Below are 63,065 nucleotides of genomic sequence, written 5' to 3' on the forward strand. Positions count from 1 at the left end.
ATAGCACAGGGAACTATATTCAATAACCTGTGATAAACCATAATGGAAAGGAATATAAAAAAGCATATATATACATGTATAACTGAATCACTTTGCTGTACAGCATAAATTAACACATTATAAATCAACTATACTTCAATTTAAAGAATGGGAAAAAATCAGAGGTAGTGATGGTGTATTCTAGTTGGGGGAGGGGGCTGAAAAAAGCGAACTTTCCAAGTTTCCCCTACACACTCTACCTACGGACGACCGTGCTAACCATTAAAGAATGTTCCAGCCCTATTAAGTCTGGTGATTTTCCTGAGCCTAACACCTTCTGTCTCCCATACTGGGAACGCGAAAAGGTGAGGCTCGATTGTGAGGGTGGAATTTGGATTCTGACAGTCTGGCTTTGAGGCTAGCTCACCAGCGCTGTGACCTCGGGCAAATTACGTAACACTCCCCATCAGGAAAACAGGGATGAGTCAGGAGAACGTTATCTTCTGGCTTGTTTTGATGGTCAAATGAGACAGAGTGGGCAAAACACTCTGCACGTAAATGTTAGCTACCTTTTTAGCTTTTTTAAAGAAACTGAAAAGAAGTGGGACTGCTGAACTGAAAAAGCTCTCCTTCCCCTTATAAAATCCAGATTAAACCTTTGAAGAATTTAAATAAGAGCAAATGAGGCGGGGGTGGGAGGGCCCTTCCTATCGCAATAGGACTCTGCTGCCTCCCTCTTCGCCGCTGAAAACCATTTTCATAAACGCCCTCCAGGCCGCCGATTACGCTCTCTCGGCCCACGTGGGTGGGATGGGGCGGAGAGTGGGGGGCGAGAAGCTGGCGGCCGCATTTAGCGCCGCCGGGGGACCCGGAGCAGGGCGGCACCCTTGGCCGGGGGCGGGGGCGTGGCACGCAGGCACTGGGGCGAGAAGCGCAGATGCTGGACTTGGGGAGGCGGCTCCCCTCACCGTTCCGGGTCCCGGGTGACCAGGCGGGCCAAGCGGCGCACGGGCTCCGCCTCCAGCCCTCCCGGCTCCGCCCAGGCTCCTCCTCTTCCTCCAGCGCTTCCCCAGGGCGCGGGCAGCGGCTGCCAGAGTCCGATTGTGGCCGCACGAATTATGAGAGCCGCCGGTCTGAGTGCGCGCACGGCGCTGGCTCTGCTGCTGCTGGCCGGGGCCGGGCTGTCGGCCGCCGCCTCGTCCCCCGCCCCGCCTCTCTTCAACGTGAGCCTGGACGCGGCCCCCGAGCTGCGCTGGCTGCCAATGCTGCAGCACTTCGACCGCGACTTCTTGCGCGCCGCTATGGAGCATATCATCGGGTGAGCGCAGGACAGGGGGAGCGGGCGGGGGTCGGAGGGCGGCAAAGCCCGGACGCCTGCTGCGCAGTGTGCGTCAAACTGAGATTCGTGACCCCTCCCCTCCCTCTCGGACAGCCTTGCCCTCCACCGCATGCCGCTCACCCCGGGCGTCTGGCGTGTGCAGGGGTGGCGGGGACCAGAGCTGGCATTTGCTAGTGCCCCAGGCAGCGCCGGGGTTGGGGATGATCCCGCGCAGCTGGTTTGACTTTCAAGTTCGGTGTCTCCAGTGGCACGCCAGTCCACCAGCCATTCCGGATCAGGGTGGCGCGCGGGTTGTCGCCCGAGCCGTCGCCCCGGCTGGCTGCTCAGCTACCGAGTAGGGGACGCAGCCCCGCACCCCTAGCAGGCCTCGTGGGCCCCCAGGCCCACCCTTTTGGGGGCCACTCTCGGTCGCCTTACTTCCCTCTCTCGGAGTGTTCTTCTCTCTTCTGGACGCTGCGTTTTGGGTGATGCCGGCTGGACCTGGACTGAGCTCTCTGGGTAAGCGAGGCACCTAGAACTCACCCCTAAGGATGAGAGCTTCAGGTACCCCCTCCCCCAGTACACACACACTCGCACCCCTCCGAACCTCTGAGCAGATCATACACTCTCGTGGTTCTTCATTTCTAGGGATAATGTCCCCAAGTGGGTCCTCGCATTGATCCGAAAGGCGGTCTGGGAGCTGGAGCTCTTCCTGCCCCAGCCCTTCACCGACGAGATCCGCGGCCAGTGCGATGCCCTGAACTTCAACCTGGCCGACTGCATCCTCCTTAACCTGGCCTACGAGTCCACCGCGTGAGTGACCCGCGCTAGCGCGGATTAACTTGAGACTTGACCCAGATTCCTGCCGCATCTGAGTGGAAGGAGACATGTTTTCAGTGTAATGAAAGCAGGGTGGTGACCGGGCTGCCCAGAAACCTCCAGTGCTTCCTCTTTGCTTCTCTGGGTAAAGCTGAGCAGCAGATTATGAGTTTCGAGAAGGGAAAGCAGCTTCTCTGACCTCAACGCTGAACCGTTCCTCTACCTGAAGTCCCCTTTTCTCCCTCCACCAATCCAGGTAGCATCCCACTTTTGGAACTCTGCTCAACATGTACTCTCCCAGGAAGGTCTTGGAATAATCCCACTCTAGTTAACCCAGTGACTGCCCAGCCTTATAATGAGGGGGCTGTCCCAGCATTCATTTGTCCCCCTGCATTTAACTTTCCATGTTCATCATGGCTAGCGATCATGATTCCTCTTTATGAACCTGTTGCCTCCAGCGCTGGGGTCACAGGCTACACTGTTCTGGCTAGTAGGGGCAGCCAGTATTTGGTACCCGGAGTGGGCATGATCAGCTGTGGCACACACAGGGGAAAGCAATACGGAGTGTGTGGTTGACCCCAGGCAAAGTGAAGGGAGAGCCTCAAGTCTGTTGGCTCAGTAACAGGTCCTGCAATTAAGAGAGATTTGACTTGGTTTCTGTCTTCAGGACTTACTGTTTTGCCACCAGACCAGACTCATTAGTAACATCTTTTAGATACTTATAGCTTCTCGCTGCCGAAAGATGTTTAAAAAATTTTTTTTCTGTGGATAATGAAACTTTACTGCCTGCTGGCATCTTCCCAGAACATCTAGGTAGAGTAGGTTAAGAAGCACTGTGACTGCCTTCCTCTTCAGGGAAATGTTTTAAGACACAGATAAGACACAGATGTATTAAAGTGCCTTTCAATTGACCTAAGTTAATTTTGCCATTCCTCGTCTCCTACCCCCATCTTTTTCCTATTCTGACGTGTGGTTTTCTCAATGAAAAAATCAATTTATTTTCATTTTCATTTTCATTTTCTTCTTCCTTTGTTGGAGTCACTGTATTCAAATCAACTAAAGCAAAAATTCTAGTAAAAAAAATTCTAACTTTTGGATTTGATATTAAGGTATATACTGAATCGCCTGGCAAGAAAAAGCACCATCAGACTCCACTAGCATTAACAAAGGAAATGTTTTGTCCTCACTTCTGGTATAAGACTTTTTGAATCAGATTAAGTAAGACTAGCGACGCTTTATTGAGCCTACTGGGTATGAGGCACTGGAGATTGTATTACCTTTCGTGATGTGGAAACCAAGCCTCAAAGGGGACAGTTTGCTGAAAGTCAAGTGCATGGTGAGTGGTCAGAGTTGCTGCTAAAAGCACGTGTCCCCAGCACAATGCAGTGCATCTCCCAAGGCAGAGCCTGGCTCCCTAGTTGTTCCCTGTTCTTGTGGGCCACCTCACACCAAAACATTTGGGCGTGACATGAAAGAATTGTTGTCTCGCCAATTTTGAAAAATCACCTTTGAGAGTCTACAAACTTTGCTTTAGCTACTTCCAGTGTTTGATCAGTTTGCTTCTTGACGTGAACTCGTTGAAAATCAGAGACCTTGGAAAAAATTAAAACCTGACCAAGCTTCCTTTTTTAAACAAACAGAAAAGGAGGTAACATTTGTTTTCTCTTAATTATAAAGATAATGTGTAATCATAGAAAATTAGTAAATACAGAAAAGTATAAAGAAAATTAACCACAATCCTGTTACTCAGAAATGACTACCCATCCTTCAGGATATTTCGTGTGTGTGCGTGTGTGCGTGTGTGTGTGTGTGTATATATACATATCTTTCCCCTGTCCCAGAATTGGACATGATGTATTCAAATATTTTTTACATAACATTATATATTCTCTGAGAATATGGACCTTTAGACATCTTAACAAACCTCTTCGTCTTTTCCTCAAAATACATCTCTCTGGCTGGGAGTTCTTAAAAGATCCTTTTCTCTTATTAGCTCTCTGCAGGGAGCTTTAAGGGGGACAGGAAAAGTGCCAAGCCCCTAAATAGTTCATCCTTTTTCCAAGAGACAAAGTGAAACAATTTGTGGAGCAAAATAGTTAGCTGCCATGGTGCTTGCTCTGAGAAATCCAGAGAAGAGAGAGTTGAGCTTGAGCCAGCCTTGAATGGTGCATTAAATAGACTACATACTGCCAAGCAGAGGACTAAGCAAAGTTCAGTGAACTCGCTGAGCCCAGAATGAGTCCGTTTCAGATTTAGATTTAGGATGAAATTCGCATTCAGTATGTTTTCGATGTCCTGTGTGCCGAGGGCAGAGGTCTAGTAACACTGAACAAACGCTGTTGTGTCCAGTTGTCTTTTTCATCTTGAATTATGGTCCACAGGGATTATATAGCGTATGTGTCTGTTATAAGGAAGAAAACTGTTTTACTTCGAGGACTTATATTTGAAATGAAAAACTCATTTCCTTCTTCTTGTTCACTTATGTTGAATTTTTCCCTTTTCCCAGATTCTGCACCAGTATTGTGGCTCAGGACTCCAAAGGCAACGTTTATCATGGCCGGAATCTGGATTACTCTTTTGGAAATTTCTTACGTAATTTGACAGTGGATGTGCAGTTCATAAAGAATGGGCAGGTATAGTCCGTATGGTGTTAAGATTCAGAAATCAGAGAGACTTGCTGACCCAAGTTAGCCGTCACTTGGATGGTCTGCAGCTTAACTGTGTTATCAATTTAAGATACAAAAAACATCAACCTCCTGGAAAAACAAAACCACAAGAGAGATTTACATCAAGTATGCTTGTAGAAACAAGGGTTATTTATTATTATTGAGAATCTACTTACAGAGGTCAATCAGTTTTCCCTAGGGAAATTTCTATGGGTGTATGATCGGTCTCCATTTTTGATGCTAAATCAGCTCTTTCCTTTGCTTTCCCATGTCCAGGCTGCTTCTAGAATAGAGGGGCTGGGTAGTGTAATGTCTAGGAACACCTAATTTTGGGATCTGACAGTCCTGGGTTTGAAGTTTGCTTCTGTCACTTCCTTTGTGAACTTGGGAAATTACTTAAACCCATTTTGCAGATTACAGCCCAGAGAGGTTAATAACTACTTTATGGAGATAGTTATAAAGGTTAAATGAAGTAATCTATGCAAAGCATATGGCAGATGCTTGATAAATAGTGGCCAAATAATAAATAGTCCTTCACTCTAAAAGTATAATTGACCCACACTACTCATATTTTTGATCTCTAAGAAATTATGCTTATACATCATTTTATTTTCATCATAGTTCCTTTAAAAGTACAACCTAGTATGTACTATTGTCACATTTCTGTGTAAATATCTAGAGAGATAGCAGTAATCAATGTTCATTGTGTACACAAAGCATGTCATTGCCATGAAACAGAACAGAGAATGCAAAAGTCAGATCTTGGCTTTGGGGGGACACTGTTTAAGGACTTTATTTCGTTTGTTCTTTGCATTTAGGGGTTGAGTCACAAATACTAGAAACTCATTTACTAAATACTCAGTTGGTCGTCTGCTTTTACAAACAAAAACTTTCTCATAAAACATTCAAACAGTACAGAAATATTTAAGGTGAATGTTTCTCCTTTCCCAATTTCATTCCTTTACTTCACCACTATTACCAATTTAATTTGTAGCTGAAGATTTACTTCAAAAATGGTTTTAAGTGGTAGCATGACAGAATATCCATGAAAATAAATTCTGAAAGGACATCTGCTAAAATGTTAGTAATTATTACTGAATAATAATAGGGGACAATAATTATTTTTACTACCTTATGCTTTTCTCCATTATTCTACAATGAGCAAAAATTCTTAAAAATCGACAAAAGATTAAATGCAATAAAAATAATTTCAGCTGTTCTCTCTAGACTCACCCTAACTAACAGGTGTTGCTTCATTTGTTTCTGTTGTTCCTGGAGATCTCATGGGAAATGGTCTATTGGTGTGGCTGATCTCGGTGCTCAGGCTATTATTACCGAATTTAACAGTTTACACTTGGGTATTGTCTTTCTGCTGAGGGCTCATGGCTAATAAATTGCTTTGCTAAATTAAGAACGGGTTATTCATCCAATAATTAAGCTCTTAGTCTTACCTAGTGTTCATAGTTTTAAAAGTATTTTCAGATACAGGACCTCCTTTGATCTTCACGGTAGCCCTGCGAGTCAGGCACAAGTCAGCATTTCTATCCTCATTTTTCAGATGAAAGGGCCGAGACTTACAGAGACTAACTTGCTCCACATCACACGAGGAGATGAGGCAGAGGTGGGACGAAACCCAGGACTTCAGCCTTCAAGTAGCTGTCTCCCCAAAACTCAGATTGTAGAGTCTCCTGCCCCAGCTAGGGCTTTGTTTATGTTAACTGACCTGGCACAGACGGTTGGAAAGCATAGACATTTAGAAATACAGTTTTTCAGAGCTACAAGATACAATATCGTACAAATAATATCTTATAATTATTTGTAGTTATGTGTTATAAAATATCTTGGAAACTACCAGGGATTTTGATTTTTGTAACTTTAATTTGCTGGCTCTTCAAGAGTAACACTGATGTGAGGGTTGGTGTGCCATGTGAATGAAGTGACTGTGTGATTACTTTTTCCCCTATAGTTAAGTTTTATAAGGGCTTTAGTAGTGAGGTAGACTTATTCCCGTTTTACTGCCATGAATGGAAATGGGGAGAATTCATGGAAGACCCTCATTGAGTCTCGGGGAAGAGGTCATTTATGAAATTAAGACCATTGCATTTTCCCCTTGTAATTTAGCCACTTTATTTTACAACCAGATGAGGCAGAAATAAACAATTAAATGAAAAGTTACTGACTTAAAATTCAACTTTCTAGGAAAAAAGTAAGCTAGGCCCGTTCATTTCTCAAAATACAAAAGTATTGGTTCATCTTTACTGAACCATGTGAGCTGGGTGTCTGGTATCTGAAATAACTGATAGAGTTTGTTTTTCTCCTCAGGGATATATAGTGGTGTCTTGTAATCATTAGAGTTCATTTCCTTTATTTAAAGTGGGAGCAAAGCAAAAAAAAAAAAAAAAGAAAGAAAGAAAGAAAAAAAAAAGTGGGTGTGATCCCTATAACTCATGGAATAATCATGAGGATAAAATGAAGGATGTATGTAAAAGAATTTTTTAATATTTAAAATTTAAATTTGATTTTTACTGACAAACAGTCTCACTTGTTTCCCCTTACTTCACAGAGCTTGTAAGATGCATGATATTAATCTCTTATAATCGAGTCAACATAAGTTTTTAAATGGAAGCCCATTTGCTACTTCTAGGATGGAGCTTCTTAACTTTTTTCTGCGAGGAGCCCTTTGATGAAGCTTATTGATCCCTTCTCAAAATAATGTTTCATAAATACATAAAATAAAATTCATGAGATTGTGAAGAAACCAGTTATGTTGAAATACAGCCATTTCGATATTATACTTTTTCTTAACACATTAACTGGTAAAATTTAGCAGTGGGTCTAGAAACTACCATAAATTCGGACTAGTGATAAGTATGAATGATATTTCAAGATATGCATGTATACCATATCAACATAGGTATGATGCCATTATGTATGTGAAAATACTTGAACTTCTCCTGGTGATGGAGTCACAGGCATTGCTATGACTACATGAGTTCTTGCATGCATTACTCACTACAGAGGGAGTAAAATTTCAGTTAGAGGCTAGTGAAAATAAAGATGTACCTTTTTTTTTTTTTTTTCCATCTGAGGTCACAGATCCACTGACTTCTATCCATGGACCCCCAAAGTTAAATCTTCCAGAAGGCTATTTCAAGAGTTTTTATTCTATTATGTTGGAACTTATAAGAAAAAAAAAAAAATCCATGAAACTGTGGGACAAAACAGGTGATTTCAGTGTACATTTGGTTGGAGTGTTGAGATGATGCCTTACCTCTTGATTTCAGATCGCCTTCACAGGAACCACCTTTATTGGCTACGTAGGATTATGGACCGGTCAGAGTCCACACAAGTTTACCGTTTCTGGCGACGAACGAGGTAATCAAAACAAACTCCCAAGCACTTTTAGCCCTATCCCTGTTCAGTTTTATCCAAGTACTTCATTCACTCACCCAACAGAACATATGGAACACCTTCTACGCTACATGCTTCCATTCTAGTGGGGGAAGGTGGGCAGTGTGCAAGTAAGCAATGAAGATTATTTCAGCTAGTGATAAATGCTACCAAGAAAGTAAAACAGGAAGATGTGATAGAGAATGAAGGAGGGCGTGCAGCAGGTAGTGCAGGTATAAGGTCGGGGAAGGCCTGACTCACATGATCCAGGTGTGCAGAAGCTGGGGGAGGACCATTCCTGGTGGCTTCCAGAAACAAAAGACTGTGTAATGTGGTTACAGGATGGAGTAAGTGGGGAGTGACAGTAGAGACAGAGAGGAAGGCTGAGGCCATGGTGCAGGGTCATGAGGAGGAGTTTGGGTTTTAAACAAAATGGAAGCCCTAGGAAGATCTTAGGCCAGGGAGTGAACAGATCTGTTTTACCTTTATATTCTTAACTATCATTTGGCTGCTTTGTAGAGACTAGATCATGTTGGGTTAAGATGGAAGCAGAAGACTGTCTGGAAGCTATTGCAGTAATCAGAGGATATATGGTGGCATTATACAAGTAAAACACTTTAAGGTTTTCTGTGCACTTACTCCTAAGTTTTCTCATTAGACCCTCACAACAGTCCTGTTAGATAGGCTGGGCTGATATTATTAACCGCATCCATTATGCAAAGGAGGAAACTAAGGCTACAAGATGAAAGGACAGCTAGTTGTTGGGAGAGATGGTTCTCAAATTGATCTCCTGGCTTCTTGCCTGGCTGCTCTATTAAATAACCCCACTGCCATCCCCTAAATCTCAGGGGACACCACTCAGTTTCCCAATATGTGGGAAACCCTGAGATAAGCCAGCTCTGGTCTCTGTCCTCAGGAATTGCAACTGAATAAAGGAGAAAGACAGGTACATGGAGTCTCTTAAAGTGTAGTGTTGGTCATCTGATGAACCCCTGATCAACTTGTTGTTTCCTTTGATGTATTCTTATCTTTTTATATAGGCTGGACCAGGAAGATGCTGGTTAAGGATATATCAATGTCCAAGGGACTCAGTTCTTTATCCTCATGTATTTCTTCATCATTTTCTCAAATGTCAGCTATGAGTGAGACTAATTCTCAACCAGTGGTACCCAAACCACAGCATGACAGTTACTGAAGTTTTACAGAGAATGACTGTAAACATGTGTAAACAAAAGGGGCTTTGTTTCCATCATTTTGTGACTCAAATTATTTAACTGATAGTTATGGTATGAGCAGTTTAAAAATAACTGAATTATTCTTTTACATACACATTTAATTAAGTACTGTCAAATTTCTTTAAAAAAATTTTTTAAACCTTAAGCTAAGGAAAACTAGTTATATCTTTAGTCTGCGAAGACTGAGTTAAAATGCCTGAACGATAAAATAACATCTCTTCATTAATAGCGATAATTAAGATCTTCAATTAAGTTTCTGGATATTATGGAGAGGGCCAACAGTGCCTTTAGTATATGAATAAGGATAAGAAAAGGAGGAGGACTAACAAATGGCATGGAGTGTGGGAGACCTAACCATCTGCGGATAAGATCTCAGACCCCAGAGCCAGGCTGCCTGGGTTTATACCTTGGTGCTGTCACTTGCTCGCTGGTGATCATGACCAAGGTGCTTAACCTTTCTGTGCTTCAGTTTCCTCATCTGAAAAACAGAGACGATAATGGCCACTGTAAGGATGAAATGAGTTCATCTATGTAAGGTGTACCTTCATGTATGTAAGGTATCTAGAGCAATGCCCGGCACAGAGCAAGGGCCATAGACGTGTTTGTCATTGTTGTCACCTCTCTGGGCTGGCCCTCTTCTGAGCCCCAGATTGAAGTGTCCAACTACCTGCTCAGTATCTCCACATTGATGTCGCCTAGGCATCCCAAACTTAACATGTTCAAGCACATCTCTTGCTCTTTTCTTTTCCCCTTTTCCTGCCCTTACTCCTCCTCCACCCAAAGTTACACCTCTCCTAATTTTCCATGTCTCAGGGAATGGCATTTCTCCTCAACCAATTGCTACCAGGAGAGTTCTTTGACCCCTCGGTCCCTAAGTTTTGTCAGCTCTACCACCAAAATGAGACTCTCCCTGTCCATTCTCTCCACCTTCCCTGCTAGGCTGTCACACCTGTGTTACTGCCTAGCTGTCCATCTGATCTCCCCACTACTGTTCTCACCCTCCTGTACTTTCTCCACCCTGCAGCTGCATGATCAGATTGTTCCCTTGCTTAAAGCCTACCATGACTTTCCATTTCTTCTTCTTTTTTTTTTTTTTTAATATTTATTTATTTATTTATTGGCTGCATAGTTGAGGCACACGGGATCTTTTGTTGCAGCGTGTGGGCTCTTGGTTGTGGTACGTGGGCTCCTCTCTAGTTGTGATGCACAGGCTCCAGAGCCCACGGGCTCAGTAGTTGCAGCGCACGGGCTTAGTTGCCCCACGACATGTGGGATCTTAATTCCCCGACCAGGGATCAAACTGGCGTCCCCTGCATTGCAAGGCAGATTCTCAACCACTGGACCACCAGGGAAGTCCCTGACTTTCCATTTCACGTGACAAATCCAGAGACCTGACTCTGATCTCAAAACTCTACGTGATCACCTCCAGCACCTCATTTTATGCTTCTCCTTCTCCCTCACTCCACCTGAACCTCACTGGCGTTCTTTGTTTTCTTGACATCTGCCAAGCTTGTCCCTGCCTTAGGCTTGACACCTATGCCTTCTGTCTGGAATGCTCTGCCCGCCTTAGCTAGATGTCCACAACTCAGAGGGGCTATCCTTACGCTCCTCTCAGAGGAGTCCTCTCTTGTCACTCATGATTACATTATTGTTTTACTTTATTATGGTTATCAAAACCTTGTTATTTAATGGTGCACTAGTTTCTTCTGGTTACTGTTAAATTCCAAGGGTCTGGACCAAGTCTGGATATGGTGGCTAGTAGATGCTTATTTCTTGAATGAAATGCTTATTTCTTGAATGAAATGCTTATTTCTTGAATGAAAATTTTTCTTTGGAAATAAATCCCCTACAGATAATTTTAAAGATGTTAAAAAGCATTAAAAAAAAAAAAAGAGCCCAAATCTTACTTAAAGTTCTGAAATATATACGTGCTCTACAGTCTTCCAAATACTATGTTTTTATATAAATTTATTTATTTTATTTGTATTTATTTTTGGCTGCTTTGGGTCTTTGTTGCTGCGCCCGGGTTCTCTAGTTGTGGCGAGTGGGAGCTACTCTTTGTTGCAGTGCACAGGCTTCTCATTGTGGTGGCTTCTCTTGTTGCAGAGCACAGGCTCTAGGCGCACAGGCTTCAGTAGTTGTGGCTCGCGGGCTCTAGCGCAGGCTCAGTAGTTGTGGCGCACAGGCTTAGCTGCTCCGCTCCAGGTGGGATCTTCCCAGACCAGGACTCAAACCTGTGTCCCCTGCATTGGCAGGCAGATTCTTAACCACTGCGCCACCAGGGAAGCCCTTCCAAATACTATTGAGTCACTTTTCTTATTAGCTACATAATTTCATTTTGCATGAAGTAATATAATAGAATGATTTCCTTTAACATAATTATCATTGTTTCCAGGTAAAAGACTACATATATACACACACACACACACACATACACACATATGAAATACATATATACATACATATATACTCAGACATATACATATACATATTTATATGTTGCCATGAAATTTGGGCTTCATCTTTGAAAACTGGTTGCTAATAAAATCACTCTTCATCCACCACCATTTCTCCCGCATCAACTTGTACTATGGGAAAGAAACAAGATTTAGGAATTTTAAAACGTGGCTCTGGGGCAACAATTCGAGCATATACTTACTGTTCCATCCTTGGCAGATAAAGGCTGGTGGTGGGAGAATATGATTGCTGCCCTTTTTCAGAGACACTCACCGGTCAGCTGGCTTATCCGCACTGTGAGTATTTTTACTGTCGAGCCCACCTCACCCTAATGTCATGTTCTAAACTGTGTTCATGTTGTGATGCTGTGTCATTTAACAACGTTGTTTTTAATGTAAGAAGCTCCTGACAAGAATAAGCATTTAAAGGTTTACAAAATGCTTATCACCTTTTTTGATAATAAGTACCAAAGATAAAGCGGGACACTAGTTAAAGTGTTAAGGACAGATTTTTATCAGTAGTATAATATTGCAATAGGGAAAAGTGTCCAGCGTGAATGGAACTTAACTTCTACTTGACTGAGTATTTTAAAGGGAGAATGAGGGAATAGGGAGGGGGTGAGGGGAGCACAGTACAGTCAGAGAAGTGAAAAATTAGCAAAAGTAGAAAGGAGGGAGTTGTCCATGTGAAGTAAGTCAGCCTCCTACCCTCCCGCAGAGACTGGGACATAGGGGCCCTATCTTCAGGTATTTGCTGTAAATTCTTTGGGAAGCCTTGAATTTTTTCAGGCAGGCACTATAAGGGCGCTATGGTCATCGTAAGAATGCAAAACAAATGCAAAGCAAAACAAATGCATTAGAAGGTAGGTCTACGCACAACAAAAGGAACATCAGCTTTAGGTTCGCTCTTAGTCAGCAGGGTTCCAGGCCACATATAACTTGTAATCTGACCACAGAAAGCACATTTTCAGGAGCACATCTCTGGTGAAAGGATCTGGCCCTGCCTGGGTTTAGGCTTTTGGCCCTTCCTTGTCCTGCTCTAAATGATTAAGCCCCTGTGGACTTGAAATTCTCCTAAACTTTTTTTTTATATAAATTTTTTTATTTATTTACTTTTGGCTGTGTTGGGTCTTTGTTGCTGCATATGGGCTTTCTCTAGTTGCGACGAGCGGGGGGCTACTCTTCGTTGCAGTGCGCGGGCTTCTCATTGCTGTGGCTTCTCTTGTTGCAGAGCACGGGCTCTAGGTGCACGGGCTTCAGTAGTTGCAGCACACGGGCTCAGTAGTTGTGGCTCGTGGGCTCTAGAGCACAGGCTCAGTAGTTGTGGTACACGGGCTTAGTTGCTCTGTGGCATGTGGGATCTTCCCGGACCAGGGCTCGAACCCGTCTCCCCTGCATTGGCAGGCAGATTCTCAACCACTGTGCCACCAGGGAAGCCCTCTCCTAAACATTTTACTTAACTGTTCCCTAAAGATGTTGACAAACTATGCATCCTTCACATATTTTTAAAGATGACTTCTAAAGTATTTCATCATAAGATTAAAAAGCTGCAGAAATCCAGTGTATTGTACGTGTTGACATTTAAAAATAAAACTGTAATTTAAAATCTATCCAGGGGAGGGACTTCCCTGGTGGTCCAGTGGTTAAGGCTCTGCGCTCCCAATGCTGGGGGTCCGGCTTCGATCCCTGGTCAGGGAACCAGATCCCACATGCCGCAACTAAAGATCCCACGTGCCGCAACTAAAGATCCCACGTGCCACAACTAAGATCTGGTGCAGCCACACAAATCAATCAATCAATCAATCAGTCTATCCAGGGGAATCTAAACACCAGTGATTTTAAAAAAAATTTAGATATAATTTACATACAATGAAATGCACAGATATTAAGGGTTTTTAGTTCAGTGTGTTTTGACAATTTTACACACTCGTTTATCCATCCATGTAACCACCAACAAAACAAGATATAGAATGTAGCAACCGAAAAAAAAATGCACCATATGAGAGCTGTGAGTTAAGTTTTATTTGGGGCAAGATGAGGACTATAGCCTGGGAGACAGCATTTCACATAGCTCTGAGAAACTGCTTCAGAGAGGTAGGGGGAGAGAGAGGTCAGTGTTATATGTGATTTTAGTGAAGAGGGTGAGTGTAGTCAGGCACACATTTTGGCTGAGGCTCACTGCTAGTCATGAGGAGCAGATGTCGCCATTAATGATTTTAGTGCTTTTCTAGGTATGAGGAGATGAAAGAATTGGGCTGATAAAACCTTCTCCTGAAAATATCTAACTGTCTGAAGACCTGTTCCGCCAGTTTTCCCCAGAGCACAGAGTGCCTTATTCCTGATCTCCACCCTGAACTCCTTTCAGGATGTGTTGAAGGTCAGCGACTGCAGTGGCTAGTGACCTAATCCTTGTGGAGGCAGATGGCAAGTGACCATGTTTAGTTGGCCGACATTTCCAAATGTCCCTGGAAATTTCCCTAGTGCTCCTTTCCAGTCAATTTCTAACCTCCTCCGACACCCAACCTTCCCCGAGTCACTGCTCTGACTTCTATCACTATAGGAAGTTCTGCCTGTTCTAGAATTCATATACATGAAATCATAGTATAGGGACTCTTTTTCTTTCACTCAGCATAATGTTTTTCAGATTCATCCTTGTTTGTATTACTAGCTCATTCCTTTTTTTTATTGAAGAAGATTCAGTTGTATGAGTATACCACAGTTTATCCATTTTATTGTTGATAGGCATTGGGTTGTTTCCAGTTTGGGGCTATTGTGAATAAGGCTGCTGTAGAAATTCTTGTACAAGTCTTTTTGTAAACATATATCCATTTCAGCTGGTTATGAAGTACTTAAGAGTGGAATTGTTGGGTCATAAGGTAGACATATATTTAATTGAGGTAATGCCATACAAGGCACATGCCATACAATTCATCTATCTAAAGTATACAACTCACTGGTTTTTAGTGTACTTACAGAGTTGTGCAGCCATCACTACAATCAGTTTTAGAACTTCTTCATTTCCCTAAAGGGAAACCCTGTACTCATTAGCAGTCACTGCCCATTTCCTCCATTCCCTGAGATAGATAAGGTACCTGTCTCCCCCTGAGTGTGCCACTTGGGTGAATGAAATCAGGCACCACTGCCTTCAATATTTCTTACTGATGTTCTTTTGCATTGTTCTCATAGAATTCTGTTAGAGGCGATGAATTCTTAGATAGTAGTTGGGGGATGCTATAGGTGACATAATCCAAAAGCTATTCCATCACTCCTATTGCCTCACTTATAATTTTGCTGAGTTTAGAACAAACCAACTCAAGTCTAACTACCCCACCCTAACAGCGATATGTATAAGTCAGGGAACAGTCCACAGAGCTTGCCGTGGTTAATGGTTTATGGTGTTGGACGATGGCACCTTTGCAGACACCAATGTTTTGGGTCGTTCTTTTGTTTGACCCTCTCCCCACCCTTGACACTGTGCTTTGGCACTATTCAGGTTGGGTGAGCAGGATGGCTGTACTTTCCAAAAGTGGTGGAAGAGTGTTGGTGAAGGTATAGGTGGGAGGGGCTGGCCCTCTACCCAGGACGTTCTCGAGCAGATGAGCTTGAGGAAGGAGCACATGTGGAAGCTGAATATTTGGGAAGTGACCCCCTTAACCGTCCATGCTGCAGACCTATGCAAGTGTTGATGAAGCCCAGTTCAGCTCGATGTTCTAATGCAGCACGCTGTCTTTCATCTCCAGCCCTTTGCCAGTCTGTTCCATTGAGCTACAACTCTCTTCCCCACGCCCACTCCCAACCCCACAACCACCGTTTTCTCTGGTCTGACTTCTGTTTGTCTCTCTGACCTCAGCTCATGCGACACCTCCCTGAGGGGCCTTCTCAATGGCCTGGCTAAGGATGGGTCCCCTGCTGTGACGTCCACAGCCTCTCCTTCTCCTGTGTTGACACTCATTACGTTGTGTCACTATTGCCTGTTGACTTTACTTTCATCTTTGGAAGTTTGGGGAGAGCAAGGACGGGGTCCATCATATTCACGGCTCTGTTCCCACACCAGCACAGTGTCTAGCACATAGCAGGTATTCAGGAAATATCTGCTAAAAGAACAAATGAATGAAGAGACATGGGGAGATCTTTGCGAGGGTGATCTGCCTCGAAATCATGCAGCCTGTGTTTGGTGAGCCGGGTCTCTCACCAAAGACAACTTGTCAAAGTTCTCTTCTTTTGTGAGAAAAACCCTGCTGCTGTTGGCTTTCCATCGAGGCTTCTTCCATCTCAGGAGCCCTGATGACAAGAGAATGAGGTCAGAGCAGTTCAAGATTATAGCCATGGCTTAATATAGTAGGAGAATGTGCTTTGGACCATCTGTCCATCAGTTGGTGTGGATAACTGCCGTGTATGATGATACTAATGCAGGTTTGTTTATTTTGTTCAGACCCTGAGTGAATCAGAAAACTTTGAAGCAGCTGTTTACAAATTGGCCAAGACTCCCCTTATTGCTGATGTTTATTACATTGTTGGTGGCACATCCCCCCGGGAGGGAGTGGTCATCACAAGGAACAGAGATGGCCCAGCAGACATATGGCCTCTAGATCCTTTAAATGGAGCGTGAGTAGAATTAAAGGCTCTGGTCATTTTGTATCAGTAATCTTTTTTTTTTTCTTTAATTGGTGAAACTAGAGGTATTTTTTATTTTTCTATACTTTTTCTTTAGCTGTGTCCCAAATGACCTTGGCTAAGACAAGATGATGTGCTGTGTTGCAGGTGGTTCCGAGTTGAGACAAATTATGACCATTGGAAGCCAGTGCCTAAGAGAGATGACCGAAGGTAGTCTCTAAACACTTTCTGGTTTGCAGTGTTTTCTTGTGGTCAGGAGAATGTGCCCCTCTTGCTACGGGAACTGGAGAGGATTATAGGTGCTGTCCCCTCCCAGAAAATGTACCTTAGCCCTTGGCCAGGATGGGAGAGTGTGGTATGTGGTGGAGAGCATGGCAAGGAGTTTCTTGGCAGATGGCTGGGTGTTGGGAAGACAAGGTTGGTTCTGGCCTCAGGGTCAGGAGTTCTAGATTCCACCCCTAGCTCTGCTGATGATTCACTGGGTGGCCTCTTGGGCCTCTGTTCACCCATCTGTAAAAGGAAAGGATGGAACAAGGTTCATAGTTTTCTATGTAAGACTTTTTGGGAAGGAAAACATTTCCCTGCACTTAAATAAATAAACTGTTTGGGGGCTTTAATTTCCCTTCTAATTTTGAATATTCTATAATTATAAGTTAGTGCGTCCCCAAAAGGCAAGTAGTTATATATTTTTCCTTGGCTTTACTGACCCGTGTGTTTGGTGGCAACTGTTCAATTCACAGAAAACATTTTCATCATCCTGGCTTCCTTGAGCAGACGGGGTTAAATTAATTCCACCATGGTGGTTTGAGACAAGGTAGCAAACATGCATGGGGGCCAGAATCTGTTTGGGGGAAAGGGAGATAATGAGGCTAGACCTTGCATTGAACCTCCCAAAATGAGAGCTTGTGGGATTCAGAGTTTCCTGAAGTGCCAAGTGACCTTTGACCATTGTCCTTACAGAACACCTGCCATCAAAGCTCTTAATGCCACGGGCCAGGCAAACCTCAGCCTGGAGACGCTCTTTCAGGTAACTTGTGTCACAATGTCCAGCTTTTACCCAGGATGTTTGGTGTCTTTCTCAATAGTGATTTTAAAAAAAATTCTTCTGAAATCAAGCAATATTGAAGTAGAAGTTTTACCTGGTTGAAAACATTTAAAAGAAAAACATTTTCTGAACTTGTAACCATTTAGGTTAAAGTATCATCTTCATCTGAGTTTTTCTGCATGTTAAAAAAAAAAAAAGCATAGTTATAACGTGTTCATTTGTTTAAAAGAAAAAAAAGAGAAAGGTTCCAAAAGTCTAACTCTGTCACCCCAAGAGACACCAAAGTGTTCAGTGGTTATTTTATTCCTATTGATATTATGCGTGTATTTCTCCTACCTTTTAATAGTCTTTTATTTATTATTATTATTATTATTTTACTGAGGTATAGTTGATGTACAATGTTACATAAATTTCAGGTGTACAACATAGTGATTTACAATTTTTAAAGGTTATATTCCATTTATAATTATTATAAGATATTGGCTGTATTTCCTGTGTTGTACCATATAATATATTTGTAGCTAATTTTATACATAGTAGTTTTGTTTTTGGTTTTTTTTGGCTGTGTTGGGTCTTTGTTGCTGTGCGCGGGCTTTCTCTATTTGCGGCGAGCGGGGGCTACTCTTCGTTGTGGTGCGCAGGCTTCTCATTGCAGTGGCTTCTCTTGTTGCAGAGCACGGGCTCTAGGGCACATGGACTTCAGTAGTTGTGGCACGCGGGCTCAGTAGTTGTGGCTCGCGGGCTCTAGAGTGCAGGCTTAGTAGTTGTGGCACATGGGCTTAGTTGCTCCGTGGCATGTGGGATCTTCCCAGACCAGGTCTCGAACCCATGTCCCCCGCATTGGCAGGCAGATTCTTAACCACTGTGCCACCAGGGAAGTCCCTATACATAGTAGTTTGTATCTCTTAATCCCATACCCCTAATTTGCCCCTCCCCTCCTCCTTCTCTCCCACTAGTTCTCTATATCTGTGAGTCTGTTTCTGTTTGCTATATACATTCATTTGTATTGTTTTTTAGATTCCACATATAAGTGATAGCATACAGCATTTGTCTTTCTCTGTCTGACTTACTTCACTAAGCATATTGCCCTCCAAGTCCATCCATGTTGTGTAAATGGCAAAATTTCATTCTTTTTTGTGGCTGAATAATATTCCATTGTATATATACACCACATCTTCTTTATCCATTCATCTGTTGATGGACACTTAGGTTGCTTCCGTATCTTGGCTGTTGTGAATAGTGCTGCTGTGAACATTGGGGTGCATGAATCTTTTCGAATTTCTAATCATTTTTAATATGATTTCTCCTATGCAGGTTTTGTCAGTGTTTCCGGTTTATAACAAGTAAGTGACATGTTAAGCACATCTGTTCATACATCACCCTGGCACAGTAGACTCTCTCCTGCGCTCTTTGGCTCGGCAGGGATCTGAGGGCTCCCACAGAGCAGGTTTTCTAGGTGCTGTGGATCCAGCCGTGACAAAACAGACTCTTTGCTCTGCTGGGACCAGCATTCTACTGGCAGGGAGGGACAGATAAACAAATGTAGCAAAAGTCAGGTGAGGAGTCCATGGGGAAAAACAAAGGTGAGGAGGATAGAGTGATCTGGAAGGAGGAGGGCATGACATGCTTATCCTAAATCCGTCTGGTAGCTGGGGACCACCTTTGCTGCTTGCGAGCTCCTTAACTTCACTGTTAGTACTAAGCTTTGGCTTTCCTTTCTCTTCCCGGGGAGTTTCTGCTACCCCCGTGCTCATTTCACAGCTGATTCCGTGCCTGAGTTAATGTTTCTCTTGTAGCCTGTGCCCTTGATAGTAGCATTCTGTGAACAATGGCTTCTCGGGTCTACAGCCTGGGATTTTACCAACCTCCTTTTTTTTGACGTGAACCGCTGGGCCGGGCTGCCACTGCCACTGCCACAGGAAGCTGTTAGTTAAACTTGAGACGCAGACCCCACCAAACTTGTACAGGAAGCTCTGAAGGTCCGCCGTCACCATCACAGCACGGCTGAATAGGCCAAGAGCCTGCACTTCGTGGCCGCATACCCCTCAAGGTGTTGCCTGATTGCCTTCTCTGTGCCCAAGACCAGCTCAGTGAGGTAGGGCCTAAAATAGAAGAGGACGCAAGTCATCACAGAGTCTTATCTCCTTCTTTTACCTCCATAAATTCCAAAACCCAGCATTTCGTACTTTCTCATCATCCTTCTTTCTTCAAGGCAAGAATATCAAAAATGGTATTCTTGAAGAAATAGCCTAATATGGATAAAACTTGTAAAGGGATTTTTAGTTTCAAATACCCAATTGATTTTTTTCTTTGAAATGATCCTCTTTCACACAAATATAAAACAGTAGTTTTCCTGACGGCCTCTAGATTAACTTTTGTATATTTGGGTGCTCTAAGATTCCTTAGGTACAATGACATTTTCAAAACTGGTGTTACTCTGTTCACTTTGCACTGTAATAGGAATATATCTCTTTGAAATTTTCTTCTTTAAGTATGTCCAGATAAAACGATTATTGCTAAAAAATTAATTCCATAAACGATATTCTAACAGCCAAAACAATCTTCTACAGAAAAGCAAATCAGTATTTTCCCACTCTAACAAATGAGCTAGTTGGGTCACAAATGATACCCAGCACTATGCTAGTGAACTAGTTCTTTGAGGGCAGAGAGAGCAAAAACAAAAGACTCCTGATTTGTAGCATTTATTGATTTCCTTGGTGTAAATACTCACCCTGGCCTATTTCAAGCTTACAGTTGGCTCATAAACTTCCTGCATATTTAGCCATTGACTCTCACCAGCCTGTAGGAGTTAGCTCCAACTCACCATTACCCTTTCCAGATGGGCACAATTTTGCCTTTTTAATAGTCATTTAAAAAATAGTTAACCTATTTTTTTGTTCTTATAGTTTTTTAAATAGTTATATAAATGATAAATATTTTGTTTAAAGATTAATAGTATAATCAAATAGTTTTTATATTTATTTTAATAAAGCATTTTCTGTGCTGTGAGCAGCCCTTATAATTTTAAATAGCTGCATCATAACCAATTGAATGTAGTATAATTGAATTAAACATTCTCCAGTTGTTAGTTTTTCCTCTATTAAAACTCTGAAATAAATATATTTGTACATTTCCCCCCTGTTTTTGTATTATTTTCCTTGGCTGAATTCCCAGAAGTAGGATTACTGAGTTAAAGGCTATGAACGTTTAAATGGCAAATGTTTTGTTGAAATAGAATTGTCAGAAGTTATAAACAGTTTACCAAGAAGCATTTTTCTTTATTGTATAATTGAAAACCCAAGAGGATCTACATTTAAATGATTATCACCAGTGAACCAAAAATAACACAGATCCCTGACTCTCAGGCCTTTTACATGTAATGATTACCATCAGCTACGTCTGTTCAGTGTGTGAGGTTAATATTCAGAAATGTCTGAACAGAAGCAAGGAGCTCTATGCTGCCCCCTTGTGCTGTGCTACAAAATTACAGCCCCCTGCAGTGGAGCTCCAATATTAAAACAGTGATGGAGAACAGAATTATGACTAAAGGGCTTCCCTGGTGGTGCAGTGGTTAAGAATCCACCTGCCAATGCAAGGGACACGGGTTTGAGCCCTGGTCCGGGAAGATCCCACATGCCACGGAGCAACTAAACCCCTGTACCACAACTACTGAGCCTGCACTCTAGAGCCCATGAGCCACAACTACTGAACCCGCGTGCCACAACTACTGAAGCCCGCACACCTAGAGCCCATGCTTCACAGTAAGAGAAGCCACCGCAACGAGAAGCTGGCAACGAAGAGTAGCCCACGCTCGCCGCAACTAGAGAAAGCCCGCACGCAGCAATGAAGACCCAACGCAGCCAAAAATAAATAAATTTTTTAAAAAATTAAAAAAAAATAATTATGACTAAAGTAAATAAGCAGCTGAGGTCCTGTTCAGGGAACCTTCGTTCCCCTTGGACAAGCTTTGCATGTTCTCATAGTGCTGTCTTCAGCCCAGTGTTTGATTCAGCTGTGGGGTGTGCCAGTGCCTGTTCCTAAAGCGCCCCACTCCCAGTGCTTTGAGCAGGCATCCCAGCTGGTGTCTGGGGCAAAAGGTAGTTGAAGGGAGTGAAGGGTAGGAGCCTCAGTGTGTATGTGCATGTGTAGGCGCATGTGCACAAGTTATTTGGGTCTCTTGCTCTGCAGAATGTTGAGTAAGTGACATTGTACTTTTCGTCCTTAGATCTGGGCCAGTGGACCCCCTGTCTTGATCCCTGAGCTTTCGGGGCCCCACTCTGGCCTTCCTCTGACTCTCCCATGATATAAGGAATCCACTCAGAGTCTGGCCCAAGTACCCAGAACCCTGGAATTCTCGTCCTGAACAGCACGCAAGCCATTTCCAGGGCCTGTGTGGTCCACTTCCCTGGGTGGTGTTCTCCTGATGGCGGTGTGCAGCCGTCCTGGACGTCCTGTGCCTGGTGGTGGCCAAGGGATGGCTGTTTGCTGGGGGTGGTGCATGAAGCCTAGATGAGTGTCCACATATGTGCCATTTGTGGGGTAGGCAGAGCAGGGCTGCAGGCCAAGGCCAGCTCTCCCTCATTGCCACAGTGTGGAACTCTGGGGAGTCTGAGAACTTTGAACTTGGCCTTCCACAGTGTTGTCAAAATAGGAAAGAACACTTTTTGTGGTTGCTTGAATTATAACTTTTAAATAGCCTGACATATGTGGGTCTCTATTTGTATTCTTGTCCTGGGTCCCAAGTATTAGGAAAAGAGCTTGGTGGTTTTTTTTCCCCTCTTTGGAATATTAGAGAAAATGATGTATATGTTAAAATTCCTCTCATTTTCAGCTACACAGTTTATACTACGGTAATGAGTGCTGCCAGCCCAGACAAGTACATGACTAGGATCAGAAACCCGAGTTAAAAGCAGAAGAATGAATTCACCTATGCTATGAAGGTTTGCTAAAGTTTTTTTTTTGGGGGAGGGCAGCGGTTAGGGATGGGGGAAGGAGGACATAGGCTGGTATTTCTCCTAGAAGATAGCAGCATCCTTAACATTTATACATACATAATATTTTCTGACAGGCATTGAGTGTATGATTGTTAACTTGTGTCATGTTAATGTCACTCTTAAGTATTTATTTTGAATTGTACGTATGAAAGCTAGTCTTCTGGTGCTCAGTGCCCTTTGCCCCTGATTAAAACCTGCTTTCAGGGTAAAGCGTTACCTCTTCACTTACGCAGAGGGACAAATGCCTGGTAAGACTTATGTGTCTCCAAAGTCACAGTGAGGCAGGCCCAGCTCCTTTGCAGGATCAGACAGACACTGAAGGACCAAGGACACTCAAAATTTATTTCAGGCATCAGTGAGGCCATAGGTGAGAGGAAAGACATGAGGAAAAAAGCAGGAGTCCTTTCTGCTGTCCCTAAAATCAAACCATCTCGGCAGCCACCTATTGACAGGACACCTTTTCCTATTGCAGGGATCTCCTGGAGTTTATAAACCGAGCCTGATGTTTTGTTCATTCACTTATGGGGATGTTTAAAATCAGTGTTTAAATTAAGCGTATTTTTTTTTCCTTACAGATGATCTTTTTAAATGAAATTTTTGAAGAGCTGCACTTTAAAAAATAAAGTGAAAAGATTATATTTTATGACCAATACAGGCTCTTTCCTCATTAAGCTTTTCAACCTTGTGAAGTGGGGGCAGGAAGATCAGTTTGGAGCATGTTGTGGTAAAGAGGGTAATAGCTGTCCTCATTCACCTTCCTTCAGGGTTTGCCTTGACCATCTCTCAGCTTCTTCTGTTCTGGCTTTAACAACTCAAAGATAATCGGTCTCAGAGGGCGAGCCACATCCTCGGGCTTTATTCCCAGCTCCTCACCATTACTTATAGCTATTTTGTCATACCTCAGTTTATAAAGAAATGAGCGGGCAAGACCTCTTTGTTCATTCTGAAGTGCTTCTGGAAGAGTCTGCCAAACTTAAATAAAATTAACAACAATTATTATTAAGCAAAGATGAGTTTAGCAGAGGGAATAGCAGAGGAATTACACTTCGGGACAAGCAAACCATGGCGAACCATAGGCAAATCTGAGGAACAAAGGGAAGGTTAGCTTTTATTGGAATCTGGGAGGAAACCGGGGAGTGTTGTTTTGAACAAAAGTTCATTAGAGGAGAACAAGAGTTCAGGGTTGTTGCAGTTTCACATTGGTTGCAAGTGATGGTCAGTTTGCTGTTACTGAGAAATGCAAAAATCTTTCTTCCTGTTGGCTGTGTAAGTTGAAACCAAGGGTAAGAACTCTCCTTTCGTGGCTTTCCCACTCCACTTAAAATCAAGTATGCTTTATCCGTTTTCACATTTCTCCCTTTTGATCAAGATCTTTCTCTGAAAGCATAACTGATGCAGCATCAGGTTGGTTTTTTTTCTTTTGGTTGAAATATTTTTGTCTGTGTCCCTCATTGCTGGGAAGGACCTTTCCTGGGAGTTATGTTGGGGGGAAAGAGCAAGTAGCATTTGTGCTGTGCTACAAAATTACAGTCCCCTGCAGTGGAGCTCCATCCTCTGCTGTGGCTATAAGCAGAGACAATATTAAAACAGTGATGGAGAACAGAATTATGACTAAAGGGCTTCCCTGGTGGTGCAGTGGTTAAGAATCTGCCTGCCAATGCAAGGGACATGGGTTTGAGCCCTGGTCCAGGAAGATCCCACGTGCCACGGAGCAACTAAACCCCTGCACCACAACTACTGAGCCTGCACTCTAGAGCCCGCGAGCCACAACTACTGAACCCACGTGCCACAACTACTGAAGCCCGCACACCTACAGCCCATGCTTCACGACAAGAGAAGCCACCGCAATGAGAAGCTGGCAACGAAGAGTGGCCCACACTCGCTGCAACTACAGAAAGCCCGCGTGCAGCAACAAAGACCCAACACAGCCAAAAATAATAAATTTTTTAAAAAATTAAAAAAAGAAAAGAATTATGACTAAAGTAAATAAGTAGCATTTGGAAACCGTAAGGCCACATTTGAGCAACAAGGAAGGTAGAAGGAGGAGCTCTTAGGCATCTCCCATTCTTAAATTATGTTTTAACAAGGTTGTAAGCCTTGGAGATCATCTCAAAGCACTGAGCTGACATAATACTGTTTGGTGCATCATTTCTGCAGATGTTTGACAGGCAACAGTTACAAAGTTTTAAAATGATTATACAAGTCAAAAAATTAAAAGTAATATGACAAATCCAGTTTGTATAATTGTCCTAAAGATTGAAGGACCATGGGAAATCAAGTGAAACTTGTAATCAGTGTACTTGTTCCCTGATTTTATGTAATTGAATTTCTCCTTCCCCAGAGAAAATTATCCATGTGCAACAAGTCGTTCTTGCTGCCAGCATATACTACCTTGTTCTGCTAGGAGTTAGCTAAGGGCAATTTGACTGTCTAATACCACCTTAGCTAAGGAATTGTGGAATTAATTAAAGAAACCTCAGCTAAAATTGGAGCGGAGACAGACCTGTAGGGGGAGTCCCCCGACCAGTGCATCATAGATTACTCCAAACAGGAAGAGATATGCGCTTGCATCTCAGACAGGAAGGTGTTGCCTACTCTACTATCCAGCAGGAAGAAGAAAACTCTCTGTCTGATGACAGCCCAGCCAATCAGACTGTAGCTGCCCAACCAATGAGAAGCCTCCATACTTTGGACTCCTAGCCTCCTCCAGTGAACTCTTTCATTATTACAGTCCATCCCAACTCCCTCTTTTCCCTATGAAAGCAAACTCCTCCTTCCTGTTTTCTGGATTTGCCTATGGTCTGCCATAGTTTGCATATCCTGAATTGTAATTCCTATGGCTATTCCCAAATAAACTTGCTTTTGCTAGCGAAATAACTGGCTCTTCTATTACTAAAGTTGACAGAATCTAAGCCTGTTGTTGGGCAGCTATGGCTTTAGGGGTGGAGTCAGCTGTATAACCTAGGGTAATGGATAGTTTTCAAATCATGTGCTCATTGATGTGTACTCCAAACCAAGAAAGGAGGAAAGATCTGCCAAGGAGACAGACCCAGAGTCATGGACCCTGTTGGGCCGTTAACATTAGGTTCTTTGAAGTAGGCTTAAGGGGTTGGCCCAGAGATTGGTTTCAGATCGGTTATGAATGGATAGTGGAACAACTAGATATCCTAACGAGAATTGTCCTCCCATTTGCCAACTGTCCAGACATTTATAAGCCCAGGGATGATGCCATCCTTCACAAACGAAGATGAAACCGGATGAGCACAAAGGACTCCAGCTGAAGTGGCATTGTTTATTGGTGAATTTGTGGGAATGGAGCTATTGGCATTAGTCAACCAGGGGTCAGTGATGTTTTGAGAGCATTCTGAGAGGATTCCTCCAAGCCGAAAAGTCCATTCTCTAACGTGATGGCACAGGGTAATTGGGTTTAGGGTGTTTTGGGGACAAAGATTATGAAAGTAAGGGTGTGAGTGGGGTGGTTGTAGTAGCATAATTTTAAGTTTATCGGGAGTGGTACCATCATTGCTACAGTCAGTGGGGGTGTTCAGGATGAAACGGCGTCGGGAGGGCTTTTGACAGAAGTTTCACTCTGGAGTTAACATTGAGGGGAAATGGAGTGCAATTAGCAGTGGCATTAGGGACAAATGAAAAATTGGTCACAGGATGGACTAGCGAGTTACTGCTGTTGTGTACAGATTTGAGTTTCTGGTGGCAAACCCAACCATCAGACGTTTCCCTCTGTTGCAAACAGAGTCAGAAGTGCAGGTAAGAGCATTGTCTTTCCAAGAAAGAAAGGGGAGAAATAGGGTAAGAAACAATGGGGAAAAGGTGTACAGGCCTGGTCTGGTCATCTTGGGAAAGCTGTCTCCTTTAGCTGTCATCTGTTTCAATTCCTGGAAACCTTTACTTTTAGGTCATCAGTTGGTACACAGGTCCAGTCAGGGTTTGGTGCTTTCTTTAGATGTGATACATGATCTGAGAGTCTGTTTCCTGGATCTTGGCAGTACGCGGACTGGTTAACAACAGTTGGTAAGGGCCCTTCCAGCAAGGTTGGAGGGATGTCTTTGAAGATGTCTCCTACAGGAGACGAAATCTGTAGGTTGTAAGGGATGATGCTGAAGACCTTTGTCTCCCAGGAGCATGCTGTGAAAAGATTGTTCTACTGAATCATGGTTATTTTCAACAGAAACAATTAAGTCTTTAAAATATTCAAGTATATACTCTTTTATTAGCTATAGATCAAAAGAAGCAGGAGCTAGCGGCATTGAGAATCCTGTGATTATCTCAAAGTGTGAGAGTTTATGGGTTGCAAAAAGGGTAGATAAACCTAAGATTTAGAAGGACCAATGGCAGTGACTTTGGCCAGGGTGTTTAAAGAGTCTCTACAAATTTTGCCGATAGACTCTTAATGGTGCCATTCATGTGTTCGACTGGCCCTGGGGATTTTGGCTGGTAAGCACAGGGAAAGTGTTGTAGAACTGGCCAGACAGCACAGACTTGTCCAAGCACCTGGCTGGTGAAGTGAATTCCCCAGTCACCATGAAGTTCGAGGTGGGGTTCGCTGGGTAGGGATAATTTTTTTTTTTAATGGCTTTTTTTTTTTTAATTTTTTAAAATTTTTGGCTGTGTTGGGTCTTTGTTGCTGTGCGCAGGCTTTTCTCTGGTTGCAGCGAGCGGGGGCTACTCTTCGTTGCGGTGTGTGGGCTTCTCATTGCGGTGGCTTCTCCTGTTTTGGAGCACGGGCTCCAGGCACGTGGGCTTCAGTAGTTGTGGCACTTGGGCTCAGTAGTTGTGTCTCACGGGCTCTAGAGCGCAGGCTCAGTAGTTGTGGTGCACGGGCTTAGTTGCTCAGCGGCATGTGGGATCTTCCCAGACCAGGGCTTGAACCGTGTCCCCTGCATTGGCAGGCAGATTCTTAAGCACTGCCCTACCAGGGAAGCCAGGGGTAATCTTTTCTAATAGAATTTTAGCCACAGGAGAGGCAGTGGCCCATCTACAAGGGAAAGCTTCAGTTCAGTGAGAAAATATACAACCATTGCCAAAACATATTTATATCCATGAGATGGGGGAAGCTGTAGGAAATCCGTTGCCAAAACTCAAATGGTCTATTGGGTAATTTAAAGTTTTGGGGTGGTGTGGATAGGTTCCCCAGCATTGTATTTTGGATGCGTGTGGCAAATAAAGTGCTTTTAGTGGCTTTATTAATATTTTCCCACCAGTATTGATTCATAAAGTTTATCATTTTATCAGTAGATCAGTGATTCAATGCATATACAGTACAGTTGACTCTTGAACAACACAGGGGTAAGGGCACTGATCCCCCTGCACAGCTGAACATCTGCTTATAACTTTACAGTTGGCCCTTCGTATCCGAGATTCTGCATCAGCCAACTGCAGATCATGTAGTACTGTAGTATGTATTTATTGGAAAAAATCCACATATAAGTGGACCCTTGCTGTTCAATCCTGTGTTGTTCAAGGGTCAACTGTAGTCAGTAACGGGAATTTTAGAGTCTCTGGCAGGACTGGATCGTCGTTTGGCCCAAACCAGAGCTCTTTCTTTTTATCAAACCAACAGTAATTAGATTTCCAATATTGTTTTTCCTTTTCTGTGGCCAGTTGTTGGGTATCTCTAGTCAACTTGTCTAGATTATCATTTGAGGGAACATCTTTTTGGAGCATGACAGAGGTTTGGTTGTTGGTTCCTGTGAGAGCAGCATTTTTAGTGGAGATATCAGTGAGGTGGTTCTCTTTAGCTTCCAGGGAGTCAAGTTTAGAATGCCCAGAACTTTAATAATAGCCAGAGTGGCTGGTAGAAGTATGGCATCTAATAAATCTTGAATACATGGGCCATTTTAAGTTTTATCCCCATTAGATGTAAGGAAATCTCTCTGCTTCCATAACATTCCAAAGTTATGAGCTACTCCAAAAGTGTTTCTACTGTCTGTATGAATATTTGCAGTTTTGCCCATGGCTGAACTATAGGCTTGAGTAAGAGCGTATCATTCAGCCCGTTGTACTGAGGTAGCCAAAGGCAAAGGTGCTGCCTTGATAACTTCAAAAGAAGTTGCAATTGCATATCCAGCACAATATTCACCATTTTTATCTTTTAAATAAGAACCATCAGTAAACCATGAAGAATCAACATTTGTTAAAGGGGTTTCTTGCAAGTCGTAGTAGGGAGTCAAGAGATGGTCTGTCAGAGTTAGTCATGAGGAGTTTCGTCCATAGAGGAGGGAAGAAGGGTGGCAAGGTTAGGGATATTACAGTGAGCAAGAGTGATATGGGGTGCAGTCAACAGGAGCATTTCATAGGGAGTAAGACGTCTTGCCGAAAGATGTTGGATATGGTTGGAGTTCAGAAGGGCTTTCAATAGCATGAGGAACAAAGATGGTCAGAGAGGAACCCATGAGTATTTCTTGGTTGGCCTTTACTAAAAGGGCAGTGGCAGGAATGGCTCAGAGGCAAGGGGGTATCCTTGTGCCACAGGGTCTAGCTGCTGACTGTGATACCCTATTGGTGATGGTGATCTCCATGTTTCTAAATAAGCACCCTGAGGGCATTTCCTTCCTTTTCATAGACTTAGAGGAAAAAGGGGAGTTGATAATTAGTGTCCAAGGGCAGAGAGATTCATTAAGCTTTCCTTCAGGGTTTTAAAACCTAGATCATCCTGATCTTCCCAAATAATAGGATCAGGCTTAGTGTTTTTCAACAAGATATACATAGGGGCTGAACCATGAGAGAAAAATTTGAAACCCTGTTATGATAATAGCCAGCTAACCCAAGAAAGCCTCGTAATTGGCATTTAGTTTTGGGCTTTAGGAAGTTCAGGATGCCATGGAGCCTTTCTGGATCTATGTGTAGTCCTTGTTCTGAAATCAGATGTCCTAAAAAACAAACTTGAGTTTGAACAAACTGTAGCTTCTCCTTAGAGACCCTATGTCTCCTTGAGGCTAAAAGCTTTAGCAGATGGATGCTGTCTTCCCGTGAGGAGGCCTGGGAAGGGGAGCAGAGAAGCAAATCATCTACATATTGTAATAGTTTAGAACCTCTAGGAAATTTTACATCATCTAAATAAGCTTTTAGGGTTTGTGAGAAATAAGAAGGACTTTTAGTTAAACCCTGGGGCATTACTGTTCAGATGTATTGTTGTCTTTCCCAATTAAAGGCAAAGAGATATTGATGGGCCTTATCCACAGGGATGCTAAAGAAGGCACTACACAAAGCAATCACAGTGAAAAGCTTACTTTCAGTAGGGATGGGAGCTGATAAGGTGTGAGGGTTGGGAACAACAAGGTGAAGAGGGATAACAATATTGTTTACAATATGGAGGTCTTGGACAAATCTATCCGAGACCATTGGGTTTCCTGGTAGGTGAAATAAGGGTATTGCAGGGACTGATACAAGGGATTATAAACCCCTGGGCTTTATAATCCTCTGTGATTGGTCTGATTCCCTGTAAGCACTCTTTATTTGTAGGGTATTGATTAATTCTGGGGAAAGGCTTTGAGGGAACAATTTGGGGGTTTTTTTGGCCATCACTTTATTTTATTTTTTAATTAAGTTATAGTTGATTTACAACGTTGTATATGTTTTAGGTGTATAACATAGTGATTCACAAGTTTTAAAGGTTATATGTCATTTATAGTTATTATAAAATACTGGCTATATTCCCCATGTTGTACAATATATCCTTGTAGCTTATTTTATACCTAGTACTTTGTGTGGGTGTGGGTTAGCCAGTTTGGTAAATTAACCAAGTCCATTACGAACATAGTTTCCCATCTTATTCTAATTCTCTTTGCCAAAAGAGAGAGGTCTCAGTTTAGCTCATTAATGAACATAGAGTTAAAGGCCACCCATGTGGATTCGACATCCATGGGGAGACCAGAATTTTCCATAAAAATAATCTGGAGTCGACTATAATAGTCATACATGGGTTCATTTTTTTTTTTTAATTTTTATTGGAGTATAGTTTCTTTACAATGGTGTGTTAGTTTCTACTGTACAGCAAAATGAATCAGCCATACATATACATATATCCCCTCCCTTTTGGACTTCCTTCCCATTCAGGTCAGCACAGTGCATTAAGTAGAGATCCCTGTGCTATACAGTATGTTCTCATTAGTTATCTATTTTATGCATAGTATCAATTGTGTATACGTGTCAATCCCAATCTCCCAATTCCTCCCACGCCCCCCCTTTTTCCCCTTGGTATCCATACATTTGTTCTCTATGTCTGCGTCTCTATTTCTGCTTTGCAAATAGGATCCTCTATACCATTTTTCTAGATTCCACACATACGCATTAATATACAATATTTGTTTTTCTCTTTCTGACTTACTTCACTCTGTATAACAATCTCTAAATCCATCCATGTCTTTACAAATGACCCAATTTTGTTCCTTTTTATGGCTGAGTAATATTCCATTGTACATATGTACCACATCTCCTTTATCCTTTCCTCTGTTTTTTTTTTTTTTAATTTATATTTTTAGCTGTGTTGGGTCTTCATTGCTGCTTGTGGGCTTTCTCTAGTTGTGGCGAGTGGGGGCTACTCTTCGTCGTGGTGCGTGGGCTTCTCTTGTTGCAGAGCACAGGCTCTAGGTGCGCAGGCTTCAGTAGTTGTAGTGCGTGGGCTCAGTAGTTGTGGCTTTCGGGCTCTAGAGTGCATGCTCAGTAGTTGTGGCACATGGGCTTAGCTGCTCCGCGGCATGTGGGATCTTCCTGGACCAGGGATTGAACCCGTGTCCCCTGCCTTGGCAAGTGGATCCTTAACCACTGCGCCACCAGGGAAGTCCCTCCATTCCTCTGTTGATGGACATTTAGAGATAAACCCACGCACCTATGGTCACCTAATCTATGACAAAGGAGGCAAGAATATACAGTGGAGAAAAGACAGCCTCTTCAATAAGTGGTGCTGGGAAAACTGGACAGCTTCCTGTAAAAGAATGAAATTAGAACACTCCATAATACCATACACAAAAATAAACTCAAAATGGATTAAAGACCTGAATATAAGGCCAGACACTATAAAACTCTTAGAGGAAAACATAGGCAGAACACTCTTTGACATAAATTGCAGCAAGATCTTTTTTGACCCACCTCCTATGGTAATGAAAATAAAAACAAACAAATGGGACCTCACTGGGTTTTTAAATGCAGGCCTGAATTTTGTTCCAATCAGCAGCTTTCAGGAAAGCTCTAGGGATTGCTAAGTGGAGTCCCTTAGCAATTGCCTGAGCCTGATCACAAAATAGGGCAGGGGGTTAATCTCCCATTTGTTATTCTAGAGATTTTTCAAGACGTGACCAATTAGCAGTTTTCATCCAATGTTGGGTTCCACCTTTGCCAAAAAGCATGTGGACTAGTTGATATTAAGTCTGAGGAACCAGGTTGAAAAGTCTGGACAATTATATTAAATTCCTCAGTGAATTTATGAGGAGCTTCAGTAACTTTAGGAAAACTTTTGACTATGGTTTGTAGTTCAGTCTTAGTTCAGGGAACATAGGAAATTAGGAGCTTAGCACTAGGATCCTAGGAGGGTTTGATTTTTAAAGGTGCAGGTTTTAATGGGTTGAGATGAGGAGGAAGTAGGGAGAGGTTCAGAGAACAAGGGAAGTTCAATGATAGGGTTGAAATGAAAAGGAGGAGGGTACAAAGAGGAATGAACAGGCACAGTAGGGAAAGGAGAAGTTAGCGCAGGAAGTGAAAAGGGAGAAGAAGCCTCTGATGCTTTTTTACATTCTTTTAATTTTTTATTTGCCTCAATCATAAGTAGTATTTTGTAAAGAGGCAGCTTTAGAGTCCTGATTGCACTTGGAAGCCTTGAGGTACCGTTTAAAATAGGCATCCCATTCACTTTGTTGTGCTTTAGAGCCATGGTCTTCTATTTTAGTTCTGAGAAAAACAGGTTTGGGGAGGTCAAAAGTTCCCCACAATGGCCACTTAAGTTCTAAACGATCTTTGGTTAGGCTGGTCCATTTAGTTAAAAATGAGCATGAGGGTCAAATGGCGTACTAGGAGGACGCGGAATTTGTGTCTCCTCACAACTAGGGCACCTACGAGGCACTGGTGGGGGACCACGGACACCTAAGGGGATGGGAGGAACCCCCGGGGACCGAGTAGGACGTGGGGCATGGGGGGAGGAGAAGTGGAGGCAGGACGGGACTAGCGCCCCTGAGGGGCGGCTGGGGGAGGGAAAGAGATCCCACACCCGAAGGGGGAAATTGGGGAACCATTGGGAGGGCAGAGGATCAAAGGGGAGTGTGGCCAGGTTTCCCCTGCCTACGTGGACCCCCAGGAACCTGTTGAGATCCCGGGCCTGATCCTCTGCCCACCTAGGCCCCCTCCAGCAGCGCAGGTCCTGAGGGAGTGGGAGGGGGGAAGGGGGAGCAAAAGTAAAGGCCAGACCTCCGGGACCAGCACCCCTGAGGGGTGGCTGGGGGAGGGGAGGAGTTCCTACACCCAGTGGGACCCACCCACGGTTAGGGGTCCAGTGGCGACAGAGGAGAACCTGGGGGAGACTGTGGGGGAGGAGCACGAAGGAATGGAAGGGAACAGGGCCAGTGTGTTCCCTGTCTACTTAGGCACCAGGTAGCCTGTTGGGCTCCGGGTCCTAACCCTCTGCCCTCGGAGCCTCCCTCCTGCTGTGCAGAGCCCAAGCCCCGCCTCTACACCACCAGGGCCTTTGCTCTACACTCGGAGACCCCCTCTGAGACCCCCTCCAACCAGCTGGGCCTAAACCCCACCCACACACCCTCACCCAGGGCCCTACCTCCGAACTCCAGAACTCCACACTCCAGAGGCCCTCCTTTCCACGTGCTGCCTTTCCCCTTCCACGCAGGTCCTAAGCAGAGGACCCCTGCACCCCCATGCTTGAACGTCACCCCCCACCCACCTAGGTCCCGCCCCACCCTAAGCCCCAGCCCTGCCTAAGTTCCACCCCCATAGCCAAGGCTTTTTTTTTTTCTTTTCTTTTTTCCTCTTTTAGATTGGGGTTCTGTTTTACCTTGTTGATTCATTGTTGTTGATTCTTTTATATTTTTATTTTTCCTAATAAATCTTTTATTTTTCTAATTTTATTTTATTCTTTATATTTTGTTAGCGATCTCTCCTTTTGCCTTGTTGCCCCCGCCCCCCCCCCTTTTTTTTCCTTTTTTCTGATGTGGTTTTATTTTACTTTGTTGCAGTTGTTTCAATTACAGTTTTATTTTTCCTAATATATTTTTTATCTTTCTAATTTTATTTTGTTTTTTATTCTTTGACATTATACTGCTTTTTTTCTTTTAATTAATTAATTTATTTTTGGCTACATTGCGTCTTCGTTGCTGCGCGTGGGCTGTCTCTAGTTGCAGTGAGGGGGGGCTACTCTTTGTTGCGATGCGCGGGCTTCTCATTGTGGTGGCTTCTCTTGTTACGGAGCACGGGCTGTAGGCGTGCGGGCTTCAGTAGTTGCAGCACACAGGCGCAGTAATTGTGGCTCGTGGGCTCTAGAGTGCAGGCTCAGTAGTTGTGGCACACGGACTTAGTTGCTCCGCGGCATGTGGGATCTTCCCGGACCAGGGCTCAAACCTGTGCCCCCTGCATTGGCAGGCAGATTCTTTACCACTGTGCCACCAGGGAAGCCCCCCTTTCTTTCTTTCTTTCTTTCTTCCTTTTTTTTTTTTTTTTTAACAGCTCCACGAAGCTTGTGGCATCTTGGTTCCCAGGCTGGAGGTTGGGACTGAGCTCCTGTGGTGGGAGCTCCAAGTCCAAAACGCTGGACTAACAGAGAACCTCAGACCCCAGAGAATATCGATCGGGGTGAGGCCTCCCGGAGGTCCTTATCTCAGTACAAAGACACAGTGCTATCCAACTGCCTGCAAACTCCAGTGCTGGACGTCTCAGGCCAAACAACCAGTAAGAGAGGAATACAGCACCACCCATCAGAAAAAAAAAGAAAAAAAGAAATGACAAAAAGATATATGTTACAGACGAAGGAGCAAGGTAAAAACCTACAAGACCAAATAAATGCAAACGAAATAGACAATCTACCTGAAAAAGAATTCAGAGTAATGATAGTAAAGATGATCCAAAATTTTGGAAACAGAATGGAGAAAATACAAGAAACATTTAACAAGGATCTAGAAGAACTAAAGAGCAAACAAACAGTGATGAACAACACAATTACTGGAATTAAAAATACTCTAGAAGGAATCAATAACAGAATAACTGAGGCAGAAGAACGGATAAGTGAGCTGGAAGAAAAAATCGTGGAAATAACTGCCAGGGAACATAATAAAGAAAAAAGAATTGAAGACAGTCTCAGAGACCTCTGGGACAACATTAAGCACACCAACATTCGAATTATAGGGGTCCCAGAAGAAGAAGAGAAAAAGAAAGGGTCTGAGAAAATATTTGAAGAGATTATAATTGAAAACTTCCCTAACATGGGAAAGGAAATAGTCAATCAAGTCCAGGAAACACAGAGAGTACCACACAGGTTAAACCCAAAGAGAAACATGCCGAGGCGCATATTAATCAAACTATCAAAAATTAAATACAAAGAAAAAATATTAAAACCAGCCAAGGGAAAAGCAACAAATAACATACAAGGGAATCCCCATAAGGTTAACAGCTGATTTTTCAGCAGAAACTCTGCAAGCCAGAAGGGAGTGGCAGGACATATTTAAAGTGATCAAAGGGAAAAACCTACAACAAAGATTATCCAGCAAGGATCTCATTCAGATTCAATGGAGAAATTAAAACCTTTACAGATAAGCAAAAGTTAAGAGAATTCAGCACCACCAAACCAGCTTTACAACAAATGCTAAAGGAACTTCTCTAGGCAGGAAACACAAGAGAAGGAAAAGACCTACAAAACCAAACCCAACACAATTAAGAAAATAGTAATAAGAACATACATATTGATAATTATCTTAAATGTAGATGGATTAAATGCTCCAACCAAAAGACATAGACTGGCTGAATGGATACAAAAACAAGACCCGTACATATGCTGTCTACAAGAGACCCACTTCAGACCTACGGACACGTACAGACTGAAAGTGAGGGGATGGAAAAAGATATTCCATGCAAATGGAAATTAAAAGAAAGCTGGAGTAGCAAGTCTCATATCAGACAAAATAGACTTTAAAATAAAGACTATTACAAGAGACAAAGAAGGACACTACATAATGATCAAGGGAGCATTCCAAGAAGAAGATATGATAATTTGAAATATTTATGCACCCAACATAGGAGCTCCTCAGTACATAAGACAAATGCTAACAGCCGTAAAAGGGGAAATTGACAGTAACACAATAATAGTGGGGGACTTTAACACCCCACTTTCACCAATGGACAGATCATCCAAAATGAATATAAATAAGGAAACACAAGCTTTAAGTGACACATTAAACAAGATGGACTTAATTGATATTATTAGGACATTCCATCCAAAAACAACAGAATACACTGTCTTCTCAAGTGCTCATGGAACATTCTCCAGGATAGATCATATCTTGGGTCACAAATCAAGCCTTGGTAAATCTAAGAAAATTGAAAACGTATCAAGTATATTTTCCAGCCACAACGCTATGAGACTAGACATCAATTACAGGAAAAAATGTGTAAAAAATACAAACACATGGAGGCTATACAATACACTACTAAATAACCAAGAGATCACTGAAGAAATCAAAGAGGAAATTAAAAAATACCTAGAAACAAATGGCAATGAAAACACGATGACCCAAAACCTATGGGATGCAGCACAAGCAGTTCTATGAGAGAAGTTTATAGCAACAGAATCCTACCTCAAGAAACAAGAAACACCTCAAATAAACAACCTAACCTTACACCTAAAGCAATTAGAGAAAGAAGAACGAAAAAACCCCAAAGTTAGCAGAAGGAAAGAAATCATAAAGATCAGATCAGAAATAAATGAACAAGAAATGAAGGAAACAGTAGTAAAGATCAGTAAAACTAAAAGCTGGTTCCTTGAGAAGATACACAAAATTGATAAACCATTAGCCAGACTCATCAAGAAAAAAAGGGAAAAGACTCAAATCAACAGAATTAGAAATGAAAAAGGAGAAGTAACAACAGACACCGCAGAAATACAAAGCATCCTGAGAGACTACTGCAAGCAACTCTATGCCAATAAAATGGATAACCTGGAAGAAATGGACAAATTCTTAGAAAAGCACAACCTTCCAAAACTGAACCAGGAAGAAATAGAAAATATAAAGAGACCAATCACAAGCACTGAAATTGAAACTCTGATTAAGATCTTCCAACAAACAAAAGTCCAGGACCAGATGGCTTCACAGGTGAATTCTATCAAACATTTAGAGAAGAGCTAACACCTATCCTTATCAAACTATTCCAAAATAGAGCAGAGGGGAGAAGACTCCCAAACTCATTCTACAAGGCCACCATCACCCTGATACCAAAGACAAAGATGTCACAAAGAAAGAAAACTACAGGTCAATATCACTGACGAAGATAGATGCAAAAATCCTCAACAAAATACTAACAAAGAGAATCCAACAGCACATTAAAAGGATCATACATCATGATCAAGTGGGGTTTATCCCAGGGATGCAAGGATTCTTCAATATAAGCAAATCAATCAATGCGACAAGCCATATTAACAAATTGAAGGAGAAAAACCATATGATCATCTCAATAGATGCAGAAAAAGCTTTCGACAAAATTCAACACCTATTTATGATAAAAACTCTCCAGAAAGTAGGCATAGAGGGAACCTACCTCAACATAATAAAGGCCATATATGACAAACCCACAGCCAACATCGTCCTCAATGGTGAAAAACTGAAACCATTTCCTCTAAGATCAGGAAGAAGACAAGGGTACCCAGTCTCACCACTATTATTCAACATAGTTTTGGAAGTTTTAGCCACAGCAATCAGAGAAGAAAAAGAAATAAATAGGAATCCAAATCAGAAAAGCAGGAAAACTGTCACTGTTTGCAGATGACATGATACATAGAGAATCCTAAAGATGCTACCAGAAAACTACTAGAGCTAATCAATGAATTTGGTAAAGTAGCAGGATACAAAATTAATGCACAGAAATCTCTTGCGTTCCTATACACGAATGATGAAAAATCTGAAAGAGAAATTAAGGAAACGCTCCCATTTTCCATTGCAACAAAAAGATAAAATACCTAGGAATAAACCTACCTAGGGAGACAAAAGACCTGTATGCAGAAAACTATAAGACACTGATGAAAGAAATTAAAGATGATACCAACAGATGGAGAGATATACCATGTTCTTGGATTGGAAGAATCAACACTGTGAAAATAACTATACTATCCAAAGCCATCTACAGATTCAATGCAATCCCTATCAAACTACCAATGGCATTTTTCACAGAACTAGAACAAAAAATTGCACAATTTGTATGGAAACAGAAAAGACCCCGAATAGCCAAACAATCTTGAGAAAGAAAAATGGAGCTGGAGGAATCAGACTCCTGGACCTCAGACTATACTACAGAGCTACAGTAGTCAAGACACTATGGTACTGGCACAAAAACAGAAATATAGATCAATGGAACAGGATAGAAAGCCCAGAGATAAACCCACGCACATATGGTCACCTTATCTTTGATAAAGGAGGCAAGAATATACAGTGGAGAAAAGACAGCTTCTTCAATAAGTGGTGCTGGGAAAACTGGACAGCTACATATAAAAGAATGAAATTAGAACACTTCCTAACACCATACACAAAAATAAACTCAAAATGGATTAAAGACCAAAATGTAAGGCCAGGCACTATAAAACTCTTAGAGGAAAACATAGGCAGAACACTCTATGACATAAATCACAGCAAGATCCTTTTTGACCCACCTCTCAGAGAAATGGAAATAAAAACAAAAATAAACAAATGGGACCTAATGAAACTTCAAAGCTTTTGCACAGCAAAGGAAACCATAAAACAAGACGAAAAGACAACCCTCAGAATGGGAGAAAATATTTGCAAGCGAAGCAACTGACAAATGATTAATCTCCAAAATATGCAAGCAGCTCATGCAGCTCAATGTCAAAAAAACATACAACCCAATCCAAAAATGGGCAGAAGACCTAAACAGACATTTCTCCAAGGAAGATATATAGATGGCCAACAAACACATTAAAAAATGCTCAACATCACCAATCATTAGAGAAATGCAAATCAAAACTACAAGGAGGTATCACCTCACACCGGTCAGAATGGCCATCATCAAAAAATCTACAAACGATAAATGCTGGAGAGGGTGTGGAGAAAAGGGAACCCTCTTGCAGTGTTGGTGGGAATGTAAATTGGTACAGTCACTATGGAGAACAGTATGGAGGTTCCTTAAAAAACTAAAAATAGAACTACCATATGACCCAGCAATCCCACTACTGGGCATATACCCTGAGAAAACCGTAATTCAGAAAGAGTCATGTACTACAATGTTCATTGCAGCACTATTTACAATAGCCAGGACATGGAAGCAACCTAAGTGTCCATCAACAGATGAATGGATAAAGAAGATGTGGCACATATATACAATGGAATATTACTCAGCCATAAAAAGAAACACAATTGAGTTATTTGTAGTGAGGTGGATGGATCTAGAATCTGTCATACAGAGTGAAGTAAGTCAGAAAGAGAAAAACAAATACCATATGCTAACCCATACATATGGAATCTAAAAAAAAAAAAAAAAAAAGGTTCTAATGAACCTAGGGGCCGGAGAGGAATAAAGACACAGTTGTAGAGAATGGACTTGAGGACACGGGGAGGGGGAAGGGTAAGCTCGGACGAAATGAGAGAGTAGCATTGACATATATACACTACCAAATGTAAAATAGATACCTAGTGGGAAGTAGCTGCATGGCACAGGGATATCAGCTCGGTGCTTTGTGACCACCTAGAGGGTTGGGAGAGGGAGGATGGGAGGGAGATGCAAGAGGGAGAGGATATGGGGATATATGGGTACGTATAGCTGATTCACTTTGTTATACAGCAGAAACTTACACAACACTGTAAAGCAATTATACTCCGATAAAGATGTTAAAAAAAAAAGAGCATGAGCAGGGACTGTAGTTTTTAAACATAAAACTGGCCAGGATCCCAGAAAGAGATGAAAGAAAGAAACTGTCCTAAGAGTCTTTAGAGGACTGGGATCCCATAGCTCAAAAACAGAGACACTGTAGAAGAAAATTGAGTATTCATCAAGGAGGACGATGCCTTTATGAAAACACTCTGAATAAATTTGGAGGGCTGGACCAAAAGGAGGGAGCTCAAATCCAAGAGCAGACTTACTTAGCTGAAAGGAAGAAGATGACTCATGGAAGTGTTGCAGGAAGGGGGACCCCTTCCAGGGCACGAGAGCGGGCCCTTGTCTAACACTCAGAAATGAATTGTTTCAGGAGACACACGTGCTGACAAAGCAAGAAACTTTATGGGGAAGGGGTGCCTGGGTGGTGAGCAGCAGGGTAAGGGAACCCAGGAGAACTCTGCCACGTGGCTCACAGTGTTGGGTTTTATGGGAATGGGGTTAGTTTCTGGGTTGTCTCTGGCCAGTCACTCTGACTCAGGGTCCTTCCTGGTGGCATGCGCATCACTCAGCAAACATGGATTACAGTGAGAAGGATTCTGGGAGGTTGATAGGACATATGGACTGGAATCTCCTCTCTCCTTTTGACCTTTCCTGAATTCTTCCGGTCGGTGGTAGCTTGTTAGTTTCGTATTCCTTACCAGGACCTCCTGTTTAAAATAACTCATGCAAGTGGTTACTATGGTGCCTGGCCAGGGAGGGTGGTTTCAGTCAGTGGTTCCCCTAACAGAAGCAGAGATTACAGGGGCTCAAGTGGGTACCACACACAGTTCCAAGGACTGTTAGCTTCTCAGGAGTTCAGTTGCTTCGAATCCCATCTCTGACACCATATAATGTCAACCTGAAACAAATTTAACAGCAGTTATTATTAAGCAAAGATGAGTTTATTTGGGAATAGCAGAAGAATTTCTGCTATTTCTGCAATTTGGGGCCAGCGAACTATGGTGAACCATAAGCAAGTCCGAGGAGACAAAGGGGAGGTTAGCTTTTATTAGAATCTGGGAGGAAATTGGGGAGTGTTGTTTTGAACAGAAGTCCATTGGAGGAGAACGAGAGTTTGGGCTTATGGTGGTTTCACATTGGTTTCAAGTGGTTGGCAGTTTGCTGTTACTGAGGAATGTGGAAATCTTTCTGCTGGCTGTGTAAGTTGAGAGGAGGGTGAGAGCTCTTCCTTCGTGACTTCCTGACTCCATTTTATTTTATTTCATTTATTTATTTTTTAAATAAATTTATTTATTTACTTATATTTGGCTGTGTTGGGTCTTCGTTGCTGCGCACAGGCTTTCTCTAGTTGCGGCGAGTGGGGGGCTACTCTTTGTTGCAGTGCGTGGGCTTCTCATTGTCGTGGCTTCTCTTGTTGCGGAGCACGGGCTCTAGGCGCACGGGCTTCAGTAGTTGTGGCTCGCAGGCTCTGAGCACAGGCTCAGTAGTTGTGGCGCACGGGCTTAGTTGCTCCACGGCATGCGGGATCTTCCCGGACCAGGGCTCGAACCCATGTCCACTGCATTGGCAGGCGGATTCTTAACCACTGCGCCACCAGCGAAGTTCCCCAAAACCATTTTAAATTAGGGTTCCATTATCCTGTTTCACAAGTCTGAGAAAAAAGATTCTTCTAAAAGAAATGGAGAACTGCAGTTTGAATAGAGCCTGTTTGAATGTTTGTTAGTCTGACCTTTGATCATGTATTTCTATGTGATGGAATTCTCAATTTATATTTTTATTTATTTTTTATTTTTTAATCTTTATTGGAGTATAATTGCTTTACAATGTTGTGTTAGTTTCTGCTGTACTCAATTTTTAATGTTTCTAATTGAAAAAAAACTGTTAGACCTCATTTTTTCTAGGTAGCTACTTCTTTTTTTCTTAAGTAGCTACTTTCTTATTGCTTTTTGAAAGCAATATGAAGCCAAATTATTTCTGATTGTCACTTATAGTTAATTAACAAAATGCTGAAAGAGATGTTGGAAAGGAGATTAAAATTTTTTCCCAAGATACTCAGTGTGGTATTCTCCCTATTTCTTTTTTTTTTTTTTTTTTTGAGTCTATTTTTGTGTATGGTGTTAGGGAGTATTCTAATTTCATTCTTTTACATGTAGCTGTCCAGTTTTCCCAGCACCACTTATTGAAGAGACTGTCTTTTCTCCATTGTATATCTTTGCCTCCTTTGTCATAGATTAGTTGACCATAGGTGCGTGGGTTAATCTCTGGGCTTTCTATCTTGTTCCATTGATCTATGTTTCTGTTTTTGTGCCAGTACCATATTGTCTTGATTACTGTAGCTTTGTAGTATAGTCTGAAGTCAGGGAGTCTGATTCCTCCAGCTCCATTTTTTTGCCTCAAGACTGCTTTGGCTATTCGGGGTCTTTTGTGTCTCCATACAAATTTTAAGATGATTTGTTCTAGCTCTGTAAAAAATGCCATTGGTAATTTGATAGGGATTGCATTGAATCTGTAGATTGCTCTGGGTAGTATACTCATTTTCACAATGTTGATTCTTCCAATCCAAGAACATGGTATATCTCTCCATCTGTTGGTATCATCTTTAATTTCTTTCATCAGTGTCTTATAGTTTTCTGCATACAGGTCTTTTGTCTCCCTAGGTAGGTTTATTCCTAGGTATTTTATTCTTTTTGTTGCAATGGTAAATGGGAGTGTTTCCATAATTTCTCTTTCAGATTTTTCATCATTAGTGTATAGGAATGCAAGAGATTTCTGTGCCTTAATTTTGTATCCTGCAACTTTACCATATTCATTAATTAGCTCTAGCAGTTTTCTGGTGGCAGTTTTAGGATTCTCTATGTATAGTATCATGTCATCCGCAAACAGTGACAGTTTTACTTCTTCTTTTCCAATTTGTATTCCTTTTATTTCTTTTTCTTCTCTGATTGCCGTGGCTAGGACTTCCAGAACTATGTTGAATAATAGTGGTGAGAGTGGACATCCTTGTCTCGTTCCTGATCTTAGAGGAAATGCTTTCAGTTTTTCACCATTGAGAATGATGTTTACTGTGGGTTTGTCATATATGGCCTTTATTATGTTGAGGTAGGTTCCCTCTATGCCCACTTTCTGGAGAGTTTTTATCAGAAATGGGTGTTGAATTTTGTCAAAAGCTTTTTCTGCATCTATTGAGATGATCATATGGTTTTTATTCTTCAATTTGTTAATATGGTGTATCACATTGATTGATTCGCGTATATTGAAGAATCCTTGCATCCCTGGGATAAATCCCACTTGATCGTGGTGTATGATCCTTTTAATGTGTTGTTGGATTCTGTTTGCTAGTATTTTGTTGAGGATTTTTGCATCTATATTCATCAGTGATATTGGTCTGTAATTTTCTTTTTTTGTAGTAGCTTTGTCTGGTTTTGGTATCAGGGTGATGGTGGCCTCATAGAATGAGTTTGGGAGTGTTCCTTCCTCTGCAATTTTTTGGAAGAGTTTGAGAAGGATGGGTGTTAGCTCTTCTCTAAATGTTTGATAGAATTCACCTGTGAAGCCATCTGGTCCTGGACTTTTGTTTGTTGGAAGATTTTTAATCACAGTTTCAATTTCATTACTTGTGATTGGTCTGTTCATATTTTCTGTTTCTTCCTGATTCAGTCTTGGAAGGTTATACCTTTCTAAGAATTTGTCCATTTCTTCCAGGTTGTCCATTTTATTGGCATAAAGTTGCTTGTAGTAGTCTCTTAGGATGCTTTGTATTTCTGCGGTGTCTGTTGTAACTTCTCCTTTTTCATTTCTGATTTTATTGATTCGAGTCCTCTCCGTCTTTTTCTTGATGAATCTGGCTAATGGCTTATCAATTTTGTTTATCTTCTCAAAGAACCAACTTTTAGTTTTATTGATCTTTGCTATTGTTTTCTTTGTTTCTATTTCATTTATTTCTGCTCTGATCTTTATGATTTCTTTCCTTCTGCTAACTTTGGGTTTTGTTTGTTCTTCTTTCTCTAGTTTCTTTAGGTGTAAGGTTAGATTGTTTACTTGAGATTTTTCTTGTTTCTTTAGGTAGGCTTGTATAGCTATAAACTTCCCTCTTAGAACCGCTTTTGCTGCATCCCATAGGTTTTGGGTCGTCGTGTTTTCATTGTCATTTGTCTCTAGGTATTTTTTGATTTCCTCTTTGATTTCTTCAGTGATCTCTTGGTTATTTAGTAACGTATTGTTTAGCCTCCATGTGTTTGTCCTTTTTACGTTTTTTTCCCTGTAATTCATTTCTAATCTCATAGCGTTGTGGTCAGAAAAGATGCTTGATATGATTTCAATTTTCTTAAATTTACTGAGGCTTGCTTTGTGACCCAAGATGTGATCTATCCTGGAGAATGTTCCGTGCGCACTTGAGAAGAACGTGTAATCTGCTGTTTTTGGATGGAATGTCCTATATATATCAATTAAATCTATCTGGTCTATTGTGTCATTTAAAGCTTCTGTTCCCTTATTTATTTTCATTTTGGATGATCTGTCCATTGGTGTAAGTGAGGTGTTAAAGTCCCCCACTATTATTGTGTTACTGTCGATTTCCTCTTTTATAGCTGTTAGCAGTTGCCTAATGTATTGAGGTGCTCCTATGTTGGGTGCATACATATTTATAATTGTTATATCTTCTTCTTGGATTGATCCCTTGATCATTATGTAGTGTCCTTCCTTGTCTCTTGTAACATTCTTTATTTTAAAGTCTATTTTATCTGATATGAGTATAGCTACTCCAGCTTTCTTTTGATTTCCATTTGCATGGAATATCTTTTTCCATCCCCTCACTTTCAGTCCGTATGTGTCCCTAGGTCTAAAGTGGGTCTCTTGTAGACAGCATATATATGGGTCTTGTTTTTGTATCCATTCAGCCAGTCTATGTCTTTTGGTTGGGGCATTTAATCCATTCACGTTTAAGGTAATTATCGATATGTATGTTCCTATGACCATTTTCTTAATTGTTTTGGGTTTGTTTTTGTAGGTCCTTTTCTTCTCTTGTGTTTCCCACTTAGAGAAGTTCCTTTAGCATTTGTTGTAGAGCTGGTTTGGTGGTGCTGAATTCTCTTAGCTTTTGCTTGTCTGTAAAGCTTTTGATTTCTCCATCAAATCTAAATGAGATCCTTGCCGGGTAGAGTAATCTTGGTTGTAGGTTCTTCCCTTTCATCACTTTAAGTATATCATGCCACTCCCTTCTGGCTTGCAGAGTTTCTGCTGAGAAATCAGCTGTCAACCTTATGGGAGTTCCCTTGTATGTTATTTGTCGTTTTTCCCTTGCTGCTTTCAATAATTTTTCTTTGTCTTTAATTTTTGCCACTTTGATTACTATGTGTCTCGGCATGTTTCTCCTTGGGTTTATTCTGTATGGGACTCTCTGCGCTTCCTGGACTTGGGTGGCTATTTCCTTTCCCATGTTAGGGAAGTTTTCGACTATAATCTCTTCAAATATTTTCTCTGGTCCTTTCTCTCTCTCTTCTCCTTCTGGGACCCCTATAATGCGAATGTTGTTGCGTTTAATGTTGTCCCAGAGGTCTCTTAGGCTGTCTTCATTTCTTTTCATTCTTTTTTCTTCATTCTGTTCCGCAGCAGTGAATTCCACCATTGTGTCTTCCAGGTCACTTATCCGTTCTTCTGCCTCAGTTATTCTGCTATTGATTACTTCTAGTGTAGTTTTCATTTCAGTTATTGTATTGGTCATCTCTGTTTGTTTGTTCTTTAATTCTTCTAGGTCTTTGTTAATCATTTCTTGCATCTTCTCAATCTTTGCCTCCATTCTTATTCCGAGGTCCTGGATCATGTTCACTATCATTATTCTGAATTCTTTTTCTGGAAGGTTGCCTATCTCCACTTCATTTAGTTGTTTTTCTGGGGTTTTTTCTTGTTCCTTCATCTGGTACATAGCCCTCTGCCTTTTCATCTTCTCTATCTTTCTGTAACTGTGGTTTTTGGTCCACAGGCTGCAGGATTATAGTTTTTCTTGCTTCTGTTGTCTGCCCTCTGGTGGTTGAGGCTATCTAAGAGGCTTGATGGGAGGCTCTGGTCTTCTCCCTATTTCTTATCCCTGAAGTTGTATGGTTCTGAACAGCTGTCCTGAGGAAGCAGCTCTCATACGTGGTATGTTATTAAGTGTCAGGATTCAAAGAAGTGCACAACTGCTTTGTAGAATTTGATATTTTTCACACAAACATGACAGAAACTTCTTTGAGGATGGAGTCAGAAAAGGTTAAAAGCATGAACAAAAGAGTTTTGATTGTATGTTCTTGTGTCAGTGTACCAGTGGAACAAATTTGGAAAATGGAACGTCTAGAGGAAAATGTTAGCTGGGTACAGATCGTCCCTGCCCCACCATACTGCACACCTCTCTAGTGGACCAGAATATTCATGTTTCTTATCAGGTTGTGTTGGATCAGAATTGTTAAATTTCCATTATCTGGGGACTTCCATGGTGGTCCAGTGGTTGAGACTCCGAGCTTCCACTGCAGGGGGCTTGGGTTCGATCCCTGGTCAGTGAACTAAGATCCCGCATGCCGCACCGTGTGGCCAATAAAAAAAAAACAAAAAGATTCCATCATACAATGCCCTTTTAAAAATCAAGTATCAAAAGTAGTTTTACTTTTCTTGCCAGGCACACTGCAACTGAGACTAGAAATTTCTACTCATTAGTCACATTCCATTCTTGTTTTCTTGAAAATATACCATGATCTTTGGATGAGAATTTGGAGAATACCCTAAGTTTAACCAGGCAAGGGGAAGCCATTGAGGGCTTTTAAGCAGGAAAGTGATTTAGGTAATCTAAATTTCTGGTGGCTTTTAAGATGTTTGTCCGTTGTGCCTCGTGGTTTGACTCTTATGTGTCTAGATGCAGATTTCTGTATATTTATCCTGCTTGGGATTTGTTGTGCTCTCCAAATTTCAAATTTATGTCTTTTATTCAATGGAGACTACTCAGTTATCATCTCTGTAAGAACTGTTTTCCTACATCCTCTTGTCTTTTTTCCTGAACTCTAAGTATGTGTGTTACACCTTCTTCTATCCTTTTTGTCTCTTAGTCCTTCTAGTGTTTTGGGGGGAAAAATGAGAGGAGTGGACTTCTCTCTCAATGATATATTCCCGGTAATTTAAAAGATTTTTTTCCTATAAGTCAGATTTTTTTCAGTGGACTTATTTTTTTTAATATCGAGTTTAAATTTTTAATTTTATTTTGTTTTATTTTTTTGGCTGTGCCTCGTGGCTTGCAGGATCTTAGTTCCCTGACCAGAGATTGAACCCGGGCCCCCAGCAGTGGAAGCTCTGAGTCCTAACCACTGGACCACCAGGGAATTCCCAAATTTTTTATTTTAGATGGTCTATTTAGATGGTCTACTTTTTCAAACCTGCCAGGATCTTTTTTTGATAACATTTTGTTCCTTGCTTTGATATCTTTTGTTAACTTCTTCACCCATATACTTATTTTATATTTTGCTTCTAAATTCCATCATCAAGTCCTTGGGTGTCTGATTTTACTATTTGTTTTTCTGACTCTCCCTCTTGAAGGTTTCTGTGGTGTTTTGTAATGTTGGATTGTGAACTTTTGTTCCTCTGGAAATCCGGAAGGCCTGGGTTGATGTTGTGCCCTCCAGAGAGAATGTGTGTTTGTTAATTTCTCAGCTTGTGGTTTCTTAGAACACTCAGGTAGTATAAATTGAAGACTCAATTTATATTGTTTGAGGGTGAGCCTGTGTTTACAAATTCCCAGAGATAAGCCCTGCTCCCTGATGAGACATTTCAACTCTTCATCTTGTAGGTACCCAAGGCTTTGTCCCTTTATCCTCCATCTCTCAAGGCAATTGTCACAGAACCAAAGGTTCAAGCTTACTAGGACTAGCAAATGTCCTCAGAACCACCATGGCATTAATGCCTCCTTACCTCCCAAGTTTCCTCTCTATTTCCTATTCTCCTTTACTCCCTTTATTCTCTCTGATTTTACTTCCTCACTTGCAAGCTCAGCTAAGCATTATGCATTTAAGAAGATATTTCTTTATCGTGTCTAGTTTTGTAGTTGGAATGTTTTTTCAAGATATTTATCCCTCCAAAATATCCAGAAATGAAAGAGCTATTTGAGCAATTTTTATTTTTTAAAATTCACTCTGTGTCTGGTATGGAGAGTGAGTTGGATGGGGCCGATATTGGAAAAGTGAAAAACAGTTAGGTTAACATTATAATAGAACAGATAAGAAATACAGAGGGATTGCAAGATGTGTATACAACCTAAATGTCCACTGACACATTAATGGATAAAGAAAATGTGATATGTACATACAATGGAATATTATCCAGCCTTAAAAAAGGAGGAAATCCTGCCATATGTGACAACATGGATACACCTTGAAGACATTATGCTAAGTGAAATAAGCCAGTCACAGAGGAAAAAATACTGCATGATTCCACTTAAGTGAGTTGATGGGGTTTAGGACATGTGACCCCAAAATACCACACCTTGACATATTGAATATTTTAAGCTAAAGGAGTTTGAAAAAATGTCAGAAGCAGGAGGATCACTCTGCCCTCCTCCCGTCCTTGCCCTTCTTCCCTGAAACAGGTCATAAAATGCTCATGTGCTAAGTTTCCCCCACTTTACTACAATTCCCTCACCCTCCTGAACCTCTCATATTCCTCCACCGTGGTACACTCTTCGTCAAATCCAGCATAAAATACTCAGGTCTAACTGTTTCTTTGGATCTTCATTTTCTTATGAAGGCTCCTATGTCATGTAAAACTACATTAAATAAATTTGTATACTTTCCGTATACTTTCCCCCTGTTAATCCATCTTTGTCAGTTTAATTTTCAGACCCAGCCAGTGACCTTAAAAGGGCCGAGAAAAGATTTTTCCTCCATTGTAAGGTATCTAAAATAGTCAGAGTCGTAGAATCCAGGGGCTAGGAAGAAGGGGAAATGGGAAGTTGCTAGTCAAGGGGTATAAAGTTTCAGTTCTGCGAGATGAATAGGTTTTAGAGACCTGTTGTACAACACTGTGCCCACAGTTAACAATACTGTATTATACACTTAAATTTTTCAAGAGGATAGAGCTCTTATTAAGTGTTCTTATCACATAAAAAAGCAAAAAAAAAAAAAAAGAATTGTTTTAATAAAAAAGAAGAAGGCTTGGCCTATGGCGATCGTATAGAAGATGGAGAGAGCTGATTTTTTTCAAATGCCCTATCTTTTAAAGTACACAAGTAGCATAGTATTATAAAAATAAGCCAGACAGGGAATTCCCTGGCAGTCCAGTGGTTAGGACTCCATGCTTCTACTGCTAGGGGCCCAGGTTCAATCCCTGGTCGGGGAATTAAGACCCTGAAAACTGTGCAGCATGGCCACAAAAAAAAAAAAATTTTTTTTAAATAAATAAATAAACCAGACAGTCAACAGTGTAATCCATTGCTTCTCCTCCCCACTCAGAGCTAGCACTCTCCCCTAGAGATAACTTCTGTCTATATTCATTAAGACTTCTTATGTATTTATGTTTTATGTAGATTTGATTTTTATTCAGGTATGGTGAGGCCAACAGATCAAGATTGCCATTGAAAAGGTAGCTGATTACTCACAGTTCCCAAAAGGAGGGAGGTACACCACAGCCGCTATGCAGGACCACAGGAGAGAACACTGAGGTTGGTTGGTCGCAGGCAGAGAGAGATGGGGAAACTGTGTGCAGGAGCCTTTTTGTGGTTTTTGAGGGGAAGAATGTCTGCTGACACAGGGTAATGGACTAAACAGGTCTAAAATCGGCTAGTTTGAATACTTTCATTGGCTCCCTCATATAGGAGCTGCCCCTAGTTGTCTGATACTGGCCTTGGGTGGGTAGGGCTGTGGGAATAGTGGCCCTGAGTGTAAAAGCCAATAAAGGAGGCAGTTGCGGATGTGGGTCTGGGCTGGGTGGTTTGCACATGAAAATCGCACTCGCAGCCCTTTGCTCTCTCTAGGAATCAGCTAACCCTGGGGGGGGGGGCCCTCTCTGGTCAGCAAAGCCCCAAGATGCCAAAGTATCAACACAGAAACTAGAAAACATTTCAATGTACAAAATAATTTTTTTCTTCCAAATTGAGGTTATATTTTATATATTTCAGCAGGTTGCCTTTTTCACATAGCACAAAATATGAACATCTCTTTATGACAGAGGAAATTGATCTACATTTTTAAAAATGACTACATAGTATTCTCCTGTATGTACAATAACTTATTTAACCATTCTACAATTTTTGAACTTTTGTTTCCAGTTTTTCATGATCATGAACAATATGGTAGTGAAAATCCTTACCACTTTTTGTATGGTTGTATAGTTTTATAAAATACTTAAAAGTGGGATTTCTGGACCAAAGGGTTTACGTGTTACAAATTTGTAATTTAATAAATTAAATACATAATTTAATAAATCTCAGTTAAAGTTTAATCTAGTTTAATTCCAAAAAAGTAAAACAATTTACATTCCCACCAGTAGTGTAATGGAGAGGGCTGTTTTTCTCATACTCTCAATAATATAGGATTTTATCGGTCTTTTAACTTTTAGTCAATTTGGGGAAAATATCAGTATCTTAGCTGTTAACCACTAACAAAAAGTGAGCCTATGTGAAAATACCAGACATAAGAGAATTCAAGGCAAAAAGGATTTAAAAGGGCAGAGTGATATTTTATTTTGATAGGTCACCTTCTACCAAGAAAATAGCCATAAACCTTAATGTATTATATAATTTCCAATGTCAATGTCATATGGTTCAATCTAATATTTAATTGCATAGCTTCAACATGTATAATGCAAAGATTCAGAAATACAAAGATAAATTGCTAAACCTGTACTTATCATAGAAAGCTTTAAAACATTTCTTTCAAAGATGAGCAGATCAGGAAGAATAAATAAGGATAAAGAGGATTTGAACAACATAATTAACAAGCTTGACCTACTAAATACACCTATGTAAACAGAGTATAAATTTTTTTGCAAATTCCCATGGAATATTTAGTACCTCCCAGCACACACATAAGCATCTTAGATTTATTGAAAAAGTAAATTTTCTGGGAATAGTGATTACTATTTTAATTTAGTAAGAGTTTAGGTTGTAACCTAAGGAAAAAGTGCCCATAGTAGGAAAAAGCAAGAAAAGGCAAAATGTTTCCATCAAGTTTTGCAAACAGAGAAAAGACAGCCACAAGGAAGAATGCCTTGGCCTCCTGTGTGGTTCCAGCTGGGACCCCTTGGGCTCTGGAGCCCCCAGGCCCATCTGTCTTGTCAGCACTCTTCTGTTTCTAGGTTAAGGAGCTCAGCCTTCTTAGGTGTGGCTTGAGAAACATAGCCTTCTAATCCAGGAGAGTAAGAAGACTTAGAAGTGGGGAGGGGGCAGGAGTGAGCAGCAGGGAAACAGTCTTCAGGGGTTGGGCCTGGGTGTGAGGGACACACCCCAACTGAGCAACCTCCCTCTTCAAATCCTCCTTGCAGGCCTGATCTGACTGAGGTCAGAGCTGCCTGCTGCTGGAAAGCAGGGAGCCCTGAATGCTTGGCCCTGGCTGTGGATATCCTCACTGGCTTTCTCAGGGAAGGTATGCCGGACTAGGCCGGCACCTAATTTATCGGACTCTAGATCTGGAAGAAATCAGATCAGCCCTGGATCCCTCGGCCAGCTCTGAAGACAAGATGGGGATCACACCTGTGTGTTAAAGAGGTTTCTGCCTCGTTGTGGCTCGTAGTAAACACATACCAAAGAAGGTAAGAGCTTTCTTTCTAGCCTGAAGTACAGAAAATAGCTGAGACCATGAGGGCAACAAACTTATGTTTCACACGGGAAATAGATACAGATTTGGCCTGGGGACAGAGTCAGAGACGGCCCCTTTGTTATCTCATCCATTTACCAAGGGAGGGTCTTTGCTGTGTGTGTTTTGAGGTCTTGGAGTCCTGGATGATGAATCTTGCATTTCTTGGGTTCACTTAGTGGGCAGATAAACAATTACCTACATTAAAAAAAAAAAAAAGATAATGTCAGATATGCATGATACTAAGTCAAGTCCTAGAAGGACAAGGCCTCTCACCCATGCAGTGTAAATGTGCCAGTTACCTGGGAAGATGGCTCAGCTGGGGAATCACCAGCTAGAGAAGCAGTCATTACCAAAAGGCGCTGAGGACATACCAAGCTCATGTTTCTTTTTCTTTTTTTTTTTTTAATAGGAGATAGTCTTTTTTTTTTAAATTTATTTATTTATTTATTTATTTATTCTTGGCTGTGTTGGGTCTTCGTTTCTGTGCGAGGGCTTTCTCTAGTTGCGGCAAGCGGGGGCCACTCCTCATCGCGGTGCGCGGGCCTCTCACTAATCGCGGCCTCTCTTGTTGCGGAGCACAGGCTCCAGACGCGCAGGCTCAGTAATTGTGGCCCATGGGCCCAGTTGCTCCGCGGCATGTGGGATCTTCCCAGACCAGGGCTCGAACCCGTGTGCCCTGCATTGGCAGGCAGATTCTCAACCACTGCGCCACCAGGGAAGCCCCCATTTACCTTTTCTTTTTTTTTTAAATTTATTTTATTTATGGCTGTGTTGGGTCTTCGTTTCTGTGCGAGGGCTCTCTCCAGCCGCGGCAAGCGGGGGCCACTCTTCATCGCGGTGCGCGGGCCTCTCACCGTCGCGGCCTCTCTTGTTGCGGAGCACAGGCTCCAGACGCGCAGGCTCAGCAATTGTGGCTCACGGGCTTAGTTGCTCCGCGGCATGTGGGATCCTCCCAGACCAGGGCTCGAACCCGTGTCCCCTGCATTGGCAGGCGGACTCTCAACCACTGCGCCACCAGGGAAGCACCCCATTTTCCATTTTTGATCTTATGCAGTTTTTACTTTTTCATTTTTTGCCCTGAGAATTATTTTACTTCTTTCTATTCTGTGCACTTCCAAACCCCAAACACTTTAATATATAGCACGGCTCTATAGGCAAGTTACCAATGATCAAAGCAAGTTGTGAGTCATTGGTGGACTCAATCATTGCTGAATTCCCTTCCATCTCTAAAACTGCAGGTATCTAGGGGGAGTTTGGTTGCTTTGGTCATGATGGCTTCTCACTTTACCCCATACTCAGATTCTGCTTTCACAACATCCCTTATATCTGGGAACCATTTTGTGGATTTAAAAAAAAAAAAAAGATATGGTGCTTTTTTCTTTGATTATTTCTTTATTATGTTAAACCAAGATAAGCAAGGTGAGCCTTTCATTTTGATTTGCAAGGGAAAAGATAATAACTCTGACAATCCCCAGTACAATAACCTTCAAAAATAGAGGAAGGAGAATGGGGTAGAAGTAAAGGAGTAAAAGAATATAGATGTGAAATCCACTCTTGATGTTTAGTTAGTACATCTCACAGAGCTTCCTGAAGAAGAGCTAGAGAAAGATTCATCTATGTTGTGTAAAAATAAATCCAGCATAAAGTTTATTCAATTACTATTTAATGAATCTCCACTCCGTGTCAGGTACTGTGCTAAGTCCTGGAGATAAAATGATGAATTTGCTCACACACAATCTTTGCTCTCAAGGAACTCAGTCTAATAGTAGAGAGATACAAAATTGAACACTAGAATATGGTATTTCAGTGATGAAAATGTTGACAAAAATTCAGTGAACTATCAAGAGGAAAAAAAGGGAATTTTATTTGAGCCAAACTGAGGATTATAACCCAGGAAGTAGATTCTCAGAAAGCTCTGAAAACTGTTCCGCCTCTTAAAAGTGGAAGGCACAGTCATATTCATTACGGAGACAAAGGATCGTACATCAAAATGACTAATAGAATGCTTGGCAAGGACTGATAGTCAATTCTAGGTTGTCCAGTAGTACTTATGTGAATTTACCCTGTATGTGCATTATTCATGCCCATTGTTTTATATTGAATTATAGATATCATCAATGGTTTCAAGTCATTTAGACATCATTATTCTAGTTGGAGTTTTAAATATACGTTGAGAAGCACAAGAGATTATTACTCTTAATCACACAGAGCACAATCAATATAGCCAACAACAATAGCAAAGTCAGAAGCAAAGATTTAAGCCATGAATCCCCAGGGCTTAACCATTTACCCAGAATTTCATTTAGACTGGAAAGGGGATTGTTCAATGCAGAAACCTGATTTTATATGTGAGTCATTAGATAGCTATATTAGCGGACTAATCTGGTATGAAAGCACAACATTCAGTCTGGATTATAGAACAAGTTTCCCATTGTAAAGCAGTTTTAAAAATCGAGCCATTTCATTTTCCAACATCACTTTCCCATTACAGAAACTTCAGAATTGAGTACATTTATCAAAGGTAGTAAACAAACATGGAGGTATAAGCTGACAGGAAACACTTTAGAGGAACATCTGAAAAGTCAGTGTCAACAATTATGAGGGATCTATATCAGCCTTTTAGTGACCAAGGAATTTGATGCCAGATCCAACAATCAGTTAAATTGCCTCCAGTAACTATACTTTGTGACAACTTACTACAGAATTTTCCTTCCGTCTTCAACACTGGGGCAAAAGGATAGCTAGAAGTAAAACCAATAACTTTAAATTTTGATAGAGAGATAGATATTTGGTAAACACTACAGTTGAACTAGTAGGATGGATCTAACAGGCCTGGTCCAGACTCTTGGGTTAGCTGTCTGCTACTGTTGTCTTCTTCTTCTGTCCTAGCTTGGTGATGCTTGAATTAGTTAGTTGAAGTCAGGTGCGAGAAACAGGGCCCGAAGTCCATTTAGGTGGAGGGGCCTTTTTATTTATTTATTTTTATTTATTTATTTAAAAAATTTTTTTACACCACCCCCCCCCCCACGCGGCTTTCCCCCCTTGGTATCCATACGTTTGTTCTCTACATCTGTGTCTCAATTTCTGCCCTGCAAACCAGTTCATCTGTACCATTTTTCTAGGCTCCACATATATGCATTAATATACGATATTTGTTTTTCTCTTTCTGACTTACTTCACTCTGTATGACAGTCTCTAGATCCATGCATGTCTCAACAAATGACCCAATTTCGTTCCATTTTATGGCTGAGTAATATTCCATTGTATATATGTACCACATCTTCTTCATCCATTCGTCTGTTGATGGGCATTTAGGTTGCTTCCATGACCTGGCTATTGTAAATAGTGCTGCAATGAACATTGGGGTGCATGTGTCTTTTTGAATTATGGTTTTCTCTGGGTATATGCCCAGTAGTGGGATTGCTGGGTCATAGGGTAATTCTACTTTTAGTTTTTTAAGGAACCTCCATACTGTTCTCCATAGTGGCTGTATCAATTTACATTCCCACCAACAGTGCAAGAGGGTTCCCTTTTCTCCACCCCCTCTCCAGCATTTGTTGTTTGTAGATTTTCTGATGATGCCCATTCTAACTGGTGCGAGGTGATACCTCATTGTAGTTTTGATTTGCATTTCTCTAATAATTAGTGATGTTGAGCAGCTTTTCATGTGCTTCTTGGCCACCTGTATGTCTTCTTTGGAGAAATGTCTATTTAGGTTTTCTGCCCATTTTTGGATTGGGTTGTTTGTTTTTTCAATATTGAGCTAAATGAGCTGTTTATATGCTTTGGAGATTAATCCTTTGTCCTTTGATTCGTTTGCAAATATTTTCTCCATTCTGAGGGTTGTCGTTTCGTCTTGTTTATGGTTTCCTTTGCTGTGCAAAAGCTTTGAAGTTTCATTAGGTCCCATTTGTTTATTTTTGTTTTTATCTCCATTACTCTAGGAGGTGGATCAAAAAAGATCTTGCTGTGATTTATGTCAAAGAGTGTTCTTCCTATGTTTTCCTCTAAGAGTTTTTGATAGTGTCCGGTCTCACATTTAGGTCTCTAATCCATTTTGAGTTTATTTTTCTGTATGGTGTTGGGGAGTGTTCTAATTTCATTCTTTTACATGTAGCTGTCCAGTTTTCCCAGCACCACTTATTGAAGAGACTGTCTTTTCCCCATTGTATATCCTTGCCTCCTTTGTCATAGATTAGCTGACCACAGGTGCGTGGGTTTATCTCTGGGCTTTCTATCTTGTTCCATGGATCTACATTTCTGTTTTTGTGCCAGTACCATATTGTCTTGATTACTGTAGCTTTGTAGTATAGTATGAAGTCAGGGAGTCTGATTCCTCCAGCTCTGCTTTTTTCCCTCAAGACTGCTTTGGCTTTTCGGAGTCTTTTGTGTCTCCATACAAATTTTAAGATTTTTTGTTCCAGTTCTGTAAAAAATGCCATTGGTAATTTGATAGGGATTGCATTGAATCTGTAGATTGCTTTGGGTAGTATAGCCATTTTCACAATATTGATTCTTCCAATCCAAGAACATGGTATATCTCTCCATCTGTTGGTATCATCTTTAATTTCTTTCATCAGTGTCTTATAGTTTTCTGCATACAGGTCTTTTGTCTCGCTAGGTAGGTTTATTCCTAGATATTTTATTCTTTTTGTGGCAATGGTAAATGGGAGTGTTTCCTTAATTTCTCTTTCAGATTTTTCATCATTAGTATATAGGAATGGAAGAGATTTCTGTGCATTAATTTTGTATCCTGCAACTTTACCACATTCATTGATTAGCTCTAGTAGCTTTCTGGTGGCATCTTTAGGATTCTCTATGTATAGTATCATGTCATCTGCAAACAGTGACAGTTTTACTTCTTCTTTTTCAATTTGTATTCCTTTTATTTCTTTTTCTTCTCTGATTACCATGGCTAGGACTTCCAAAACTATGTTGCATAATAGTGGTGAGAGTGGACATCCTTGTCTCGTTCCTGATCTTAGAGGAAATGCTTTCAGTTTTTCACCATTAAGAATGATGTTTGCTGTAGGTTTGTTGTATATGGCCTTTATTATGTTGAGGTAGGTTCCCTCTATGCCTACTTTCTGGAGAGTTTTTATCATAAATCGGTGTTGAATTTTGTCAAAAGGTTTTTCTGCATCTGTTGAGATGATCATATGGTTTTTATTCTTCAATTTGTTAATATGGTGTATCACATTGATTGATTTGCGTATATTGAAGAATCCTTGCATCCCTGGGATAAATCCCACTTGATCGTGGTGTATGATCCTTTTAATGTGTTGTTGGATTCTGTTTGCTAGTATTTTGTTGAGGATTTTTGCATCTATATTCATCAGTGATATTGGTCTGTAATTTTCTTTTTTTGTAGTAGCTTTGTCTGGTTTTGGTATCAGGGTGATGGTGGCCTCACAGAATGAGTTTGGGAGTGTTCCTTCCTCTGCAATTGTTTGGAAGAGTTTGAGAAGAATGGGTGTTAGCTCTTCTCTAAATGTTTGATAGAATTCACCTGTGAAGCCATCTGGTCCTGGACTTTTGTTTGTTGGAAGATTTTTAACCACAGTTTCAATTTCATTACTTGTGATTTGTCTGTTCATATTTTCTATTTCTTCCTGGTTCAGTCTTGGAAGGTTATACCTTTCTGAGAATTTGCCCATTTCTTCCAGGTTGTCCATTTTATTGGCATAGAGTTGCTTGTACTAGTCTCTTAGGATGCTTTGTATTTCTGTGGTGTCTTTTGTAACTTCTCCTTTTCCATTTTTAATTTTATTGATTTGAGTCCTCTCCCTCTTTTTCTTGATGAGTCTGGCTCATGGTTTATCAATTTTGTTTATCTTCTCAAAGAACCAGCCTTTAGTTTTATTGATCTTTGCTATTGTTTTCTTTATTTCTATTTCATTTATTTCTGCTCTGATCTTGATGATTTCTTTCCTTCTGCTAACTTTGGGTTTTGTTTGTTCTTCTTTCTCTAGTTCCTTTAGGTGTAAGGTTAGATGGTTTATTTGAGGTTTTTCTTGTTTCTTGAGGTAGGCTTGTATAGCTATAAACTTCCTTCTTAGAACTGCTTTTGCTGCATCCCGTAGGTTTTGGATCATCGTGTTTTCATTGTCATTTGTCTCTAGGTATTTTTTTATTTCCTCCTTGATTTCTTCAGTGATCTCTTGGTTATTTAGTAACGTATTGTTTAGCCTCCATGTGTTTGTGTTTTTTAACATTTTTTTTTCCCTGTAATTCATTTCTCATCTCATAGCGTAGTGGTCAGAAAAGATGCTTGATATGATTTCAATTTTCTTAAATTTACTGAGGCTTGATTTGTGACCCAAGATGTGATCTATCCTGGAGAATGTTCCGTGCGTCCTTGAGGAGAAAGTGTAATCTGCTGTTTTTGGATGGAATGTCGTATAAATATCAATTAAATCTATCTGGTCTATTGTGTCATTTGAAGCTGTGTTTTCTTATTAATTTTCTGTTTGGATGATCTGTCCATTGGTGTAAGTGAGGTGTTAAAGTCCCCCACTATTATTGTGTTACTGTCGATTTCCTCTTTTAGAGCTGTTAGCAGTTGCCTTATGTATTGAGGTGCTCCTATGTTGGGTGCATATATATTTATCATTGTTATATCATCTTCTTGGATTGATCCCTTGATCATTATGTAGTGTCCTTCCTTGTCTCTTGTAACATTCTTTATTTTAAAATCTAATTTATCTGATGTGACTATTGCTATTCCAGCTTTCTTTTGATTTCCATTTGCATGGAATATCTTTTTCCATCCCCTCACTTTCAGTCTGTATGTGTCCCGAGGTCTGAAGTGGGTCTCTTGTAGACAGCATATATATGCGTCTTGTTTTTGTATCCATTCAGCCAGTCTATGTCTTTTGGTTGGGGCATTTAATCCATTCACGTTTAAGGTAATTATCGATATGTATGTTCCTATGACCATTTTCTTAATTGTTTTGGGTTTGTTTTTGTAGGTCCTTTTCTTCTCTTGTGTTTCCCACTTAGAGAAGTTCCTTTAGCATTTGTTGTAGAGCTGGTTTGGTGGTGCTGAATTCTCGTAGCTTTTGCTTGTCTGTAAAGCTTTTGATTTCTCCATCAAATCTAAATGAGATCCTTGCCGGGTAGAGTAATCTTGGTTGTAGGTTCTTCCCTTTCATCACTTTAAGTATATCATGCCACTCCCTTCTGGCTTGCAGAGTTTCTGCTGAGAAATCAGCTGTCAACCTTATGGGAGTTCCCTTGTATGTTATTTGTCGTTTTTCCCTTGCTGCTTTCAATAATTTTTCTTTGTCTTTAATTTTTGCCACTTTGATTACTATGTGTCTCGGCATGTTTCTCCTTGGGTTTATTCTGTATGGGACTCTCTGCGCTTCCTGGACTTGGGTGGCTATTTCCTTTCCCATGTTAGGGAAGTTTTCGACTATAATCTCTTCAAATATTTTCTCTGGTCCTTTCTCTCTCTCTTCTCCTTCTGGGACCCCTATAATGCGAATGTTGTTGCGTTTAATGTTGTCCCAGAGGTCTCTTAGGCTGTCTTCATTTCTTTTCATTCTTTTTTCTTCAGTCTGTTCCGCAGCAGTGAATTCCACCATTGTGTCTTCCAGGTCACTTATCCGTTCTTCTGCCTCAGTTATTCTGCTATTGATTCCTTCTAGTGTAGTTTTCATTTCAGTTATTGTATTGGTCATCTCTGTTTGTTTGTTCTTTAATTCTTCTAGGTCTTTGTTAATCATTTCTTGCATCTTCTCAATCTTTGCCTCCATTCTTATTCCGAGGTCCTGGATCATGTTCACTATCATTATTCTGAATTCTTTTTCTGGAAGGTTGCCTATCTCCACTTCATTTAGTTGTTTTTCTGGGGTTTTTTTCTTGTTCCTTCATCTGGTACATAGCCCTCTGCCTTTTCATCTTCTCTATCTTTCTGTAACTGTGGTTTTTGGTCCACAGGCTGCAGGATTATAGTTTTTCTTGCTTCTGTTGTCTGCCCTCTGGTGGTTGAGGCTATCTAAGAGGCTTGATGGGAGGCTCTGGTCTTCTCCCTATTTCTTATCCCTGAAGTTGTATGGTTCTGTACAGCTGTCCTGAGGAAGCAGCTCTCATACGTGGTATGTTATTAAGTGTCAGGATTCAAAGGAGTGCACAACTGCTTTGTAGAATTTGATATTTTTCACACAAACATGACAGAAACTTCTTTGAGGATGGAGTCAGAAAAGGTTAAAAGCATGAACAAAAGAGTTTTGATTGTATGTTCTTGTGTCAGTGTACCAGTGGAACAAACTTGGAAAATGGAACGTCTAGAGGAAAATGTTAGCTGGGTACAGATCGTCCCTGCCCCACCATACTGCACACCTCTCTAGTGGACCAGAATATTCATGTTTCTTATCAGATTGTGTTGGATCAGAATTGTTAAATTTCCATTATCTGGGGACTTCCATGGTGGTCCAGTGGTTGAGACTCCGAGCTTCCACTGCAGGGGGCTTGGGTTCGATCCCTGGTCAGTGAACTAAGATCCCGCATGCCGCACCGTGTGGCCAATAAAAAAAAACAAAAAGATTCCATCATACAATGCCCTTTTAAAAATCAAGTATCAAAAGTAGTTTTACTTTTCTTGCCAGGCACACTGCAACTGAGACTAGAAATTTCTACTCATTAGTCACATTCCATTCTTGTTTTCTTGAAAATATACCATGATCTTTGGATGAGAATTTGGAGAATACCCTAAGTTTAACCAGGCAAGGGGAAGCCATTGAGGGCTTTTAAGCAGGAAAGTGATTTAGGTAATCTAAATTTCTGGTGGCTTTTAAGATGTTTGTCCGTTGTGCCTCGTGGTTTGACTCTTATGTGTCTAGATGCAGATTTCTGTATATTTATCCTGCTTGGGATTTGTTGTGCTCTCCAAATTTCAAATTTATGTCTTTTATTCAATGCAGACTACTCAGTTATCATCTCTGTAAGAACTGTTTTCCTACATCCTCTTGTCTTTTTTCCTGAACTCTAAGTATGTGTGTTACACCTTCTTCTATCCTTTTTGTCTCTTAGTCCTTCTAGTGTTTTGGGGGGAAAAATGAGAGGAGTGGACTTCTCTTTCAATGATATATTCCCGGTAATTTAAAAGATTTTTTTCCTATAAGTCAGATTTTTTTCAGTGGACTTATTTTTTTTAATATCGAGTTTAAATTTTTAATTTTATTTTGTTTTATTTTTTTGGCTGTGCCTCGTGGCTTGCAGGATCTTAGTTCCCTGACCAGAGATTGAACCCGGGCCCCCAGCAGTGGAAGCTCTGAGTCCTAACCACTGGACCACCAGGGAATTCCCAAATTTTTTATTTTAGATGGTCTATTTAGATGGTCTACTTTTTCAAACCTGCCAGGATCTTTTTTTGATAACATTTTGTTCCTTGCTTTGATATCTTTTGTTAACTTCTTCACCCATATACTTATTTTATATTTTGCTTCTAAATTCCATCATCAAGTCCTTGGGTGTCTGATTTTACTATTTGTTTTTCTGACTCTCCCTCTTGAAGGTTTCTGTGGTGTTTTGTAATGTTGGATTGTGAACTTTTGTTCCTCTGGAAATCCGGAAGGCCTGGGTTGATGTTGTGCCCTCCAGAGAGAATGTGTGTTTGTTAATTTCTCAGCTTGTGGTTTCTTAGAACACTCAGGTAGTATAAATTGAAGACTCAATTTATATTGTTTGAGGGTGAGCCTGTGTTTACAAATTCCCAGAGATAAGCCCTGCTCCCTGATGAGACATTTCAACTCTTCATCTTGTAGGTACCCAAGGCTTTGTCCCTTTATCCTCCATCTCTCAAGGCAATTGTCACAGAACCAAAGGTTCAAGCTTACTAGGACTAGCAAATGTCCTCAGAACCACCATGGCATTAATGCCTCCTTACCTCCCAAGTTTCCTCTCTATTTCCTATTCTCCTTTACTCCCTTTATTCTCTCTGATTTTACTTCCTCACTTGCAAGCTCAGCTAAGCATTATGCATTTAAGAAGATATTTCTTTATCGTGTCTAGTTTTGTAGTTGGAATGTTTTTTCAAGATATTTATCCCTCCAAAATATCCAGAAATGAAAGAGCTATTTGAGCAATTTTTATTTTTTAAAATTCACTCTGTGTCTGGTATGGAGAGTGAGTTGGATGGGGCCGATATTGGAAAAGTGAAAAACAGTTAGGTTAACATTATAATAGAACAGATAAGAAATACAGAGGGATTGCAAGATGTGTATACAACCTAAATGTCCACTGACACATTAATGGATAAAGAAAATGTGATATGTACATACAATGGAATATTATCCAGCCTTAAAAAAGGAGGAAATCCTGCCATATGTGACAACATGGATACACCTTGAAGACATTATGCTAAGTGAAATAAGCCAGTCACAGAGGAAAAAATACTGCATGATTCCACTTAAGTGAGTTGATGGGGTTTAGGACATGTGACCCCAAAATACCACACCTTGACATATTGAATATTTTAAGCTAAAGGAGTTTGAAAAAATGTCAGAAGCAGGAGGATCACTCTGCCCTCCTCCCGTCCTTGCCCTTCTTCCCTGAAACAGGTCATAAAATGCTCATGTGCTAAGTTTCCCCCACTTTACTACAATTCCCTCACCCTCCTGAACCTCTCATATTCCTCCACCGTGGTACACTCTTCGTCAAATCCAGCATAAAATACTCAGGTCTAACTGTTTCTTTGGATCTTCATTTTCTTATGAAGGCTCCTATGTCATGTAAAACTACATTAAATAAATTTGTATACTTTCCGTATACTTTCCCCCTGTTAATCCATCTTTGTCAGTTTAATTTTCAGACCCAGCCAGTGACCTTAAAAGGGCCGAGAAAAGATTTTTCCTCCATTGTAAGGTATCTAAAATAGTCAGAGTCGTAGAATCCAGGGGCTAGGAAGAAGGGGAAATGGGAAGTTGCTAGTCAAGGGGTATAAAGTTTCAGTTCTGCGAGATGAATAGGTTTTAGAGACCTGTTGTACAACACTGTGCCCACAGTTAACAATACTGTATTATACACTTAAATTTTTCAAGAGGATAGAGCTCTTATTAAGTGTTCTTATCACATAAAAAAGCAAAAAAAAAAAAAAGAATTGTTTTAATAAAAAAGAAGAAGGCTTGGCCTATGGCGATCGTATAGAAGATGGAGAGAGCTGATTTTTTTCAAATGCCCTATCTTTTAAAGTACACAAGTAGCATAGTATTATAAAAATAAGCCAGACAGGGAATTCCCTGGCAGTCCAGTGGTTAGGACTCCATGCTTCTACTGCTAGGGGCCCGGGTTCAATCCCTGGTCGGGGAATTAAGACCCTGAAAACTGTGCAGCATGGCCACAAAAAAAAAAAAAATTTTTTTAAATAAATAAATAAACCAGACAGTCAACAGTGTAATCCATTGCTTCTCCTCCCCACTCAGAGCTAGCACTCTCCCCTAGAGATAACTTCTGTCTATATTCATTAAGACTTCTTATGTATTTATGTTTTATGTAGATTTGATTTTTATTCAGGTATGGTGAGGCCAACAGATCAAGATTGCCATTGAAAAGGTAGCTGATTACTCACAGTTCCCAAAAGGAGGGAGGTACACCACAGCCGCTATGCAGGACCACAGGAGAGAACACTGAGGTTGGTTGGTCGCAGGCAGAGAGAGATGGGGAAACTGTGTGCAGGAGCCTTTTTGTGGTTTTTGAGG

General features: G+C 41.2%; 1 protein-coding gene across 1 annotated transcript; it reads left to right on the forward strand.

The window, feature by feature from the left end:
* The first annotated feature begins 1,023 nt into the window (after positions 1 to 1,023).
* Positions 1,024 to 23,166, forward strand: NAAA (N-acylethanolamine acid amidase). The gene is made up of 11 exons (XM_068542806.1): positions 1,024 to 1,297; positions 1,946 to 2,110; positions 4,623 to 4,749; positions 8,067 to 8,157; positions 12,084 to 12,160; positions 16,296 to 16,468; positions 16,625 to 16,687; positions 17,438 to 17,504; positions 18,837 to 18,865; positions 22,354 to 22,462; positions 23,092 to 23,166. The coding sequence occupies exons 1-10, from the start codon at positions 1,098 to 1,100 to the stop codon at positions 22,427 to 22,429; spliced, it is 1,068 nt and encodes a 355-aa protein (XP_068398907.1). The 5' UTR covers positions 1,024 to 1,097; the 3' UTR covers positions 22,430 to 22,462; positions 23,092 to 23,166.
* The last annotated feature ends 39,899 nt before the right edge of the window (positions 23,167 to 63,065 follow it).

The sequence above is a fragment of the Eschrichtius robustus genome, chromosome 4 (assembly GCF_028021215.1).
Source record: "Eschrichtius robustus isolate mEscRob2 chromosome 4, mEscRob2.pri, whole genome shotgun sequence".
In the NCBI taxonomy this organism is placed as follows: Eukaryota; Metazoa; Chordata; class Mammalia; order Artiodactyla; family Eschrichtiidae; genus Eschrichtius; species Eschrichtius robustus.

Coding starts and splice junctions, on each gene's coding strand:
- NAAA (XM_068542806.1), top strand. CDS start 1,098: ATGAGAGCCGCCGGTCTGAGTGCGCGCACGGCGCTGGCTCTGCTGCTG. Junction 4,750..8,066: donor AGTTCATAAAGAATGGGCAG/GTATAGTCCGTA, acceptor TCTTGATTTCAG/ATCGCCTTCACAGGAACCAC. Junction 8,158..12,083: donor CGTTTCTGGCGACGAACGAG/GTAATCAAAACA, acceptor CATCCTTGGCAG/ATAAAGGCTGGTGGTGGGAG.